Below are 67903 nucleotides of genomic sequence, written 5' to 3' on the forward strand. Positions count from 1 at the left end.
TTTTTTTCACCTTTTGAAGAATAGGCTCAGAAGATGAATGGCCTTTGCGACGAGCGAGGCCCGGTCAAGAATCCTTCGATTCCACGCACCGCTTAGGCCAACTCTCTATTGTGTCGAGTTACTGTTCAGGTTTGTTTGTGCCACCTTGGGTTTTGCGGCGAGTAGACAGCCAGCAGCCGGCAACGCAAAGCAAGGCCAGGCCCAGCTGTTCATACCCAAAGGCGGGGTCAAGCCCAAGGCCCAGCGGTCCGGGGTGCCAACCCGCTGGGTCGCCAGTGACGCAGGCGTTACCCCAGGCGGGGTCCTGGCGCACTGCTCGCTGATGAGAGGCAGTCTGGAAGGCCTAAAACAAAGGTGGGCTGTGCCTCGTCGCTTCTCGGCCTAACTCACTGGGAAAACCCGACGTCGTCGGATCTTCTCTGGATGCCAATGCGCTCCTTGTCATGGCTGCGTGGCTCGAAGCGTCCGTGAATCGCGCCGGGGACCGCCTATAAGCACCATTTCCTATTCGCTCTGCCGGTCATATTGTCCATCGACTGACTGTCTGCCTGCCTTCCCGCCTGCCTGCTGCGTCGCTCGCTCGTATGCTTACACCTCCGCCCCCCATCTCTCCCACGTAGACCGAACCATCAATGGCCGAGGTGGATGTTGCGCCGACCTTCGGCGCCGAGTTGAAGGTACGACTCTGACTGAACCCCCCCTTTCTTCTGCTCCTGTAGCCGACGTAGCTTTATGCAACCGTGTTCCGTGAGCACTGCCGCTCACCTTGCCCGCACAGGATGGCTTTCGGCCCGCCAGCGCATGGGTTGCCAACGGCATCGCCTGGCTGGACGACATACAGCAATATTACCGCGAACGGAGCGCAATCGAGAAGGAGTACAGCGCCAAGCTGAACGCCCTCGCCAAGAAATACTTCGAAAAGAAGAACAAGAAATCCTCAAGCCTCAGCGTCGGCGACACTCCGTCCATGACCCCTGGCTCTCTCGAGAGCGCCTCGCTCACGACCTGGACTACACAGCTCACCACGTTGGAGTCGAGGGCCGGCGAGCACGAGCGATATGCGAACGACTTGGTCAACAAGGTCGCCGACCCTCTCAAGTTCTTCGGCGCCAAGTTCGAGGAGCTGCGCAAGCGCCACGTCGAATACGCCGACAAGCTCGAGGCCGAGAGGGATGCTTCGTACGCCGCCTTGCGCAAGACCAAGGGCAAGTACGACACGGTGTGCTCCGAGGTCGAGAGCAAGCGCAAGAAGTCCGAGTCGTCTTTCGACAAGGCAAAGGCCCAGAGCAACTATCAGCAGCAGGTCCAGGAGATGAACAACGTCAAGAACACCTACCTCATATCAATCAACGTCACGAACAAGCAGAAGGAGAAGTACTACCATGAATACGTCCCCGAGCTCATGGACAGTCTGCAGGACCTCTCCGAGTTCAAGACCTTGAAGCTCAACGCCTTGTGGACGATGGCGAGTTCGCTCGAGTCCGGCATGCTGCAGCAGAGCAATGGCCTGGTGGAAACCCTCTCGCAGGAGATCCAGCGCAACCAGCCGCATCTTGACTCTATGATGTATATACGGCATAATCTGGGCTCGTGGCAGGAGCCCGCGGATAAGATCTTCGAGCCCAGCCCGGTCTGGCACGACGATGATGTCATGGTCACAGATGAGCCAGCCAAGGTTTTCCTGCGCAATGTCCTGAACAAGTCCAAGGGCCAGCTGGGAGAGCTACGGCGAGAGGTCGACAAGAAGAGAAGGGAGGTGGAAGGCGTCAGGAGAATAAAGCAGCGGATACGTGAGGGCACGGAGAACAAGGACGAAGTTCAGGTCGTGACCCAACTGTTCGCCATGCAGGAAGACCTCCACCAGGTGGACCGAAAACGCCTGACCGCCGAGGTCGAGACATCCACAATCACATCCAAAGTGGGAGATGTTACCCTGGGGGCCAAGAATCACAACTTCAAGTCGCAGACCTTCAAGATCCCTACCAATTGTGACTTGTGTGGTGAGAGGATATGGGGCTTGTCAGCAAAGGGGTTCGACTGCCGAGACTGCGGCTATACTTGCCATAGTAAGTGTGAAATGAAGGTGCCGGCCGAGTGTCCCGGTGAGTTGTCGAAGGAGGAGCGCAAGAAGTATAAATCGGATAGACAGGCTGCGTCAGGTACGCTCTTGAAGCCTGCCGCAGGAGCGCCGGATCATGTAGCCGAGCTACCTGACCTCAGTCGTTCTAATACCATGAACTCTCTGAGCTCGGGCTACGCAGCGAGTGCTCACAGATCCGTCACTGGACCGGCATCCGGACCCAAGTCACCCGTTGAAGACACGCCACCAGAGCCCGGCCCAAGGCCGTCGGTGTCTTCTGCTGCTCGAAAGACGCGCTTGGTTGCTCCGCCCCCGACTGCCTATATCAGTGAACTGCCTGGCTCATCGCTCAATGGTTCCAGCAAACCTGAGCAGAAAGGCAAGATGCTGTACACTTTCGAAGCGAACGGAGAGGGCGAGCTGTCCGTTCCTGATGGGCGTGAGGTCGTAATTCTAGAAACTGACGGTATGCATTCCTTCCTCTTTTCGTCATCGTCATTTTTTGTCCTTTACCTGCAGAAGTTGGGAAGTTTCCTTATCAAACAGGATGCTAACGGGGACTGCAGATGGCTCAGGCTGGGTCAAGGTACGCGCTGGCTACAAAGAAGGTATTGTACCCTCAAGTTATATCGAGGTCTTCCCAGCAGCCCCTGCGCCAATTGTACCTCAGGATACGGGCGGTTCAGTCAACCGTCCAGGGTCCACGTATTCGAATTCGGGCTCTTCTATCGGGGGCCCGACCGTAAAGAAAAAGGGCCCCGCTGTTGCACCGCGTAGGGGAGCCAAGAAACTCAAGTATGTCGTGGCTCTATATGAATACTCGGCTCAGAGCGATGCGGAACATAGCATGTCGGAAGGCGATCGGTTCGTGTTGGTGAAGGAAGATCCGGGAGATGGTTGGGCCGAGGTCGAAAAGGGAGGAGTCACGAAGAGCGTTCCGGCAAGCTACGTTCAGCTGGAATCCACGTAGGTTGTGGCAAAGCCATTCGGTATCATTGAAGGATCAAAGACACGCCAAAACGTCATCGATGAGCGATCCATGTTGAGGGGGTAGGCTTGACTATAAAGTAGGACTAGTGAATAGGGGAATACTACATTGAACTAATCACTTGATGGCTGCCGGGCTACAGATACTGTCAATATACGGATAAAGCCGTAGTCCGTGCCTTGAACATCTCTATGAGCGTGGCTTTCGTGTAGTTATTGATGACTCGTCGGCTTCCTCGTGCTATAGTCTGATCAAGATTGCTTAATCCCGCTACATTCCATCCAGCCTCAATGTTCTTTATGATCGAAAATGACAGTCTCCCATGTAAGTGCACTGACGCAGCCAACTAGCCTCTTTATAATCCAGTCAAACAAGAATCGCAAGTACCAGTAAAGACAGTCCTCAGAGAGGCGACCTACACACACACACACACACACATATATATATATATATATATATATGAACTCGGCACCCGAAAACTCATACCAGAGCCCTAGACGCCCGAATCCTCCTGGTTCGCCATGATCTCGGCCGTCAGCGGGAACTGCGCCCACGTCTCGCAGACCCGGCGCGTCTCGGCCAGGTCGCCCAGGTAGCCGGGCACGTCCCGGGGCCGGATGAGGATCTGCAGCGCCAGCCCGGAGCTCGCGTGCCAGGCGATGTGGCAGTGCAGCAGCCAGGCGCCCGGGTTGTCGGGCTTGAACGCCAGCGCCAGGAACCCGCCGCCCGGCAGCATGGCCACGTCGCGCCGCGGCGGGTTGTCGTACCGGAACAGCTCCGGCCCCGTCGTCTCGTTCCACGGCTGCGCGCTCTGTGCCAGGACCACGAAGTCGCTGCCGTGCAGGTGGATCGGGTGTGTGCTTTTCGTGGGTTTCGATGGTCAGCTTTCGCGCGGATGAGTTGGGGACCCGGTTGCGACTTACACGTTGAACTGGAGGTGGCTGGCGTCAAGCACGAGATAGACGAAGCCAGTATCGTATTCCTCTGGTTCGTGTTAGCGTACATCAATGGGGCGATAACGCGAATATCAGACTCACCTTCGATGACGACGTAATTGGGGTCAGCGATTGCTGCATCAACGTCCAGAATAGTCGGACGACTGAAGTTGATCCATAGCGGGTGCTCCTGGAGTAGCCAGTGGACGTATGGGAAGCCCGGTGGCCCCAATGTCGTGTCAGGGCTGTCTTGAAGCCGCGCAAAGAACGTGTCCTTTGTAACATTGTTCCTCGGGTGGTGATCTACGCGCCAGGGGACTATAGGATTGAGCAGGTCGGTATGGACATCCTCGCAGGAGGTGTTTTGCGCGTTCGGGGGGCTGGTTGGGCAGGTCGTGCTCGCGCTGGTCACTCGTTAGCAATCAGTCGCATTGATTATTCAAAGACTGCTAGGAACAAGATGCTAGAAACTGGATGCTGGAAAGTTTTAAGGCTATAAGAGTACAAATCCTCTCGGTGTAGGTTTGCACCGAGCGTAGAGATAGGGGAGGTCCATACGGATTCCGTAGGGAGCGATGTTTACTTACCTGTTATACTTGACGACGGCGGTGTTGTTATCAGGCGTTGTGCTGAAGCCGCCGCAGCCAGTTGTAGGCACAGTCCGCATCCAGTAGTCAGTACTCGCATCGTCCTTGGCTTGCACAATGACGGTATACCTCTGCCCTAAAATGCATGCGTTAATTCTCTTATCTAAGCATGTGATGTTGCTATATTTCTTACCAATGCCAATGAACAGCGAGTCGACCTCAAAAGGTTCAATGGCGACCAAGTCATTCGCTACTACGGTCATATTGTGGTCGTCGATGGAGAACTTGAAGCTAGTAGTTGAAGCGCCGTTGATCAACTTGAGCAAATGCTTCTTGCCCGGTGTGAAGCATGTCTGGAAATAAGAGCCTCCAGGTGCATCTTGATAATGACCGTGACCGTTAACAACAATGCTATCTGTACTCACCGCACCCCCCGACATCTCGACATCATAGGCTATGTAGGCTGTCTCGTGTACCCAGTCCGAGATGAGTATGGGTCCTAGATCGATGTCCCAGTTGGCGCTGGTCGGTCCGTGGATAATGAGCGGTGCAGCGACGCCATCGGGATACTTCAGAAGTACATGAGCATAGCTACAGCGTGTGTTCAACTTAGGAGGGCCTACCTGAAGTGAATAGTGGCTATGATACCCTAGTAGCAATGAGTAGCGGTTAGACGACCCAAGGGAGATGGTGTATCACACTCACATGTATGCCCGTACTGAGTTGCAGTGAAGTTGTATGTAAAGTGGTCATTGTCTGATATAGGACACTGAGTGATGCCATTGACACCATCCATCTCATTCGAGTACAGCTGTCGAATGCCATGCCAGTGTATGGTGGTTCCATTAGCAGAAACCCTGTTGGTGACGTGGATCACGAGCTGGTCGCCCCAGCATGCCTCAAGCGTAGGACCTGGGTACGTGCCATTGAAATAATTTCCGAGGATCTTCTGTACGCCGTCGGGTTTAACCTAGGTCCCAAGAGTTAGCATGTTTTATTGAGTCTTCAGTCGGGCGGCAACATACCGTCTCGTTTGTTGTTACTTCTAGCCAGTACTGCACGATGATTAGCTACTTGTGTATGATTTGGCTGCGATAACTACAAACTTCTCGAGTTATGCCTGGGGGAACTTGGTCAAGATTCTCGTCTATGAGGGTGATGTGGCATTAGCATATGGTTCCGAATTGGGTGACGGCTCAAGAGCGTACAATCTGATAACACATCATACTGAGAGAAGATGGGATTCGTAGCCTTTGGGTCTCGGATCCAACAGTCTCGTGAGTCCTCAGTATTACAAAACTCCCAGCCCTCCTTTTCCAGAGTGGGATAACTGCATTTGAACGGCTGTGGAGTTGGGCATTGGATGCCAGGGCAGCTCCCATCAGCAAGCTCAGATGGTAGCTCCGGCTGATGTGGCAAGTCAAGAGGCCTCTGTGTATTGCCGTCAAGCAGAAAAGGGGAGAAAGGATTCAATGCCACAATTTGCAGGGCAAAGTCAACGCACTCTCTAAGCCAACCCATGGTTTTGGTTTGTTTATGGACAAAGAGAGCCGGATAGAACCACATGGGCAGTAAGCCACAAAGTGAGCTTGGGTGTCTTTCTTATAAGTCATGGTTGGCCCTGTTCGCTGTTATGAGTCCTACCCGGTGGGACCTAATGGGAGACCAACACCAGTACTTCGCCCTTAGCTACTTGCCTGTGTACTTACATTCTCACATTCTCACATGGTGTGCCCATCCCTTACCTTTGCTAAGCCTCATAAGATCCCGATACGGCGTAGTCGCACTACCCTTAGATTCCTTTCCCCCATCGATAGAGTGAATCTAGTCTATTACAGGTCTCAAGGTTCAAGTGGCTGAATCTGGGGAGAAAGCTGAACTCTTGAATAGGTGGTCAACCCTGAGTCTCGGACGTCCCCCTTCGATGACTTGCAATCGTGCAAGGTCCGCTCTGTAGAAGACCGATTTAATTCGCATATGCGAGTCCTAGTATGTCTATCTCCTTCTACTTCTCACAGAGTAATGCTCATCCTTGGCATTCCGAACCAAGTCGTACAGGCCAAGCTTTCTCCCGATGAACGCCGGCGGCTCGGCGAAATTTGGTATCATGGACCATGGTGGTCAGCGAGATGTTGAGAATCCGACAAATAGAGTCAAATACAGCTGAGTAAAGTGGGACAACCGGAGGACACGAGAGAGTAATATGACGGAACCATAGGAAGTCGAACCCTCGTAGCCGCGAGTGATAGGGCTGAGCTGAGCCGCGTAAGTCACCCGCTTACGGTAGCACAGAAAGCTCAGTACCCATAGGATCCGTGCAACCAATACCGAAGGCATTACTATTGGACGAGAGGGATGGAGCAATCCGGCGGAAGAGGCAGAAATGCCATACTGCCTTAGTGAGCTCCAGTCGCCTGATGCCGGACCGTATGCCTAGCAATGGGAATGTGGAAAGTTGGCCGAGTTTTGTGGCCGTGAGCTGAAAAGAACTATGTCTTTGATCCTTGATCAATGGGCTCAGTCGTACCCTCCAGTTGGGAGGCCGTGGTTATCGTTCGGCTCCTGATTCCATAAGCTTGGCACCGACCGTTCCGGCGAGGATGAGCAACAAAGCCCAAGTGACTCGAGCGGCTTACACCACTCCACTATGGTTGGGGGCCATACCATTAGTCGACATACAGTATATCCCAGAACCAAGTTTACGCCAATCGATAGTCTTGTTTACCAGGCAGCCACGGCAATGCTTAGACCAATCAATATCGAGGACAGCAAGGACCCCGGCGACCCTCGGAAGCATCCAATGGACAAGATCACCCGAAGGAACACAAATGTGGCTGCCGAAATCGATCATCGGACATGGGCAGCGGGTAAGGTTCTCGGATAGCCTACCTGCAGGTCGAATAGTCTCGTGGACCAGCCGACGAGATTACCGCAGTAGTGTAGTACCTACTTCTTGGTTTCCATGGATGGATACTCTCCACGGCTCCACAGGCGATTGTTATTTATGCGCGGCAACCTCGATTATACCAGATCGCTGGGACAGACTAAATTAGTCGAAGCAGTCCATCAAAAGCTTGGACAAAAACCTTATTCGTACCTCGTGCGGACGAGCAAGTATAGACTAGGTCAGCTCTAACCGTTCGTCGCACGTGGTAATGTGCGTCAGTAGAGTGTTCCTCGGTCCATGCCGTACATGAACGCCGATCCATTTAGCTCCTAACAAATCCTATATGTCCTGCAACCTGACTACAATTTGGTTGTTGGCTGTGGAAGAGTGAAGTAATACATCACGCTTACGAAACCCATGTATAGTGAATGAAGGCCTCGCATGACTCTTCCTCCGGATGCACTTGCAGAGCAGAAGCATGAAAACAACCCAACCACGCCTTAAGGCACGAGTTAGTGTATTGAGGCGGGTTGAAAGACGTTGGTAACCTGTAATCTTTGTTGCCATCTACTAGCTTCGAGGCTATACCAGACTGCATCTTCGTGCGCGCTAATGCGATCGCTCAATCTTCACCGTCCTCGCTCCGAAGACTATATGCTCACTGTCCGTGAATAATATACACATGCATCAGCAATGATAAATTCCTGGTACACTCGATATCATAGTCCACGCGTCGGGTTCACAAAAATGCTGACTCGGGCTCAGTTGGCGATGCAAGCAGCGGAGCGAGCCGCTGCGCGCAATCCCACCACCATAGACTCATGTTTCACACGCCCTATTGGTGGCAGTGATACGCTCCAGTGAGCTCCATGTAGCCATCATAAGAAAAAGCGCCGGGTGAGACGTTCGCGTTTTGAGTCTCGGGGGAGAGACATGTCATTCGTCTACGCAAATGTAGGGCGCCTAAGTGAGGCGAGCAAAAGTCATCTGTCTGGCCACCTATCAATACTAAGCTAAGATTAATGCAGCATGCAACTAAAATGGACGCATGCATGGGATTCGTCTATCCAGAGCGTTCGGCGGTGAATATCATGCCGAATCCGTCAATTTACTCTCGACACGTTCTTTTGATAACCAGAATTGAGTATTGCTGACAGAAATGTGGAACTATATATAACTTTGAGGGCCAGTTCCCTGTCAACCCTCCTCTTGATCCGAGTCGATTTTCCGTCGATCCTCCTCCACTCGGGTCTGGCAACGTTGCTAACCATGTCGTCGCCGCCTCTGAACAGATATTGGATCCCGCACCTTGAGATTCATAAGAAGGTGATTACTCACGAGCTTCAGTACTTTCTTGGGCCCGAGGCAACGGTAAGGCCATACACGCGAGAAGTATGATGATTATCGACATGTATCATGAAGGTTTGCTTACGTGTCCATAGGGTGAAGATGGGTTTCTCATCACGACCCCAGGGGCGTGCTTGACAGATGTGCGGCGACACGTTTCAAGGCTGTGGAAGCCCGCGATGTTGACAGATTATTCCAGGAACAGATAGACGACATCTGTCTGAAGTCGAAAGAGATATGGGACAAGCAGGCGGCAGCCAAGGCGGCTTCGAACCCTGATAAGCAACTGAAACGACCTTTGCACCAGCCAATCTTGATATCATCTGGTGAAACATCCACGAGAAGGAGCGGCGAACGCAGGAAACAAGAATCTCGAAAGCCCTACGAAGATAGACGTAGGAGTGAGGGGCCGCGAAGATGACCTGTGCGAGCTTGGGCTCCTCTTGGTGGGGTGAGATTACCTTGGAAACGTAGGGCAAGGTAACGCGCAGCCGTCCGGGATTTGGATTGTGGTATCAAATGAAGAGCCAAAGGCTCTGACGCGCTGGCTGGGACTGTTGTTTCGGACTTGAAATCTGCAATGGATGGAGAGCGTCCAGCGAGAGGTTGCCATCTGGCACTGCTGATTGTCTGTGGGTACATAGTTGCCAAATGCACGAATTGAATGGCTGGGTGCTTCCATGGAAGCGCTCCATTCTGCACAACAGCAACAAGCCCACTAAGTTAGGCAATTTTGAGTGTACCTGGACCCAGATGGCCTGCATGATGTCTTGTAATGCATTCGTGCCATTGCTGAACTGCTACGCCACGCAGCTGCACTTTGAGGTCAAACTGTCGTGTGGTTTCCTTGGCGGTAGGATGGAGACAGCTCTCGTCGTTCGAATTAAGTTTCATGCTGTTGAGCGCTTCAGCTGCAACCGTGCCAAAACAAAATTGGAAACACGTATCATTGGGTAATCTTGACGGAACTGCGCTGTTGATAAGGCATTCTCGACTGGGTATTCCGGTTGACGGTTCTCGCCGGGATTTCATAAGAAGAGCCAATGGGGCAATGGCGAGCATGCCAACGCTATCCGATGGACCTGTCCCAAAACACCTCAGCAGCCACGACTGGACGCTCCGCAATACTGATGGTTGGTGTCGACCGTTTAATGGATCATGCGCAATCCCTTCGTGACCTTTACAACTCAGCACGCTGACCGCATCCGGCCGTAGTAATGCGTCGCTTGTTCAGGCCCGGAGAATGATCCCGGCCACCCATACCGCCTTGATACTGCAGTCCCTACAGCAGCTTGCCGTCGCTTTTGTCGCCACGCAAGAGATGAGATCGCAATTGGTCTGAACCCTCAGCACCAACCAAGCGCTACCAGATTGCGTCGGTCCAGAGTCGGTAGCTGCTTCGGCTCAGAGCTCGTATGTCGCAGCGTTGAACGCTCACTTGGCGTTGTTGCCGAACGACATCTCATATGCGGGAAGGTCTAGATCCTCTGCTACCCAAAGCACAAGCGCTTGCACTCCGACATCTGTGACATCGGAAGAGCGCTCGTTGCTGGCGGAGGAACGTGTGATAGACGTGATATAGCCTATGACATGGACCCATTGGCCGGCGTCGGTCTGGTTGCTTTTGAGGCTCTGCAGGAGAAGCTTGACGTCCACAGAGGCCTGTACTTTGCAGGACTGAGGAAAGGCATGATGCAGGGTCAAAACCGCGGATTTGACGGAATAAGCGTCAACGCTGGGCGTCAATTAGCAGGCAGTTCTTGTGAATATGAGAGCGATGTCACTGCAAGCGTATTCATTTGCAAGGCATTGGAAAGGAGCATGTTGGCGTATAGTAAAGAGAAATGCCCAAGCTGGCCACGTGCAACGCATGACGAGGGACGTACCATGCTAGAAACCGAACTTTGCTCCCGATCTGGCGTGTCGGAAGCGCAGAGAGCAGGCAGCGTGTAGACGGCAAGGGCCCGTTTGACATGATCAGGCTTGTCACGCGTGGCTAGGTTGGCACATCGACCCCTCCTCACGGTGGTGGTTTTGAGATGGCTATGGCAGAGGCCAGGGCATTCCACTCGCAAGTTGCGCCCACATGACCGGGAATGTCAGAAGAGAGAGGTCTTTTCGCAGCAACAGAGTCAGTGCACACCAAATGGCTACGGTAAGTATTGTACCTTACTTAGGTCCAGTGCCCCGAACAGGAGCAGCTGGACAGGAAGAGCACCTGACCTGGACTTCCCTCCTTCCAAAGGCATCCATCTACTGTAAGCTAAGCTACCTCAGTTATCGAGGCTACCAGGTATCTATCTAGTTACCTCACTGGAGGGTTTGGCGGCCCAGTGGCTCATGGCCCCCGCGGGACGGCGGGGGGATGGCGCCAATTGGCAGACCTCCGGGGCGGTGCGGCGGGCAGCTGACGGTGGCAACGATGCGTGCTCGGCCATGTCAAATGTCTTGTCTTGCCTTGCATCATACCCTCCTTACATAACCGACTCACGGCTATCTCGCCAGGCTTCACTCTCCGACCCCAGCCCATCAAGGCACCGATCTCGACGACCACGGCGACCTGATCCTCTTCTCGCGGATCCCACACGAACCAGCACCTTCCGACAGCCGGCCGTCATACTCACATCGCGGGTCGGCTTCTCCTGTCGCGCCCCTCAGCGGATTTGCAGATACCCCGCCATCCACATCGCACCCGGCCAGGCGGCGCATCTTGCGATAGCATCACCCCGATAACGCTTCTCCCCCGCCATCGCAGACCGGCCTGCCACGCTCTCTACCCCGACTCCCTCCTATTTCACATTTCGACCACCATGTCCGGCGTCTGGGGATGGTTTGGAGGCGGGGCGGCGCAGAAGAAGGACAGCCCCAAAAATGCCATCCTGGATCTGCGCTCGCAGCTCGACATGCTGCAGAAGCGCGAGAAACATCTCACGACCCAGATGAACGAGCAGGATGCCATCGCGCGCAAGAACGTCAATACGAATAAGAACGGTACGTCTCTATCCCCCAGGCTCCAGCTGCAGCGCGGACACTGATGCCACTGACAGCCGCGAAGGCTGCTCTGAAGCGCAAGAAGGCACACGAGCACAGTCTAGAGCAGACGGCCGCTCAGATCGGGACGTTGGAGCAGCAGATCAACGCTATCGAGTCCGCCAACATCAACCGCGAGACCTTGGCCGCAATGCAGAGGGCCGGCGAGGCCATGAAGCAGATCCACGGCAAGCTGACTGTGGACAAGGTGGATGAGACCATGTATGCCCCTACCCCCTCCCCACGCTTTCTTTGCTGCTCGCCGCACGCACGTACTGATCATTGCGCACAGGGCACAACTCCAGGAGCAGAACGCGCTGAGCGAAGAGATCGTCAACGCCATTACCAGCAACCAAATCGGCGAGCCCATCGACGAAGAGGAATTGGACGAGGAGCTGGAGGCTATGCAACAGGAGCAGTTGGACGAGCAGATGCTCAAGACAGGCACAGTCCCGGTGGCGGATTCGCTGAACAGGATGCCGGCCGTGGCAAATGGCGAGAGTAAGTCCAAGTCAGGCAAAAACCTCACTGGCTACAGAAGACTAACATGTGCCACTGCAGTCAAGGGCAAGACACCAGTTGCCGAGGAGGACGACGAGGAGGCCGAACTCAGGAAGCTGCAGGCCGAGATGGCCATGTAAGATACTGGGCCAGTATCATCCCTTTTAACATCGCCTCGGTCACTCTGCATTTCACGACATGCCGGGTTCTTGCTCAGCGTGGAACGCGGCCCATCGAATGCCAGCATGAGTAACCCCTATCGGAGATGCGACCGCGCCGACACTAAAGAAGTGATGGGTATGGTGGCTGAGGTTTCGCTTGATCAAATTTACGTCTTGCGATTTTTGCATAATTTTTTTTTGCCTGGGCGTAGGAGTTGGCTCGTTTCGCTGCAGCATCGGAAGGCATACACACCTTCGAGTACCCACTGTTCTGGTTTTTACAAGGAATCTTTAGTCTAGATCATACAACCCTGTTGTCAAACAAGACATTCGCCTCAGAAGCCCATAACCAAGTTCTCCAATATTTACAGACCCCGTGAGGCCGCGAGGTTGTATCAGGGAGCGTTAATTTGACTTCTACCAAGGTTGTGACAAAAGTGGAGCCGACGAAGCAGACGATGGCTGGGAATTTCGAAAATCTTGGACCGGCTGTACGTACCTTTCATGTCCTCGACTCTGTGGCAATAGCATACACGTTGTGGTGCCGAAAGGCCACTGGCTAGGAAGTCCAGCGGTGTGCCAGGTCACTCAAGATAAGACTATATCATACCGTAGATATATTGAGGTGGGTTGAGACTGAGAGCATGCGCGAGGTCACGTGGGCTACTTGAACACTCGCCTCGGCAGGATCATGGCGAGTCCAGGTAGGGTGACCGAGATAGCTCACCTCGAAGCGTCGGTCAAGAGAGTACAAGGTCCTTGTGACTTGCGGTCTGTGAACAATTTATGACAGACACCTTGGTGCACAAAGTGGACACAAGGGCGGCACGTGGACGAGCGGTCTGGTAGCTTTGCGGGCTAGGCAGAGCTCATCCGCATGAACACCGTCCTTTGTAGAGAGGATCTTTTTCCTGTACCTCTCGACCGCTTCTCTTCTACTTGACTCGCTGACTCAGACCTCTGGAAGCGTTTGACAACGGAGCCACGGGCCCTGAGTGAGACATGGCGCTTCCGGGCAAGACTCCCCGAGCTTTGTATGCACCATCACCCGCCCGGGTGGTGTTGTTTTCAGGATTCAAATTTGTGCCCTGGCACAGAGGGGCGAAAACGAGGGAAGTTCATCAGCATAACGTCCTCATTTCCCTCATATATGACCATCCTCGACGATAACATATGGGAGGCAAGAAAAAATAATAATAACTCATTTCAAAATCCAGGGCCAGCTGTCAGTCCAATTAAGCAGTGATCTTTCCCGCGACGGGCGCCCCACATGGCCATGCACCGGTGGTTGGCCCGCCGCATCCACTGCAAGGATCGGGCCCCAAGCGAAGCAGACAGACGCGACCACGTAGCAGACAACGACAGCACCGGCGCATGCAAGTTGCCAATGCGGGAGCACGTTGTGCGGGATATCCCACGAGGCGGCCAATTCAGGAACACCCGACAGACTCCGAAAGGGCAGGAGAGCTCGTCGTGATGAGGAGGGGGGGTTGATTGAGGCCCAATACCCTGTGATTGACCGGACAGTGTCCCTTCTCGTCTCGAGTCACGGCATTGAGGCATCGAGGCATCGAGGCATCGTGCTGGGCCATACCATAGTAGTCATCAAACGGAGCTTCACGCCGGTCACGCCAGCCTCGCATGCTGCTGCCAAACCCCAGCGGCTCCCCCGTTGCGGCCGACTCAATGCATGGATATGCCCCGTTCCGTCTGCCTGCAGTCGCTGCACCGGTTGGGCCGCTATCTGGCAGCTAACCCTGTCAATGGTCTTGTCGTGTTTCCCTCTCGCAGCTTTGCGATGTCGGTTCGGCTCATTGCTAGCCCAACCCCATTGCAACGTGGCGCCAGTGTCGTCGTGCATGCCCAATTATGCTTGAGCACGATATTGATCACAAGTGCTTCAGACTTGTCAAGGCGAACGATCCACACCATGGGGTAGCCGGGTGGAGGCCATCTTCACTGCATTGTCTAGAGATCTGACTTAGCAGTGGAGACCGTCTTGAGTCTTCAGGACGTCATCTCAATAGACCCTTGCTTTCAAAACAGAAGAGTATTTCGTCTCCGTGCTGCCATTGTGCACTCACTCAATCAACTTTGACTCCATCGATACCCAAAACTACTGCAGAACGACTCATCGGAAGATCTACTTTTTGCGTTGTTGTATACTGTTACGGCGTTTGCTTAGGTCTCGGCAAGCGTTATTCTGATACCCTCCCACGTGAACCTATAGAGCTTGCCCAATTGTCTCGGGCATTTACGGCAACCTCCCGGAATCCGGTTGACAACCACCCTGTATGGCCAGAAAGAATAAAAACAAACCTCAGGCCACCCCTCGCGAGCAACCCTCGGACGAGCCCTTGGTAGAGGACAAGAAAGTATGAACGATCCAACAGGAATCACCTACTGCCCTGCTCGGTACGACCCATTCTCACATGTCCAGGTCGCCGACTTCTCCCAGGTCCAATATCTCACCATTGTGGACTCCGACGACGAGGCTCAACAGAATGGTAAGTGGCATTTGACTTATTGATGGGGGAAACTATACTAACCCATAACAGCCGAGGACTTAGAAGAGGATCCATCGGCGCCTCCCTCTGGTCCCCCGGAGGAGGATGCCTCTCCCAAGGAAGCCCCCGTCGAGCCCAGCAAAGGTGAAAACCCCAACGCTGACGACGAATGGCCCGAGGAGGTGAACGCTGCGGGCAAGAAGAAGGCCCGCAAGGCAAAGCAAAAGGCCAAGAAGAAAACGGAGAAGGAGAAGGCCAAGTCCGGCAGTAATGGAAAGAAAGGCAAGACGGTTTCATTTGCCGAGCCATCACCTGCCGAACCTGCCGCGAGCGAAGAACAGGCCTCCGAGGAGAAGCCCAGTGACACCGCAGAGGCCACTGGCGATCCTCCACATGAGGTCGGCGAGGAGAAGCAGGCTGCTCCAGAGACACAGGATGAAGCTGCCACTGCTGAGGAGAAGCCATCTGAGCCCGAAGCAGAACAGGAGGCCGAAACCGCAGCATCGAGCGATCCTCCAGCTCCAGAGGAGCCAGAACCCACTCCTGAGCCGGCCTCAGAATCGGTCCCAGAGGTTGCTGCTACGAACGCTGAGTCTGAACAGGAGAGCCCTGAACAAGACAAGCAGAGTGAGCAAGCTGATGACGAGGCAACGCCAGAACCACCCATTGCCGACCAAGACTCCAGCCCCGAGGCTGCTCCGTCCAGTGATGCGGTAGAAACCGGCCCCGAGGAAGATAAAGCGGCAGAGATGGAGGACTCACAGCCGGAACCGGCTTCCGAAGAGGAGGCCAAAACCGAAGTCGCTGGAGAGACCCAGCCCGACGCCGCAGTCAGTGAGCCAGAGGAATCGGCAGCTCAACCTGCTGAAGATATTGCCGAGTCTGGCGATGCACCACAGGAGGCAGAAGCCGAGGATCCTGCCTCTGCTGAGGCTGATGAACCAACTCAGGCAGAAACTGTGGTCGAACACAGCGAAGGTAGCACAGAGAGTGGCTCGACCGAGTCGGCGCAAGCGGATGAGCAAAGCCAAGCCGAACCCATTGACCAGCCGGCCGAGCAGGTCGAAGCCTCCGTTCCTGAGGCCCCTGCAGAAGAACAGGACCCAGTAGAGACGACACCTGAAGCTCCTGCTGCTGAGGCGCAGCAAGAAACTCCTGGCGAAGAGGAGTCTGCCGACAGCTCACCACAACCTGCAGGCGATGACAGTGCTGCAGACAAAGCTTCTGAGTAAGTGTTGGCCCTCCTCGCTATGAGTCGGGAACCAGCGACCCGGTTTCTACCTATATCCAGAAAAATAGTTGCTGACCATTTTGCACAGTGAACAAAGTCCACCTGAGGACGCTCCTAAGGTAGCAGAACCCGCAGCTGCGGAAGTCGTCCAGACGAAGGAAGAGGAGCCAGCGGGAAGCAGGTCAGTTATTTTCCCCTGGCATGCATTTCTTTGCCATAATATAAGGGCCGAATTGGCAGGCAAGGTTTTTGTGGCTGCTCAGGATTTGTTTCCAGATGATGTGTATGCTAACAACCATTGGCGACGTAGTGACGCTCCCGAGCCACCTGTGGCCGATACAAGTGACGAAGTCGCCGAAAAGGCGGCATCGCCTGCGCCTCAAACAAACTCGGAAGACAAAGAGGAGCCAGCAGACGCAATCGTTCAGGACGCTGCAGAGGAATCTCCGTCCACCGAAACCGAGGCTAAGCCAGCAGCTGACACCGAAGTCGTCGTGCCCGACGCTCAAGATAAGGAACCTGAAGCTGTTGCGGCAGCTGGGGAGGACATCGTCGAGGCACCGGCGTCAGAGGACACCACCGCAACTGAGGGAGAACAAAGTGCCTCTGTCGATGGTGACGGTGAAGTCGAGTGTAAGTGACTGTCCATACGTTGTAACCTTTACATGTGCTCTAAAGTGTTCCTGCGTGGGATGAGCATCGACGAAGCTAGAAGCCTTCGAACTATATGCACACGCAAACCTTATTCATTCTGCTTTATTCGGAAAGTACGAAGAACATACAAGCTGACCCTTCGCTCCGCAGCCCCAGCTCATGAGCAGGTTGAGACCTCGGCGGACGAACATGCCGACGACAGCCCGGCTCCACCTGAAGATTTGTCGCCCCCATCCGACGCTGACACTAAGGAGTCGCAAGAGAAGAGTGAAGAGAGTGCTCCGGCTCCTGTGGCTGAAGACGATGGTGACGAGATAGACCAAGCCACGCCAGTGGTAAGTCTTTCTTCTTTCATGTCTTCATTCACAACGCAAACCAGTATCTGCACGCTTTCGGAATCAATCCTGATAAACGCGTTGCATTTTGGCTATAAGATCCATGCTAACCGACTCCGTAGGATGCTGAAGCTGCTGATGAGACTCCTGCGGTGGAATCTACCTCAGAGCCGTCTGGTGAGGAAAGTAAGGAGGCACCTAGTAAGTATACTTTTTCACATTTCCGTGTGCCCATTGCCTGACCCAAGATCTCGATACCATCCCGAAGTAATCAACTCTGCAAGAAGTACTAATGGAAGTGATAGCCACTACGGAAGAGCCTGAAGTCAAAGAAGAGGGATCTATCGCGGAGCCCGAGGCCGCAGAAAGCACTGTTGCGCAAGAAGATGCTGCTCCAACCCCCGAAGTGGAACAAGACAAGACTGTGGACGATGCACCCGAGCCAGAGCATAGCAGCGATGCTGAAACTCAGGACAAGGGTGAAGACTCACCGCAAGGTGACGAGCAAAGTGTGAGCGAGGTAAGCTTATGGCAGAGCACCAGACTTGGGTGGATTAGAAAAGCTGACTTTCTCGGTAGGTTCCCGATGAAAAAGCCGGAGCCACCGAGACCACTGCACCAGCATCTGATAACCAAGAGGACTTGACTCCTGATCCGGTTGAGAAGGGAATTGAGACAAATGAACAGGAGAACGACGCTCCGGAAGAAGACCTCAGTGACAATGCTCCCCCTCAAGACGAAGCTCAATCAAACGAAGTCGCCGCAGAAAGCACCACGTGAGTATCTCAGAATTTTGCTACTTCATTACCCCACAAGTGTCATGTAATTAACACTCAAGATGCAATAGCGCCCCGGCAGAAGAGGCCACTGCTTCTGAGACACAAGAGACTTCAGAAGTGCCCGATGATCTGCTTGAGGAGCTCGAAGATGAGCAAGATCCTGACAAGTCGGAGGAGGGTGAGGCTGAGAAGGAATCTGAGGCTCCCAAAGAGCCTGAAGCTGATGAAGAGCTGCCGACTGAGGTTCCTGTTGCTGAAGCCGAGAAAGCCGCGGAGTCTTCTGTGGATGCACCTGAACAAGGTTAGTTTTATTGCCTCTTGCGATTTGCCCTGGTATCTCGGCTCGATTTGATGTGCGAAATGGGTCTTCGCCCTCAAAAAGAAGTGTACGCGCAGATCAGTGCTAACCTTCACCCCTGCACAGAGGGCCCAGCGCCTACTGTCGACGCTTCTGCTGAAGCAGAATCGGCAGCGCCTGACGCTCCCACAACAGGCTCGGTTGATGACGAGAAGCCAGTTCCCGACGAGACTGAAGGCGCGGAGGCAGCGGTAGATACTAGTGTGGATAGCCAGCAGCCAGCCTCGGAGACGCTAGATGAACAGCAAGAGCCCATGGCTGAGTCGACTCCGGAGGCTGCTGCTGCTGCGATCCCAGAGGACTCACCGGCACCAGAGGCTTCCAAGGATGAGGAGTCAGATCTCAAGGAGGAAGTTGAGGAGTCAGAGCCTGCTACTGAGCCTCCTACTGAGCCTGCGCCTGAGGAGCCTGCCGAGGAACTTGCTCCGCAGTCTTCCGAGGAGCCTGCACCAGCACCCATCTCAGAAGATACTGCAACCGGAGAGGTCCAGGAGGACTCCAAGGAAGTTGATGCAAGCTCGAACGACGCCAACGATGATACGCAGCTAGCAGCTGATCTCGAACCCGGAGTCGTTGATGCCCCGAAGGAAGGGTAAGTCAATCCGCCTAGTTCGCACCCCAAGCAGGTACTAACACCTCGATGCTTCAGGGCCTCGGAGCCTGCTGATGAGGAGAAACATGAGGAGCCGTAAGTGGTCTATGTTTATCCATTACAGGCGAGAAGTCGAGAGCAAGCGCTTTTTTATGTCTCGCAGCAGGGAATATCCTTGGAAACATGATTAACATATTACAGTGATGCTACTCAAAGTGCAGACGCGGTTGAAGACACACCGGTCGTTGAATCAGAAGCGTGAGTTTAATCCCAATAATGCAAAATCGTAGAGCTCCCGGAGGAGCATCCGAAGAAGACTTCGTCATAGCGGCCGCTAATGCAGTTTGGCAGTCTCGCCGAGACGTCCACAGAGGAGCCCGCTGAAGAGCCCGCTGAGGAGGCACCAAAGCAAGAGACTGTGGAGTGAGTATTCCCCTCACAGGATTCCACCATCAAGTGGTGCGCTATGAGGTACTAATAACATCTGCAGAGAACCGGAGACAGAGTCTCAGGCCCCAGAAGCAACAGCGTTAGTAGCTTCTATGCTTCACTCTAAGTCCTTACTCCATGTGATAGTACTGACGTGCACCCTATAGCGAGCTTGAAAATCCGGCGGCTGAAGAGAACCAAGGAAGTACCGTGGACTCAGCACCTGCCGCTGAGGTTGCTGTTCCTCAAGAGTGAGCTATCCAATTCTTCTCACAGCTTCATGAGAATGCCGAGGGGCCACTTTTGATTTGAGAGCTGTACTAACTTCAATTTCAGGGAGCTAGAGTCCGTCGCCGCAGAAGTTGCTGAGTCTCCAGAAGAAACTCCAGTCGCTGTGGACGAACCGTAAGTGTCGCCCTCTCTAAATGCGTTTGTACAGCGCCACCCAGGCCTACATCCAGCACGCGGCAGTCTTGATATGTAGGACATCTTACTGATATAGACTTCAGTGCACCAGCAGAGCCGGCAGAAGATGAGGCATCACTGTCAAAAGATGAGCCGCATGCTACTGCCGCCGCCGAGGCGTAAGTCTACACTTCTTCACGCTACACTTATAGGTAACTAACAGAAACACGCAGAGAGCCAGAGCCCGAGGTCGACGTGGACTCGGTGGAAGGAGACAAGGGTGCCGACGTACCAGCAGCCGCGGAACCAGAAACGTATGCTGTACTCTTCCTCTGTTCACTTCGAACGCAATCTAATATGATATACAGTGAGGCGAGCCCTGCTACTGAGGATGCCTCAGGCGAGAACGCCGACGCAGTTGAGCCAGATTCTACTGCCCAAGAAGCGTAAGTTCTGTTGCGGCAATACCAGCCAATTCCTAGAAGGCTTTATACTAAAGGTGTACCCTAGAGAGGCTGCGTCAGCGGTCGAGCAGGTGGCAGAGGATGCCACCAAGCAGGAAGTCGAGGTGTAAGTGATCTTCTCATCCAAAGACAGCGCAACGCAATGCATGAGATGCAAGCTAACTAGATTGATCAGAGCACCTGGCCCTGCAGAGGATGAGGCAGCAGATGGCACTCCTGTCGCGGAACCTGAATCGTAAGGAAATCTAGCAGCTGTGTTGGTCATCATACTAATCTCACTTCCGCTAGTGAAACGCAGGCTGTCGTTGAAGAGCCCGCGGCTCAAGAAGGCGCAGAGGAACATGAGCAGGTTGAGCTAGCGCCCGAGCCTGCCGCGGCGCCTGCATCTGAGTCTGTTGCCGAACCAGAACCAGAGCCTGCTGCCGAACCTGAGCCAGAGCCTGCTGCCGAGCCTGAACCAGAACCTGCTGCCGAACCTGAGCCAGAACCTGCTGCCGAGCCTGAACCTGAACCTGTTGTCGAGCCGGAAGCGGAGGATCCTGCGGAAACCGAACCTGCTGCCGAACCTGAACTGTAAGTACCATGCCACATTGAGCACCACGAGTAATTCTAGCGATATGGGCCGTCTTCTCACCATCAAATGGCCCGGCGATTTACCTGAGATCTATCTCATCAAGAACAAAACCCTAACGCGTTCCTATAGAGAAGCTAAGCCTGTCGATGTCAAAGCCACGCCAAACCCGGAGACAGTTGACTCTGTCAAGGCCGAATCTAGTGAGGAGAAAGCATTGCCTGACACCACGGCGCAAGAGGAAGAGGAGGCCAAGGATACCGTTGGTCCCATCCCAAGTGGTGAAAAATCATCCAAGACCCGTCCAGGTAAGCATCATTTCCATTGCCCTTCCCACGGTGTTACCCCTGGCGTTGTGACGCACCAGTCTGGAGGGAGCATGCCTGAGAGTAATTTAGAGGAAGATATACCCCAATTGGAAAGTGTGGTGGAAGAAGAGGAACAGGAAGGTTCTTTGGGGGATCAGATGATTATCACAGACAGCTCATTGTCCACTGGAGCCAATGCCCAACAACTTGGCGCTGAAACTGGAACGGATCCAGTTCAAGGTTCAGATGCTCAGAAAGTTCCAAATATGGCTGTTGTGGACTCAGAGCCATTGGATGTCTCTCGGGCTCCTGATAGCATTGAAGACGACTCCAAACTGGAGCACAATGCTATCCAGCCGGATGCCTTGGGCGTGCCTAGCCAGGGCGATGGTCAGCCTTTGACCAGCACTGCAGAAGCCATCTCTACCGATTCCGATCATCTGGAGGAGCCAGCTTCAGAACCAGTTGGAGCTGAACAACTCCATCATGCGATCGTCGAAAATCTGTCGGCGCAAGACGATGGTAGCATCCAGGAAGTGGAAGCTCCGGTTTCGGATGGCATACCTGTCGGCGGCAAATTGGAAGAAGCGAGCGAACCTCTGTCAGTCGCTAAGGTAAAGGTGCATGAAAGCAGCAACCCAGTCGACAAGGGTAGCAGTGAACACCTCCCCATTCCAGAACAGCATACCGAAACTGTCGATCAAATGTCGCGAAACTTGGACCAACAAGAACAACAAGAGCTTCCAAGTTCACCGCCGGTTAAGGAATTGACTCTATCACAAGAGGTCGATGAACAAGGCGCTATGAGCCAAACCATGGAGCAGCAACATGACCAAGCTCTGGAAGACAAGTTGCCTGAGTCTATTGATCCACCTTCGGACCCGACCGCTGTCCCTGTTGAGGATGATGTTTTAAGCGCCCAAGATCAATTCCCAGAGCAGTCATCGGTACAAGATGCTGAGATCGATCATTCAACGAATGAGCTAGCCCAGCCACCTCACGATGCTACGTCTCCGACCGTAGTCCAGGATGCTGGACTTGATTCCCAAAACGATGCCGTGTCTCAATTGGCAGATTCTCATGACACCCCCAAAGAGCCAAGTCAGCCAGCGGACTACGCTGGGGAAGCCTTGGGCGACACTTCTGAAGATTCGCAGCTCCATGCTAGAGAACCGCCAGCTGTTGCTACTGAGGCATCGTCTGAAGCATCAGTGTCTGAACAGGGACAAGATGTAATCGCACTGGATCCGATGGTCGAGAACTCTCAAGGCCTCCCTCCAGTGGCCGAATTAGCACACCAGATCCCGTCTGAGATTGTACATCAGAAACCCGAAGCAGATGGCATTGCCGTCGCTCATCAAGCTGAGAAAGTTGACTCCCATCGCGATGCTTTCGAGAAAGATACAGAAGCGCCGGAAATCCCATCATCTGCAGCAATACCCTTCGAAGACATCGATTCGAACCGAGAGGCCAAAGATGGTTCTGCTCCCGCCCAATTGTTCTCTGAGGAAGTTCCAGCACTGCAGGCAGAGATTGACAGAGAACCTGTACAGCTTCCCGAGGTGGAGCAAGCAGTTTCAACCACCGCTGATGATGTACTCGATGAGCCAGTGGTAGAGGCAAGGACACTTGTCCCGCAGACAGGTGTTGAGGGTAATGGCCAGTCAAATGTAGCAGATGAGCCATCGCTTAGCTCTGTCACACCTGTCGAGCAAATTCCGTCAGCCAAATTGTTGGGCGCTGAAATTGAAGCTGACGAGGCGACACAAGAGCAAGGCCCTGAACTTGTTTCTTTGGGGGAGAGCGTTCTGCATCATTCTTCAGAGCCCAAGATCCACGAAATCACATCTACTCGACAAGAAACTGCCACTAGTGAAGATGCTGAGAAGATCTCAAAGCCAACATCGACAGCCGGACCTGAGTTCCTGGAGACAGCCCCTACAGACGCTGAGCTGACTCCTCTCAATACCGAACAACCAGAAACTGCTGAAGAGAATCAGCATCAGGCAGCCGTTTCGAGTGTCGCATTTGGTGATGCTTCGGACCACAGCTCCTCCGAGACTGTACAGACGCCCCACGATATGGATCCAGAGGTCACAAAACGTGAAGCTGAGACACTTCACGGTGACTCAGATGACCATTTGTATGGCCTTAAAGGACATGTCGATGATACAAATGAACAAAGCGCAGATGAGCCACAACTCACCCGCCTGGGCGACATCGATCCGGAATGTTTGACCGCTGATCAAGAGGAGACGTCGAATTCCTTCGAGCACGACGCAGCTGTCTCATCAGCCCAAGAGCCTACAGTGGTGACCGAGACCGTGCCTGAAGCTCTATCTGTAGCTGGTGAAAGCATTCAAGACGCCGCAGGGAGCAAAATTGAGGCAGTAGCAGCCGACAGATCGCCACCCGAAAACAACAGTACCCACAAGGTCGTTACTGGCGGCAAGGCGAGCTTACTCGAATCGGAAACTAAACCTGTACATTCTGAAACACTCGGAGCCACCGAAGACGTGCATATCTCGGAAGATCTAGCCACGAAGGCTGTTAATATTCCAGACGATCCAGCTTTGCCATCCGGCGACCCTGAGCTCGGGGCTACAGACAATGGGTTAACCCCACAAGCACATGATGATACAGTCTCAGGAGACAATCTTCATCGACCAGAACTTCCCAATGACCAGGCTGCTGAGACTTTGTCGACTGAGGATCAAACGTCTCCGAAAGAAACACAGGCAAATGTTGAACTACGCAACGAAGATTCTGCCGTGGTTTCCGCGGACCTGGGAGTGCTCGAGAGCGATCTTCATGGCGCTGAGCCAAACCTTGAAGGTGACCAGCCAACCGCTGTACTTGATCTGCCTGCAAGACTTGAAGAGAAGCCAATTGAAGAGACCTGTTCATCAGAAGATCTGTTGGTTGTATCAGATGGTTCGCAGAGCGCTGTTTCACCTGCGCAACATACCGATGTGGTTTCTATCATCCCACCGGAGACAAATCCAGAGTCACACTTAGAAAACGAATCCGCCTTATTGAGTACACAACAGTCCAATGCAAAGAGCCCCGAGGAGGACCTCTCGGAGGCAGTGCAAGCAGCTGATAGCCCTGCAGCTGATCTGCTGCATACTCAAGATGATAGTCATGCGGAAGCATCAGATACGCTCAGTTCTCAAGACCAAGCTAAGAACACGGAGGAAGCGGTTCCTGAAGCAGCCGAAACCGAGGCTGGTGAGCAGCTCCCGCGAGGTCAAGTGCACCCAGGAAGTGGCCTGGAACCCATGCTCGAGGAAAAGACACCAGTCGCCGATGCGCAACCACCCATAGGTGACAGTCGAGGTGGCCTCCTAGCTGGGATCGCCGCTGGTGCCGCTGCCATTACGGCCGGAGCAGGAGTTCTTGCGCACAAGCTCTCCACCAACAATGAGCCTGATGAGACAAAGAAAACATCTTCAGAGGAGCTAGAAACCAAGTCAAAGGCCATTCCAAGCGCACCAGACTCTGTCATCGGTGTGTCGGAGCCTGTTGTGTCAGTATCACCACGGCAGGCTCCAGATGTCCCACCCAAGTCACCCGAGCGTGGACCGAGTCCCGCTGCAGTTGCAGACAGAGTTACTCCTAATTTCGCCGATGAGATCATGGAGAGATCACAGTCTCGACTCCTCTCTAATGTGTCACGAGAGAGGGACACAGATAGCATAATGGGTCAGTCACCTCCATCGAAAGAACCCCTTCGGAACAATGCAGCCAATGTGTCGTTAGCGGAGCATTTTACTCATTCAAAACAGACCGCAGCAGAAGAGATTATCAGAGGTTCAGATACCAATCGGACTTTGGCCCGTTCTGGCATGCAAACAGGAGACGACTCCGAGTTTAGGCCAAAAGTGAGCACTGTGCCATACGATCTGAATGGATTGTTGGACACGAGATCAGCAACACCGGGCATTGTCCTTCCTGATCTCGCAGACCCAACGGCTAAGTCGTTAGGTCGAGCCAGGAGTTTGAGGAGGTCACGTAGGAGGACAATCAGGAGAAATGAGGAAACGGTTGCGGCTGCTGTGATTATCTACGCTGCGGCAAGAGAGATCAGTCCTTCCCCTGGTCCACGATTGGGTAGTTCCCAGGTAGAAAAAGGCATTGTGGAAACTATGGTGGCGGATGCAGACTTTGAGAGCGTCATGACACCAGGGGCAGCGGGGGATCGTGGCGTTGACTTGAGTGACGTTTCTGACTCTGTGACTGACCTTTCAACAGACGATGAAGGCAAGACATCAAGCAGTGATCGGCACCGCAGGCATCGACATCGCTCTTCCAAATCCGGGGAGAGTGAAAGAGAGACCGCTCACAGGAGCAGGAGAAAGAGCGACGCATCAGCCAAGTCAGCTACATCTGATCTGTTTATTGGTTCCAGGTCTGCAAAGCGCACAGATAGTGGTTTCTCTGCCGATAGTTCGCATTCTTCAAGGCGACAGCGGACTCCAGAGGAGCAGGCCGAACACGACAAGCGCAGAGCCGAACGTCGTGCTGAGCGCACGCCGGAGGAGCAGGCGGCCCATGACAGACGCAAGGAGGAACGCAGAGCTGAACGCCGCACAGAGAGGACGCCCGAGGAGCAAGCTGCTCATGACAAGCGCAAGGAAGAACGTCGCGCCATCCAGGAGAAGGAGCGGGAGAGAGAAGCCAAGGGGAAAGCCCCAGACACACCACGGAGCGACCGTCATTCACACCGCAGTTCAAGGCGGTATAGTGAACATAGCAATTCTTCTCGTCCAGAGAAGACCTCACATTCGAATGACTCTCCAGTATCCGACAAGAAATTCTTCGATTTGAAGAACGCAGAAAGTGCTGTGGCACCTAAGCTCACCAAGAGGGCGACAGACTCTGCTGTGCCTGTGGTCTCCAACGATGTTCCAAGGCCGGACACTACGAGGCGATCCCGTACTTCAAAGGATATCCCTGGCAGACCTACCGATGTTCCTCAGACCAAAGAACACAGGACTTCGAAAGACCACCACCACAAGCACCGTGACCATCGGGACCGGTCAGCCACAGACCCTGTCAAGGCGCATACGAAGCCCGCCACTGGAGTGGAAGAGATACCTTCGCCAAGCCGCTCAAAGTCAACCAAGGAAGCCAAGGAAAGCAAGGAAGAGAGGCATCACAGACGCGAAGAACGACAAAAGGCCCGTGATGCCGAGGCGAAGAAGAAGCATGCCCCCTCCGGCCTTAAGGCCGTGATTAAGAAGATTTTCAACTGAGCATTTCATGATTTATGAGATGAGACAGTTGGAGAAAGAATTCCTGGACGATGACGGGATATGTGGAAAGTTGTCACGTGTATGAGATAATGTATCACGATGTTATGTCTCAGTATTCACCATTCAAACACACTATCATTGCCTGTTTGGCATTATGTCACCTTTCACACATTTGCACACTCAATATTACTATCTCATGAATATCGTGATGGATGAGTCCGCATTGACAAAGGCTGCAATCACCCGGATCTCAACATGGCATCAATACTATTAGTCGTGAAAAGTCAAATAGGGGTAAGAACCCAAGAAACACGAGTAAGTATGTGAATGTCCTTGAAATGTGATAGGACACCTTCACTCATTACACGCTACGATCTGACTCAGTCGCGTGTCTCACTTTAATATTTGTTAGTTCATCATAGCTTGATAGAGATGCACGATGGCGAGGGCGGCCACAGCCGAAACACCGAACCTATTGATCGGTAATTGTCGAAAATGACATATCATTAAGCAACAATGCTCGTCCTGGCGAAACTGAAGCTTATCTGACTCATTTGAACTTCATGTACTGTTGAACAGAGGTACTTGGAGCCCGAAGGCGCGAGGTCTCTCTACTACGACTCTCCTCATCGTCGGCACATCGACGCCACCCAAAAATCCTCCGCAGACCAAGCACAACGTCCTATAGCACTGAAGACCGCGTGTCGGGCCCCTGACTCGCATGGTCCAGCGCAGTGCCAACCACTTGGAAAGCAACTTGCACGTTTCTGGGACTGCCGAGAACTGCTAGCCAAAACTCAAATCTAGTAGCGACCTGCCTGCATGTATACGTCCAAGTATAGCATCTTGTACCGAGGGCTGAAGATCCAGTTATGTATTTTCGCCCTAGCTTGCATGCTTATGTCATTGCTTTTCTTTGGCTCTTGCAACGATGATACGGCCACACACCTCCCCTACGGACACAACCTCAATCGTTCCTCGAGAATGTGTAGGGAACATGACTCAACACAGCTACCGATGTCATTTGCGCAAATTGACAATATGAGAATTTTCCTATGGCTGCGTAATCAACACCGAGTCAACACAAACCCGCATTTCGGCGACCTCGTTTTCGGTTCCAGCGGTGCGGAACTGACGGCGGCCTACTGTGTAAACTAATGCAGCAAGGGAGTACACTCAGGTGGCCGCTAGCGTCCACATGGCTCCGGTGCTGCAGAGAGGCGCCCCAGGCGTACGCGAGGGCTGGAGCGGCGGGAAGAAGTGTGGTAGACTTGGGGGAACAGAGCTTCGGAGCTGCGTCCGAACTTGCAGCCATGTTTTATTAGGACCAAAAGCGGTGAAATTATCCACAGCCATGTTGCCCTACCTGCGTAGTGCACAGTATGTAGACAGAAGAACAGCCACTTCGTCAAATCGAAGCGGAATGGTGCGCGTTCCGCACAGTAACTACGAGCTTGGCACCCGCCCGTGCCCTACGATTCTGCTCATGTGGAGGATTGCGCCATAGCCGCCGACGCGTGCCCCCTTGCAGCTGTCTTTCGTCAGCAGATTGACTGCTATGCTAGTGTTTACTTCTCTCATATTGTTGACGATTGTGACGATCCGATGTGCTCAGCTCACACGACACGCTCATTTGGCTTGCGGCCTTGGCAGCAATCGTTGGACCACACAGCTGAGATTATGCTGGTCTATGCACGTGACGGGAATTGATGAACACCCATCTACCCCAGGTAGGGAATCCGAGGGGGGGTGTAGATTGAGAATGATCTTCGTCGGGGATATGTCATTAGCACATGAGCACTGGGTACATCGCGCAATGAGTATTGGTTGGTGCCTTTGCTAGCCGTTGATCTCTGTAACGCAGCAACTCTAGGCACCTCGCAAGCAAGGAATGCATTCGGGATCTGTCTGTGCCGAACATAACAACTCGTGTATAATAAAAGCAATTAGCTGGACTTCTAACGGCGGATTTGTGATCGACACAATGGGGTTGACTAGTATGTATCTTGTTGGGCATCAATTGTCCGTGCTCATAGAGCTTGACGGTCTTACCGGTTTCCAGATCTTCGTCACCATGGGGTAGGCTATTGTCAATCTCGAAGCTATGATCCTTGATCGACCGTACATGTCACAGCGATCTGGAAGCTCAGATCCTTGCGGCCTGCGAACTCTATTTCTCAACCCTTGCTGGACCCTGAAAACGTACGATAAATGACTCGCGCGTCTGATTAGCGAAAGCTTCAGAGCAATCTGATACGGGGAGCATATTGACGTTATCATGATTGCACCTATCAATGAAAAGGTGCCGCTATCAATGTCCTCTTTGGATTTACGTAACTTCAACGACTTGAAAAGTTGTTAAATTGATAGAGATAGATGGAATATCAGAGGATTGGTGACAAGTAGGCAGCCATCATAGGCCTTGCAGGTATTAGGCGTAGGTAAATATGTCAACCTCAGGAAAATGTGACCTGCTTTCCCATGAGACTGTTGAAAGCGTCATCCAAGGCCTTGCGTTTCTTGAGCTTGTCTTCCTTAGTCTCTGAAGTCTCTTCGGCCTCGTCTTCATCTTCTGGCCCTTCTAGCCGCGGGATCCACGCTCTGATCTGGCCATCAAGGTGCGCACTAAATATAGCCCCTGCCATATTACTGCCGCCCATGGCAACTCCACTCGACATACCACCTCCTCCAGCTCCTCGCCAAGCTAGCGCAGTGATCCTGTTCTGTGCAGTTCTCTCAGAACCATTGGCAGACCGAACACCTGCTACTGCAGGTCCAGTGTTACGCAACTTTGTCACGAGTCGGCCTTCATGTAGATCAAAGACGAGGATCTCTGTCTCGTTAGGCCAGAAAAGGAGTTCCTTCCTGGGATGTGTGACTCCTGTTGGTGATGTGAACATTGTCACGCTACCAAGCTGCCAGTTCTTGATACTAGGACCGAAGCTGGCAAGTGTGTTAGCTCCTGTTGCAGCATCCCATACCCGAATACGGCGATCATGGCCACCCGATATGACAAAGTTGCCATCATCCGTCCAAGCCAGCCCATTCACAGGTCCCGAGTGGGCTTTGGCAGCTAGACGCGTCCGCGGACGACCGTCAGTCCCGAGGAGGCCGTTGTAGTGCAAACCAAGGCTGTCTTCCTTGTCTAGCATCCCGATAGTGCCCCCGGCCCGACGGATATCCCATACCCGCACGGTACCATCCACACTGCCGGAAGCGAGGATGTACTCATGCCGGGGCGACCAAGCCGTAGCTAGAACCGCATTGGTATGGCCGGCTAATGACTGTACATTGGCCCCCGAACGCAGGTCTACCAGTCTGACTGTTGGGTGCTGTGTTCCGCAGGCAACGAGTAGGTGGTCCGCGATAGGGGACATTGAGTGGGTGTAGATTTTCGACCCCAGAGTGAAAGATCCGGAGATGCTCAACGTTTCGGTTGACCATAGCTTCAGCGTCTGGTCGTATGAAGTAGACAGAAACGCAGCTGCATCAAACGGATAGAATGACATGTGAGTGATGCCATACTTGTGACCCCTATCGCCGCGCATTACGGAAGCAAGAGGTTGGTACACATGGCTCGTAGAGGGATTGCCACAGCTTTCCAAGTCCCATAGCTTCACAGAAGCATCGGATCCGCCAGATACCAAGCTGAAGGGAGGTCAGAGGCACATCCTATATCTCATTTTCTGGACTGCAAACTTGCATGCGACCATCAAACCGCTCAATAGCGATAGCATTCACCCCAGCCTGGTGTGCCCAGATGCCCCTTTTCAACGTGGGTGCCTCAGACGAACCAGCCTCATCTTGCTGGATGGCTGTTCCGCGCTCACCTCCATCAAAACGTAGCTGAGGTGCGGCTTGGAGAGAGCTCAGCAGCCTCGTCGTCTGCAGCCTTGCAAAGACGTTCGGCCCGAGGTTGCCGGTCGACCGCTCAAAGAGAAGTTGATTCATTCATGGGGAGGAGTCCGAAGACGCTCGACGGATGAAAAGGGGATTCGCGCACGAATTCCGAGCCTGACCGGTAAGTGAGATGAAAGACGAAGCTTGCAGTGCTCTGATGTGAACTGTGGGTCGGTTGAATCAAGCTCGCCGCCCAGCATGTCAACTACTGGAAGGGCGTCCCGGCTGAACTTTGAAATTTGTACGACTGCCCCACATTTCTATCCTCACTCGCAACTTGCATCGAGGCGTTCGAGCACCTGATAGGACAAGACTCGCCACATTGCTACTACTACTCGATTTCGCAAAACATCAACACGTGATTCTCGATGGTATTCGCTGCTCATTTTTGGCATCGTTGATTGAAGAATTCACCGTGAAGCGTGTGGCATTTAAGGCGGCCGCACTAAACCCACAACGCAATACAGATGGCATCAAGGTCCGGGAGCCGTGACAAGCTGATACGGTCACCGTCATCCTCGACGAGCGGCGAGTTTCTAGCACAAACCCCCCGCAAATCCATAAGTAAAAAGCGCAAGCGAGATGCCAACGTTTATGATGCTGTAGCAGGTACTTTGACAACCCACCCGATGCCTCTCTCAATCCCCACTAACGACACAAGGCCGTGTGACAACCACCTCGGCCCTGGATGATGGGCCTGGCCTAGAAGAAGCACATCCGCGGTACCAACGCGCCTCACTTCGGGATCCAACGTTGGCACCAGAAGAAGTCCTGTTCCGGAGAGCTGGGGCTCCCGTCCGGTATGCGGAAAAGGACATATACTTTGCCCAGGAGCAGCTGCCAGGCGCAGGGCACAGGACATTACCAGACAGCGACATGTTGAAGGCTATTCATCACTATTCGAGTCATTTCTACTGGGCTCTCGCCACGGGACATAACCGACTGGGCAATGGAGGCGCAAAGAGTCATGAAATTGTGGATGAGCAGAGCATGGACGAGACGGCGCTCCTAGCCCTCGGGATCCTGCTTGAAGAGGCCGGTCGGGAGGCCCTTGGGAAAAGGGGCGACCTGGTCTTCACAGAGGGAATGCCTTCGGGAGACGACGGACAGTTGAAGAGCAGATGTGACGGACCATTTAGCTTCCTTGACACACTACCAACGCCAGTGGCGGAGCGCAGCGCAACAACAGAAATGGAACAGCATGGTTGAGGCTCTGCTATTGTGGACGGAAAATAGACAACAAGTACACCCATGTAACCCTCTACGATGGTGGCGTCGGACTTGATCAACAATAATCGTGCTGCGCTGATGCTCGTCAGTCGTCAGAAACCGTCGTCGGCCCATATCCTTGTTGATGGATAGCTGCAGATGCTGTCCTACGGGTTTATCCAGGCGTAGCCACTAAGTGCTACGGAAAGAACGGGTTTTTGCATCACTACGAGCATAATACATTGAATCGAGCAAGCGGGCTGGTGTTCAAACTGGCAAATGCATTGACCCACCAGTGGCCGAGGCTGAAAGTGCAGCGCGACTACCGCACCACTCTTGTGGAACGTGCTACCCATGGCCTGACGGCGACTTGACCAAGTGACCTGTGGGCCAAGGGCCTACGAAGATTCAGAATGTCAGATCTCTCCCCCCGCCAGTGGCTGGGGTGGCGCTCGATTGGATGGTACTTGAAGGCCGCAGCTGCTCTGCGCGTGTGCCAATAGTATGGCCGATCTTCAGGGGCCTGATACTCATCGTTACTGAGGCGCGGGGCGAACCTGGTCTCAACCATTGGCCCAGACGGTCAGGAGTGGATGGTTGGCAACATTGCTTCTCGGGTTCAACTTCCTCAGTTATCCCAGCCCCCATGCAGGACATAAGAATCTTGTAAGGGAGGGCGGGCTGGCTGGCTGGGCGCTCGCAGCTGACAGGTCACCCGAGGCTGTTCCAGAGAAAGCCGTTGACCCATGAACCGGGTAAAAGCGTCTCATTCTTGTTGCTTTTTCCCAATGGGTGTGAGGTGAGCTGTCCGTGCCTTCTGGGGGCCCCGCTATCTCCCCACGCAGCTGGGGTTGGTAATCGCGAGCGAGGTCATATGAGCTCTGTCGGTCCTTTTTCTATGCTCTGGCCGCATCAAGAAGCTTGCCCAAGCCAACAAAAAGACCGCCACTTATTGCTCTCGTATGCGGCAGCCGGCGGTTATCTGACCACGGCAACAGACATCTTACCTGCTTACGCGTGTCTGGATGTCTGGCCCGTGTGGCAGCCGCTGCGAGGAGTTAGGCGGGAATATACTGTGGTAGGCATATCTGAGGATGCACTAATGCACCAGGCAAGGCAACTAAATGTTGGAGCCCTTTTTATAGTTTGACGATATGAGGGGGTAAGTTATAGTATCACCGTATGCAAGTCTCCTAGGATGATTTATGACAAACCTTAGACCACTTAGACCGCTCTTCAGATGCGGTACGGTCAATGGATTTCTTTTCCAGAGATGAACTTTCAGTCTGCCCATTGCCGCGAAACGCCACGAATTTGTCCAGTCTCGTGAATGACGACCGGAGCTGGGCACGGAACGATCTACATGATAGGTATACTTCGTCCCAGGTCTTTATTTGCTTGGGCCCTCCACGTAATCTCCAATCTGGTCCCATGATGCCCATTTAGATAAGGGAAGCCCATAATGTTCCCGATTTGAAACCAGTAACCCGCCCAATAGAGCATTACCGAATGATGCAACCCAATGAAGGGGCAGTCCTGGCCGTCACATACCTGGAGAAGTGCACTCTTAGGTATCATGTCTCCCGCCTGACCCAAAAAAGACGCAGGTTTGGTTTCGGGGCCAACGGTCGCCTCCATGTGATCTCTGGTCAATCAGGAACAAGGCCCAGTTCTGATGTTCAGCACTGAGTTCGTAGCGAGGCTGACAGGAGCATTTATGGACCGGGATTCAGGCCTATCAAAGGTCGTCACCTGCGACGGGCGAGCATGGTTGGCTTTGATCGCCAACAGGGGCCCATGTACCGCTATCGAAAGCTACCTTCCGAAGGGCGTTTCGGTGTCATGTTCAGATCGATGAATGGATCCTCCTACAAGGTACCTTTGGATGGGCCGCTCTTGCAGAAGCTGGTTGTGCCTGGTAGAGTCGCAAGGTACCCCCTTAACAAAATGCCATTGATATTGGAAAACGGCTTCACGTAGTTGGAACTTTAGTCTCTCTAAAGATTTCCTGTTTCTTGTTAGTCATGCGGTCGTGTCCCCTGAGAGACTTGCTTAGCAAATTTGGATGGGCGACGAGATCTGACGTTGCAATGAACTCATAGGCTGGGCACCTTGGTAGTCGACAGACATGGAAGTTGTGGAGATGCTCACAGTAAGGTCAGTGCGGAAATAAGTTGCAGAACAGAGAATCCTATCAGAACTGTTCCAGAACGACCCTACCGTACGACCGTCTGACCCCTCAGAGCCCCCGGCCTGCAGTTGATCATCTGCAGCAACCGCATGCTGCCTGGCCGTTTGCAGTGACTGAAACTCGAATTCTCCGACGCCTATAGCTTGGCTTGCATCTACGTCAGTAGTTTCTCAGTGAGCTAGGTAGAAGCTTGTCCACAAGGCGAAGACAATACTGCCTAGATCATGGTAGCAAGTCAGTCCCTCTCGGCGTCGCTTGCACATAGTAACGAACAACCTAGCTAGGTAGGGGCCTGTCGCAATTGTTCAACGTCCCAAATGATTAGCAGGCGACAAGGGTTCGTATTTAGCCCCTGCAGAGAGAGCATTCGGACATCAGACAGTTAAAGATACTCACCAGTGATGCTAACGCAGATTCAAGAATACTAGTTAAACATCTCGAAATCCCCAATTACACGGCGTGGAAAGGGAAACCAAAACTCGAAATTATTTGGTAGGGTTTGCTCGCGCCATGGAGAAGTAACATCTGGTATGAGCTGCTACTGTCTGATTGTGCAATTGCACTCAGGGCCAGACCGAACATACGGCGACAGGATTTGTTATGATACTCCAGGGTTCGGCTTCTGCAAGCCGTTGGCGAAGGTGTTCGCTAATGGTTATATCGGATTACGAGCCTGATAGCGCTGGGCGTTGCAGTAGGATCGGAAGGTTTCGGCACCGTATTAAGCTGCTAGTAATATAGATGATAGAGGTATGGATCTCGCAAGTCGAGTAATAGAACAGCCTCAAAAACACCAAGCCCCCAAGCAATACTTGTGTGGTAGGCGGTAACTCCCCTGCTTCGAGCTTCGGTACAGCAAACCGAAGCTTCGGAAGCTGAGCGGGAAAGGCGTCCCTTATTGGCTTGCAGACATGTCGTTAACCACTAAAGGATATCCAGCTGTACTGTGCACGCGCTCCAATTTCGATCGGTTCGCCAGACCGTCGGGAAAAAAAGACATCAGTCGTCTAAGAAGCATTAGAGTTTGTCTTTGCGACCAGCTGGCTTGCGTGAAGCTTAGACGAAAGCAGCTAAACGAGCGGTGTAATGACTGGGATAGCTCTTTGCCATGTCCTCAAACAGGCTGCACCCAGCTCGTCGCAACGTGCGCCTCACCGGTTTCCCCTTGAGGTGGCAGCGCCGACATGATAAGCACGCAGGTACAGTACACATCAGACGGGCTCAATTTGGTTATCAGATCACCGCAAGTTGCTGCACAGTACGTATAAAGTACCTAGCAATGCGTAGAACGAATTATGATGGGGCAGTCTATATCACATAGCTCACTTGTGACATATTCGGAGTAAACAGTATGGAAGCCTGTGTGCTGTTTTGTCACTTCCAAGTTACTTATCTCCATGATCGAATACCAGCTGAGCGAGGGCTAGACCGATTGCACGCTTCTCTCCGCAGATTTCATTTCGCAACGTGAATTGGGGCGCCATCTCTACCCGTGGCCGGACAAGGATTTCTGCTCAGCTGTCGGACTATGGACGTCTTTGCTGCTGAGTGGCAGACTAAACTAGACCACGGTTCCACGTGGCGTGGACGGACACGGAGGCTCCAGACAAGCCAGACTTCTAGAAAGACTCCAGTGGTTCTAGGTGCCGGCAGAGCATCAAGATAACTGCGGATACCCATATTAAACGTCACGATATTACCTTGCCTGCTGTGAATTAGAGCGGAAGCAACACCGCCACTGGTCTGTTTGCCTGGACGCAGAAGCTATCAGAGACTCCCGAGGTCCTGCGTGACCCACATGAGCGCTGCTTGTACCGCAGTATCGACACTACGAAGTACTTAGGCGCGTACTCCTCAATTGGGTGGGGTTTCTGTTGGCAGAGACACACACATGATCAGTAGCCATGCAGAGAATCGTGCAAGTCATACACCGTTACGTGTTGCGAGAAAACACACGAAAAGCGAGCGTAGGCGGTGTGGCATGCCCCAGAGCCGGAATGTTGCAGTACTATGTACCGGCGCCGATCCATACTCTGCGGACGAACAGAACCTATTTGAGTAATCCGACGAAGAACCGTCTCGGCAAAGGCTATGCCGAAGAGCCGGCGTGCACAACCCAGCTCAATGTCCACACTGTCCCGAATTTCTGCTCTCCCCGACAACACTACGTATAGTTGAGGTCGAGGTCGAGGTCAACCTACATCGGGCAATTCACAAATCGATGGCATTCAAAAGACGTTCATGCCGATGCCCTCTCGCATGGTCTTTGGCCCCCCCCGTGCTGCGCGAAACCCTGCAGTTCTGTCTACGCTGGAGACGAGATATGCAAGTCAACGAGAACCATGTCCCATGCTGCAGAGCCCAAAATACGCTACGTTGTGCCTGTGCCGATGTTTCCCTGCCGCGTCCCAGCGCCGAGACAGAACGCTAACGAAGAAAACGACTGCCACGCCTGCCACGGACCTCCATGCATGCAAGTTTGAAGTGAACAGCTAGCCGCAGGCGCAAGCCCGACGGGTCCGATCGAGAAGATGCAGAAAGCATTGGCCGCAACACGCTTTGAGCTTCTCTGATGATGCAATCCCCGGGTTATGATGGCTTCCTGGCAATCTCAATCCAATATGACGGCTCAGGTGAAGAGTTCGCCATCTGGGCTGACGACACCAGACGTTGCATTGACGGAGGGCCCCTGTATCTATTGGTAATGTTGAACCTGGATAGCCAGCGTGGTAGCCTGCTGCCAACCGCTCCCTCACGTGGTCGCAGCGGCCTGCGCGAGTGTTTCCATAAAGACACCCCAGCAATAACTACGCCACAGTCCATTGTATCAAATCTATGGTTCTTGAACGAGCTCCAGAGCCCGACGTCGTGTCTCTGTAGCTCCTGAGGGCGGAACTGTGTACAGGGAGACCAAAAACCTACAATCAAGCGCCCACTCTTCCAGGTATGGAATGGTGTTGAGATGGCTGAAGCAGATTTGTCATGAGCCCCTCCACGCAGCGCGCATCTGCTTATTGCTGTCTTGTTTGACAACATTGCCTGTCGCTGCAGAGTTAATACTTTGTGGGAAACTCGCATGATTGGAGAACCGAGAGCGTGGTTGGTGGGCTTGCAAGGAGGACCCCTAACGAGATGCCTGCCATTGTGCCCCAGACCACAACCAGGGGGGAGCCCTGGAGGTTTTCTTGAGAAGTACATTACAGTGCTGTATGACCGAGGTACTGAGCTGACCATTGCGCAATTTTGCTTCTCAGACCTTGCAAGTTGCAATAACTGGGATTTCCGGAGCATCGGTCACTTGGCAACACGTTCCACCACACGCAGCCGAATGATTGCAGGGGACCGGAAGTTGCAGGATCTACTCTGTAAGTTACTGTTCTCCAGCTGCCAATCTGTCATGTCAGTCTGGCTGCAAATGGTGCCTTGGTAGCCGAGAGGTCCGGGTCATGATAGTGCCGATTGCCCAGCATAGGCATGCTCAGACCGTAATGTACTGTGTAAGCCCAGCCAGATTGCTATTACCATCCAATGGTACTGTACCTAGTCCCGTAGCTCCATCGTGCCCGTGCTGGACAGTCTCAACCTGGAATCCATCAGTCACGGATCCACCCAGGTCCAAGCCCCGCAGCCAGCGACGGGCGATGAGCGCCATACTCATAACCTCATATCGATGGCTCGTGTCCAAGCGCGTCTGACGTCTGACACCGCCTTGTTGTCCACGTTCGAGACCTGACGCTCGCTGGCGTTCGCGCCTCCAATGAGCGGTTCCTCCAGCGGCCGTCAACCGTTGTCGGACAAGTTACCCCACCTATCCATCCGCATTACCGCGTTGGGATAGCTCACCAGCTTAAACCACCTCCTCCCTGGCACGCTTGGAAGGTTGGGGTGGGCGGGCTGGCTGGACTGGCCTACTTGCCAGGCTTGCTTACCACACACAGTAAGTTACTTGTCTGGTGGGCGGCTTGGATCGTCCAGGTTGGGTCAATCTTCTGGTGGCACGAGTCGTGCAGTCTTCTTCCCAATCTTCTCCCGCGCCCGCCGGCCTCCCCTCTATCTTACAGTAGTTAGGCTCCATCGCCAGCAACAGCACCACCACTCGACCACCACCACCACCATCATCACCGCCGCCGCCGTCACAGGCTAGCCATTTCCTTACTGTGCCTGTTCCTTCAAGCAAGCGTGGGCCATTGCGGCTCGTGCTACGGATACACCGCCATCCCCTGCCCCTTGACGTTCTCGGGCTTGTCAGGGACATTCAGATCATCTTGTGTAGCTCCATCCGTTCTTCTGGAATCCATCCCAGCGTCTTGCTAAACCCGGACTACTGGCTAGCCTCCCGTCCCTGTCCACTCACATCTCGGCGCGATAAGAAAAAGCCTTTCGCACCAGTAAGCGGCCCGCGCACGCGAAGCCCTCCACCTGGAAGCAAAAAACAGTGTGAGCCATCTAGCTACCTGCCCCCCCGGCCACCTCCTCGTCGTTGGACCAAGTGTGGGCTTGGCCCGTCCTATCGTGACAGAGAGGGAGAAGAAAAATAAAAAAAATAAAAAGTACGTGAGTACGTACTGTACTGCAGTCCTCGCGACTCAAGGCCACCCCCTCTCCATCTTCCCACACCGCCTGGAGTCGACGGGAGTGTCCGCCGTCAGTTGCTCGACACTCTGTCCTGGCCGGGCGAGTGTGCACTGCGTGGTGGTGGGCCAAGTTGCAGTACCTATCTTACATATAGTACGTAGGGTACCTCCCGCTGTACCTAGGTAGCGCGCGCGGTCAGAGGTGTGCCGAGCGCCAGTCTGCCGGGAGGCAGTCTCTTTGCCTCGCTCCCTGGCACAGCTCCATCCTGTCGGAGTTGGATAGTCGCTGCGCGCGGCGCCAACCCATGTCGAGGGCAACACGACCCCTGCTCTGCTAGCTTCGCTGAGACGAGGGCTCGGCGAACAGGGTCAAGTACCTCGATCGGGTCCCTCGAGGCCAAAAACGCTTTTACAACATACACCTCTCTGCCCATACACTCCTACCACCAAGGCTAAAGCCGTCTAGCAAGCAGTCGGGCTCCTCGCTGTCGCCGCTTCGTAAGATTCGACGGCTTCCGAAACGCTGGCACTCGCTCGCCTTTCCTCCGCACACCCCCGGCCACCTGCTTGAGGATCGTAACCTTCTGTCTCTGCCCAACTGCAGATCTCTCGTCGCCTTGGGCCTCTTGCTGGCTCTGGCTCTTGGAGCTCCTCCCCTCGCATCCAGGGCTTCGGCACGCCCCTTCGTACCTCGCGCCAAAGTGACAAGCCTCCTCGTGAGCACGCGCACCTGGACGTCTCTCTCGGATACCTGTAACACATACCGCAGGACTGTCTGTGTATGTCGCCTCAGGCCAATCAGAGCCGCGACAGCTCCAGTATACTGCGTGCCACCCTCCACTCAGCCGATCTACCTCTATCTCTCCCCCCGAGGTACCTACATACCTGGCCAGCTCCAAACCGGCTCCTGCCCTCCTAGGCTCCGTGGTGTTTCTGATAGCTTTCCATGGCCTCCCTCCCTACTACCGCCATTGCCTGACCTGCGGTGTTGTAGAGCCAGCCTATGACTGCTCACGTATATCTACCAACTATGGAACCCGGACAGTCTGAAGCTAAACGTCCTCGTCTCGACCCTCCCGCTTCGTCACCATGGGCGTCTTCACATCAGGGACCCATCCTACCCCCACCGCAACCAGCGCAAACTCATCACCATCCCGCCTTGTCTCCATTCCAGTCTCATAGTATATACGGTCGCCAGCCGGAGCCACCACCGCCTCACCAGGCTCACCACCATCCCGACGACCGCCGCCATCATGAGCAAGAATCATATCCACATCCACCTCCGCCAATGCAGGATCACCATCGACAACCTCCTCCCTCTCCGGTTCACGCACCGCCGTTCCCCCCGTACCGCAGAGATTCGATCGTGAAGAGAGAGTCCGGCGAGGAGACCCCTCTGCCCCAGATGCGCCGCCCAAACTCGACAGGCAACGCTCCGGAGGGCCTGCCATCGCATCCATCTGGGCATCCTCCATACCTGGGCCAGCATCCAGAGGACCACCGAAGACCACCGAGCTTCGACAATGGCGCCTCGATGCCCCCGTCGCCTCAGGTCTACCGGCCTCAACAGCAGCTACCGCCCTTCCATGCGCCACCCACGCCCATCGCCCAGCACACACCCCAATATGACGCGCCTACACCTGGTTACGGGCCGCCCTCGGTGTCTGACATGTATTCTACCGTCCCGGTGGCTAGTGCAAAACGTAAAGCCCAGCGCGCCTCCCAGGTACGGATTCCCACAAGGCTTCGGGATCTCACACATCTGACATATTGCTCTATAGGCTTGTGACAGCTGCAGACAGCTCAAGGCAAAGTGTGATGAGCAGCGGCCATGTAAGAACTGCAAGGACAAGAATGCCCTCTGTGTCTACAGAGACCTGCCGACTAAGCAGTGAGTCCCGAGACGCCTTGTGTGTCAGTCACCATTGCTAACCAGCCACCAGGCCGGACAAGGTCAGCGCGGACATTCTGGATCTTATGAGCGCTCTCAAGAGCCAAATAACCAGTGAATTCGGCAGGATGGACCAGCGCATGACGAAGATGGATCAGCGCATGACGAAGATGGATCAGCGTATGATGAAGATGGAACAGGCAATGAGACCTTCCGATCAGGCCTCTGGTTTGAAGCTTGAATCTGTGGAGGACGACCAGGAACAGCATTACGATCAGTCTCCTACATTGAACGGCAAGGACGCACATGACTTGGACCCTCCGTCGCCGAACGAGGACGACGACCCCAGCCGCGACTACGTTGTCAAGGCTGCGCGAGAAACAGTGCGCCAGATGGATGACGATGAGATTGAAACCCAACCAGGCCCACCAGTGGCACCTGGGCAGCCGTCCCTTCCTGTGGACCACACAACATCAGCAACGAACATCTTGAAGTGGCCTTCGGTGAAGAATTTATGTGAAGATTTTCTTCTGAAGGAGGGGATCCAGTACGTTGGCGAGTTTCCCATCCGCCAGGAACAGCAACGCGGCGTGCTTCGAGTTTTTGGTCGGGGAGAAGGCTTTGACCAGGAAATCCGCACATCGGTCAAAAGCGGCCATCCTATGGATCAGATAATGACGGACGTCAACGACGATTTCTCAGACGTAGCGTCGCCTAACCCCCCGCCAGAGGCATGGGGCCAGGTTGGAGGCATATCGCCGCCAGGTATCGATACATACAAAGGCGGCGTGCTCAATTCCGACGGGACTCCGGACTTCGACCGCGCCAAGGTCGACCAGTATGTCGACAGTTTCAAGAAAAATGTGCTGAATATGCACCCAATTTTGATACCTGGGCAACTTGATGCGATGGTTACTGTCTTCCTAGACACCCTGCCGCCGCACACTGTAAAGCAATCAAATAAAGGCAGCGCGAAATTCGTGCAGGCAAGTGGTTCGAGTCTTCCCGAGACAGGCATGAAACGGAAACGGTCACCCGCAGTTGACGAGCAAAATGCGCCGATTGGCTTGCAGAAGCCAGGTCTGCCGTGCCGAAGCATCCACAGCGCTCTTGTACTCTCAGTTCTGGCTCTTGGAAAGATCTGTCTTCATCAGGGAAAGATTCCTGAATATGTGAATGAGCATGATCAGCCAGCCCACAGTTCTCCCTCTGTCCGCAATGGAGTTCTGTCTTCGCCCTCGCAAGGTTCTCCGCCGGGTCTTACGCCAGTACAAAATTCTGGCCTCCCATCTCCGAGAGAGAACGAGCGCTCCATGTCGAGCCGGCGCCCGTCGTTGCAAGGACCCGGCTCCTCGCTGAAAGGCTATGCCATGAAGCGCAACCTCGACATAATCCCCGGCCTCGAATACTACGCCCTTGCTGCAGACATATTCGGCAGTCATATCGGTGGCTACACCCTGAAACACGTCTATGTGGCCCTATTTCTGGGTCTCTATCACGGGCAGCTTGGTCGTATTTTGGAGAGTTGGTCATATATAGCGCTTGCAGGACGAACGCTGCAGGTGGTGATACGACCGTAAGCCCTGTTTATAAGCTCCATCTCCAAGCTGAAATTAGTACTGACACGACGACGTAGGAGCTTATCCCGCTTAAGGAGTCTGGAAGGCCACGTACCCCAGACGATTCGTGACAACCAGCTTGCGTTCGCTTTCTGGACTTGTTTGCAATTAGAGAGGTATGCGGATTCTGATCTATCAGCTCGGCATTTGCTAACAGACTCAAGTGATATTCTGGCCGAACTGCAGGTCCCACAGACTGGCATCTTAGGCTACGAAGAAGGCATGCCGTATCCGAATCTCTCCAAGAAAACCAACGAGGGTTACGCGCCTTATGTGTTGAGTAGCTACAATGCTCAGCTTTACCTCCGAAAGCAACTGAACTTGATTCACGGAGGACTGTACAGCAGCGGAATTCAAAGTAGCGGTGCTCAAGCAAAAACCACCGAAGAGAAGCTGCGAGATTTCCAGGAGGGTCTCAAGAATCCCGCTACCGCTGTGTGGATCCCCCCCGAATTTCGCTTTGAAGCCACTGAGCCACCGGCAAGTGACATTCTTGCAGCACGTTTGCGTGCAAAGTACTGGGGCTCTCAGGTGCTCCTATATCGACCCTACGTGGATTATGTTCTTCACGGCGGAAGATTGGGGAAACGCCACTTCAGCGAACCTCCCCCCCCTCGCAGTCAGTGGGCAGCGAAAGGGCTCGATCTGGACGGTTATCACGTGCCTGACGAGTTAGACCCACGAGCCCTTAACTATGCGCGATTGGGCATATTTGCCCTTGTGGAAAGCACTCGGGCCTTCCATGGCCTCGACCCCAGGCACCGCCTGCAAGTCACGAATGTTTTCACAACTGCTCATGCGTAAGTCGTGTCACAGTGGCGTAATTATAGAACTACACTAACGCATATTGCAGTCAATGGGGCAACCTGCTTGTTCTAGCAGCCTGCCACCGGCATCCAGTTTTGAGCCAGTTCATCCCCCGAGAACTCTTGCAAACTCTATTTAGCCGGATCATCGGCTTCTTCAAGCTGATTTCCCATTCAACAAGCCCTCTCAAGATGGACATGAACATCCTAATTGGACTCTCTCGGAAACTAGGGTTCTCTATAGAGGACGTCCACGGCCGTGCGAACTCGAGCTTCTCCAGCATGACCAGTGCAGGGCCAATACCAACATCAACGCCCGGTGACAACTACCATCCGGGCACGCCCGTGATGGCCCCTCCGTCACATGGCATGTATTGATAAGATCCGCCATAATATTTTGGCCTGTACACAAGACCCAGTTTGTCGAGGCTTGATTGATTGCATACGCGGCGATATAACAGATACCACAGCATACATATATATATACACCAGCAACCATAATCCGTAGAGCTCTTTGAATTTTCCAATCCACGTTGCGTTGGAGACGCTCAAAGAATCTCGATTTTCCCCCTTCCCATTCTCAGCAACTCGGATATAGTGAGTTTACGGCGCAAGCCCCGGCGGTTCACTATTTGTGTTTATTCAACGACATATCGTCACGGGGCATCAGCTTTCGCTAGCAAGGGCGGGTACTATTGCGTTACATTTACTTTCAGGAGGGCGTGGAGGAGATACCACTCAGCATATTCCGGGGCTGGGGCTGCCATTTCTCGTTTTCACATCCCATTTACGCCATCTACACGTCACGTCGGCTACCTGTATCGAGCATATATTGAAATTACAGTCACAGTTCAGACATTGGACTTGGAATTACAGATTTTGGACGGCCTGATGGAAAATATGACTTCAATCCACCTGGGGGGACAGGGGAAAAAAAAGCGCAGGCTTTTGTCACAAGTTCGGGCCCGTGGTAGAACAACGGCATTGGCACCATGACTAGGCCAACCTGTGCGCATACAGTTGGATCACAAGAAAGTGACAAATAGTTTTAGGTCTTTTGCATCTTGCTTCCTACTTACGATACCCAAATGAACACAGCGTGTCCACAAGGCTCACTTTTTAAACTTTTGCTCTGGCTGTGACCCAACTTTCATGCTTCGCTGTGAGATCACTTGGAACCTCTCAAGCCTCAGTCTTACTGCACGTGCTTTGTGAGTGTATGGCTTCGCCACTGCCTCGCGCATGCAGCAGCGTAGAGGCAATTCAATGACGGCCAGTGGTCTGCTGTGTTGCCCCAACTTTGCCGCAGGCGCCCAGTTGTGGGTAATTATACCCAGGCAGCACACGTCCCGTCCCGCCTGGCCGCTCCATTCTCGATCGTGTGCGGGTGCCATGTTGACACGGGAACCATCCTCATAACGGCTGGTCGAGAGGCTTTGCCAAATTGGTTCTCACTGCAGAGCCCATCCCGAAGAAATGCCTTTCTTACGTCCTGTCATGATGTTGCAACTCCCTACTTCCGAACATCGTCGTAGGCTAGTGCAACAGACAGTCGACATAGCAGCCCCAAGTGCACTGGGGCAATTTCCTGAGAAAGCTCTCGAATGCGATACTCGGTCACACTTTCCGCCCCCCCAACGGTCGGCTCACGCCCTCTTCTCTACCCGCTCTGGGGTGCGGCACACATATTCACTCGCTTCTTGATCGTGGGCTACACGTCCAGCGGGACCACAACGAGGCAGATCCAGCCATCCGGGTACGCGGCGTCGCGCATCAGCTCCTCCAGCGGGGCGCCAAATGGCACGTGTGCGCCGTGCAGCAGGACATTGGCGAGCACGGGGTCCCGGCTGCTCGGGAAGAGCTTCGGCAGGAGATCCCTCAGCGCGGCTCCGAGCGTCTGCGGCGCCCCTATTAAAGTTTTGGCCTTGTCAGTGGATCACGAACTCAGTTCACGGAAGGAGGGGGGGAGGGGGTGGTATCACATACGCTCACCCAAGCGCGGCTGGACCAGGGACTGGACGACCTTGAAGGAGCCCGCTCCGTTGGCGGCATTGATACCCTCGGGCGACTGGGGGATATAGACCCGGATGGGGACGTTCCGGAGCTGCCGGGATGTGTTGAGGAGGCGCGAGTTCACCTTGTTGAAAGCCGGGTAGTCATCTGCGGACCGGTAAGTATAGCACTTTAGTTCAACATCCATCATATACAAGTGCGAAGGATGGCGTGGAAGATAGATACATACTGTCTCTCACAGCATTCCAGAGCGCCGTTGTGTTTTCTTTTGACAGTGACATGATCTGCTGTGCGTTGCCGTTCCGCACGAAGTCCGCCTGCGTACATGCAGTCGGTCAGTTTCAGCTACGAAGACAACAGTCTGGGAAATCTGATGGTCTTGGCTTGTTCGTATCGGAGAATACGAGAACACAAGAATACGATAGAGCAACAGCCTGCAGAAGATCCTTACCTCCTTGGCGCTGTTGAGGAAAGTGTCGCCTATATCCCAGCTCATGCCGTCGCCCACCGTCAGACGCCACGGAAGGGTGGGCTGGTACAGGTCGACGAGCAAGCCGACGGTCAGGTTGCGCAGCAGCACATCCTCGTGATGGAAGCTGGAGCAGGAAAGACCAAAATAGGACGACAGTCGGGGCAGCAGCAGGGACAGATAGCTGAAGCGTGGCACACTGGCGACGAAGGGCGTGTTGGGGAGCGACGTGTGCGTGATGTAGACGGGGATCTGCAGATCCCACAGGGCCTGCGGGATCGTGGACTTGGCGCTCATCTGATGACGGGGAGCTGACGAAGGAAGAGCAAGACACGATGAGAAAAAGAAAAGGACAATATATCCGCGAAGGGCACGTCCAGCTGGTGGGGTGCTCTTCGGAGTACTTGCTGTCACCTGGTAGTTGATACCAGCCCTACAGTGTTTCCCGCTGACACTTTACCCCACTAATGATTTCCAACGGCACCTGCAGGCAGGTTGAAACACTGTGTGGCGCTAGGCCGCATGTGGCAAGCCGAGATGCTGCTGGCAAGATCACAGTCGTGGACTATAATAAGACTTGTTTGCATTTCTTACGGCCGTGTACCAAGGTCAATCGTCGCCATGAACCTGAAAATAGATAAACTGCGTTTCTGGTGATTAGCATCAGTTAGTTGTTGCGAGAGCCAACCTCCATAGCTTAAAATCATTTTCTATAAGACCGCCTGAAACGCCTGCGGATCACGGTCGTTGGTATCAGTCTGGAACATGTCCACAAAGCACCTCTTTCTGAAGCGGCGTGATTATATATCATCGTTATTCAGACAAGGACCAACAAGATTGGAGCGTACGAGACGCCCTACCTTAGGTCCTTTTTTAAGCCAGGCACCCATCAGTCATGTTGCAGTTTTTCCTGCGATGTACAGTTCATCTTCTATGAAATAACAATAAAATTGCATGAAACATATGGGCGGCCCATTTTCCAGAGGTTACTATTGCTTGTTGGTTGCGATGCCATAGTTCAACGATCCATCACCACACTCCGGGTAACTCGGCAGAAACTGCGTGTACTTATGTGTTTCGAAGATTAGCTCTAAGCGTAGACCTGTCGACCACTGGCGATTGCTTTCTCCGAGTCAGAAGGCTTTTCCTGGCTTCCATCCACAACAACGCCACCGTTTACCACGTGCGCATGGCTGCGTGGGCCAGTGTAGTACTTGTTGCCTCGCAAGAACCAATAGCTGGTAGCCAGGAGTACAACAAAAGCTAGGATCACGACGGCGTAGTTCATCTGGCCAATAATTAGATCGAGCATCCAAGAAAGGTGAGGCTATAAGAGAAGAGGGGTACTCACAGTGCCAGCTGCGACTGGCATGGCCGTGGGGAACAGGAAGATGACGGAGACAAAAGCTGTCCATATGCAAGCCCAGGCATTGATAAAGGGGCTGGCCTTCCCGAGATGCCAAGGGCCACGCTCAAACTTGCTGAAGCAGAGCTTACATATGATCGGGATGCAGTAGGACCAGTCAAGACAGATGGCGCAAATATTGAAAACCGCCGAAATTGCGGTATAGCTTCCGAGGCCAATCAGGTTGATCAAGATGCAAAGGAGGGAGTAGAACCATACGGCGAGGACTGGTGTGTCTGTCTTTTTCCAGATCTTGTACCACACCGAGGATCCTGGCAGCATCTGATCTCTGGAGAAGGCCCAGATCGTACGGGATCCCGCCTGAAGGGCCGTGATACAGACGAAGTTCATGATAATAAACGCCGACACCGCAAAGAAAATGGCAGGACCTTTGCCCATAACCTGGAAGAAGATCTCGACCACCTGTAATTTGGTGCTGATTAGCCAACCACATTGCTTCCGATTGGGATACTCAGGCTTACGGGCTGTGCAATCGGACTGGCCAGGATCGTCGCCGGGTCGCCCATGCAGAAAACTAAGACAATGTTGAAGAGCCAGCCGACAACATAGGTGAACGTGAGAGCAGACGAGATAGCTCGAGGTACGATGACGGCAGGGTTCTTCGCCTCCTCCGCAATGTGCGCGGTAGCGTCATAGTCGGTCATGGTCTAGATCATGAGATCAGTGGCTCGTCCTCAACAATGACTGCATACACTCTGAAGAGCATGGAGCAATGACTTACCCAAGCAACAGACAAGAACCCGAAAAGGAACGAGAATCCCGGAGGGGTCCAACCTGACAAAGGGGCCGGGTCGATGTAGGTGAAGGCATAGGCAGCATCATGTTTGTCTTTCTGCAGAACGAGGAGGGCCACACAGGCACTGAACAAGATGCCGATATGGAAGACAGCGTAAGTCTTCGCGAGGTGATTCAACCAAGCGGTAGAAAGAGTGTTTATACAAGCATGGAAGATAACAAGCGCAATCATCGTGCCAATGATGTGCTCCGGCAGCGGGACGAAATGATAATCGGTCCCGTCGAAGGATCCCAGGGAAACGGCAGCTAACAACATCTGAGCTGCGCCATATTCTGAGGAGGCACTGCCTGCAATTTGGCCGATGAGGTTGAGCCAGCCTACAACAAATCAGCACTGTTCATTAATTTCATGTGCTGTGCTGCGCTGCGCAATTTGAACCATATGTCAAGGAGAGGATAGTTTGGGTAGGTGGAGAATGACCGTACCATCAATCCAAGCAATCCATGGGATGTGTTTCTCTGGCGCCAGGTACTTGATCGTGAAGTAAAGCGCCCCTATACAGTCTACATCAGCATACCGAGTGCGCATGGGGCTCTCTTCTTGGAGGCCATACCGGAGGTCGGATAAGCAGACACAATCTCTGAAATTGACAGCGCGAGGCACAGGGCGCCAAATCCCGCGATGAGCCAGCACCAGATGGCCGCGGCACCACCACCAGCGTAGAGTGGATAGCTGAAGGTCGTTGCAACGGTCGCGAACAGACCCGAGATACTCAGCGCAAAGCTAAAACAACTCCACATGGAGAACTCCCGCTTGAATACCTGCCGCCCGCGTAAGAACGCATGTCAATGCTTGGGGCCAAGTCGTTGGGAAACTTCTGCGTCGCGAATTCGTCACGAGGGTCTCGACTTACAGGCTGGTAGCCCATCTCCGCAAGAGCCCTGTCAGCATCGCTGAGTTCGGGGGACGTCGTGAGATCGTCCGCTACTGTCTTGTCTGCAGCCATTGTGCAAGGGGTGGCACCTATGGAGCTTGGCACTGGAAGCTTGATTGCAGATAAGCTTTCAACTGTCAGGCCGGAGCCCAGAGCGTCGGGTTCCTCTCGCGAATCGAAGGGTTGCTTGGTTGAGCGCAGGCAGCGACAACGTCGCTATGGGAGCTCAGTTAGGTGCTTGACAAAGCTGAGAGCACAGCGACCGCCATCTCGTCATGTGCTTGGGTTTTCAGTAGCTTTTTATCACAACCTTGCACCGCATGCAGATTCAACGTCACGTCCGACACCCAAGGCCCTGGGAAGCGGCAGGGTTGGTGGCATGTCTGTCTCAAGGGTCAGAGAGCAGATCGTCTCTCTGATAGGCTGTGGCCGAGCCTACGCGGCATGGCCGTCTTGCTAAGGGCCGCGTCATTGGTTACTTGATATCGGTTGCAGCTATTGCGCCGAAGAGGCTTGATAATGATTTGACCCAACTCTACTCTCGTTACATACAATGCTCTGGTAAGATTTGGGGAAAGATAAATCTTTCTTCCAGAGTGGGGTCACTGTCGGCCGACTGAGCAGAAACGGATAGCCTCTGTTTGGGGATGCTCTCATTCGGTAAGGCAACTTGTCCCTAACCATCGACGCGCGCAGGGTATGAGGTTCTAGATCTCCCTTTATCATTAACATCAAATCTGAGTGGAGTAACGGTCGTGTACTTATCTGAATGCAGGTAGCGCTTTTGTTTTCCTCGAAAATTTTCGTTTGTCTTCTTGAAGACACTCTCAGCCACCCGTTTATAACCGCGAGGCAGGTCAAAAACCGTTGTCGATTACTTTACGCAACTGTTCCTCCTTTCTATAGTAGCAGTTCGTTTTGCGCTCACCGGTGGGGACAAATACGTTGGGGGGTGTTGGATTGCGACTATCACCTTATCAAATAATGGCGAACACATGACGAGCACCAAGCTGGAATCCCCATGACCAACCAATAGTACCATAGTACAGGAACTTAGGTTTGGCAGTGTTTAGTAAACCAACAGCACAGCTGGATTTGAAGGCGAATGCCGCTAAGCAGTGGGGAGGGATCGGTTGGAGCCGTTCTCCAACCGGGACCCTTGAGTGTAACTTCGTGCTTTTCGAAGAAAAGTCCGCTTCCAATATGCTGGCTTCCTTTCGGCTTTCGAGCTTTGATGGATCTGGATGGAACGGTTCGTGATGAAATCTTGCTTTTTTTTTTTTTTTTTAGCACATGCGACAATAGACTGTTGGCTGGAAGTTATTGTGAACATACGTTGATTAGAGTTGTTTCCATTGTACCTGTACTGCAGGCAACCTCTGTACAAGCGGGTGCGATGCATGAAGCCCCTGCGATTTGCTTTGCCGTAATTGATCAATGTCTGCCTCCGCTGAATTGGGTTACAGCTGAAACTGCTACTTCTAAAACTGGAGCAAGCGGGGTTGTAGCATTATACTTGACAACAACCAAGCTAGTCTCCTAAGTCAACCGCATCATAGAAACAATCCCTCTCTTAGCGAACGTCTTACTAAATGTTTACTGATCCAAGCTGACCAGGCTAGCACATCAGGAATGGCTCTGCAGCATGGCTCACAGGGTTTAGAGGCTAGGAGCGATGACCAAAATCGTCGTGTTCCTAAAAGCTCGTCCATCGTTGAGCTCAATTCGGTGATCGGAGACCATGGGAGAATGTACAATGGATATCGCGAGGGAAATACTTCCTCCCAAATGACCCTGACGAACAAGACCGTTTGGATTTCCAGTACGCTGGCTTGTGCTTGCTCTTGATTAAACAATTGGGATGCGCTCCTATTCATAGTCCTCGTAATGTGCTTGATATTGGCACAGGCAGCGGTGTATGGGATCTCGAATTGTGAGTTATTTCACATGGTATTGAAACACCTTGGAGGGCTTGTTTAATCATTCAGAGGCAACTTATACGACGAGACTCAATATAGTCCAAGATACACAAAGACATGCTTCTGACTCTGAAGCTCTAGTGCCAGAGAAAACCCCAACTCCAACGTAATTGGTATAGACCTTAGCAAAGTACAGCCCGAGCTCGAGTCCGTTCTGAACTGCGACTTCATTAAGACGGATGCTGAAGAGACCTGGATTTTGAACTATCCTTTCGACTATGTCCGGTGAATGCCCCCCAAAGGATCAACGCTTCTTGACGACTAGATCACACGTCAAATTATATGAGCCAATTCGCTAATTCAGCTGTTCGTGTAGTATGCTGATTCGTAGATTGCAACTGCACATTGTTCCTAGGCTCTCTTGGGCTGACATGATGTAGACCTTAGGTTGATTGTTAGTTGTTTTGACGATCACAAAACTGTGCTTAGGCACGCATTCGACAACGTGAACTCCGGCAGTTGGATTGAGTATCAGGACAGTACTGCTTTTCCATACCGCTTTAAGGGGGACGTCGAAGGGACAGCGTTCAAGAGATGGTGCGATTTATTCGTGCAAAGCGGCGCGGCGCTGGGTCGAGACCTGCTGATCCCGTTACATTACAAGCACTGGTTGGTCGAAGCTGGCTTTGTGAATGTTGTGGAAAGGCAGATTTCGTGGCCACTCGCACCTTGGCCAGAAAACCGTGCGCGCGTAGGTGCGTACAACTCGTTGAGTTGGCCCTTCGAAGCAACGAGGAGCATGCTTGTAAAGGGTTCCGGTCTGCAATCGGAGGGGGTAGATGAAGTCATTCAGGAGGCCAAGCAGGAACTGAAGGATCCAGAATAACAGTTATTCGTTCCTTTCTGGATAGTCTACGGGCGAAAACCCCTTCCTGGGGAGCGTATCTCAACGGCAGAGAATAGCTTGAATTTCTATTACGGAGGACCTTTATAATATCAGGTTTCGCTACGAAGAGAACACAAACCATTCTCATCATGCCAGATAGATGCTACGCAAGCTGAAGGCTAGCCGCTCCGTCAGTAGTGAACATAAGATTCGAAAGCCAAGACATCTTTAGATCTTGAATCTGAAGCCATGTTGAGCAGCCTCTCCCGGCAAAGAGTTGATCGCCCCTTCCACATGAATACCTTGGTCGAGTTTCTTGTTCAGCCGTACAAGCATGAATCGCAGAACTGTTGCGGCACAAATAGCGATAAACGACGTGGTACAGTTGACTGCCATCGCAACAACATACCGAGGCGCTGCGGCGTTGGGGTACATCTAGCGATGCCTCGTTAGTGCTGGGGCCTGTCGACAGGGTAGACTAGTTCTACTCACATAAGAAGCATATATTGAGCTACAGTTGCTGACAGCGTTGATGAATGCCAAAGCGGCTGCTCTCTTTGCTGGCGGCCGGGGCATAGTGTTGCTAATCCAGGCCAATGCTACCACAAAACTCGTATAGACTCCGGGAACCATCAGCATCATGCTGAAGTAGCGAGGACCGATGGAGGTGGTGGTTGCCGCGATGATGTTGGCAATCATGCTGAAAATCAGGGGCCAAACAATATGGACGTAGCGTTCACCAGTCCTGTCCGCATGCCATGCGTTCGCGAATGAGGTTATAACGCAGAGCACGTACGGCGGGACGGTTAGGAGCAGTGAGTTCACGCTGTTATAACCCAGTGTGCTCACAACCGATGGGAAGAAGTTGGTCACCGAACCGCTGGCAACAATGCAGAAGAGCAGTACCATCTAATAAAACCATAAGCGTTGGCCAAGTCGGGGTGGGTGTTCGGTGTCAGCCACTTACCAGCACGTAGGTCTTGATATCGCTGAAGGCAAGCTTTGCGCCCTGCCAGAAACTTTGATGCTCGCTGTCGATCCAGTCGTCCTCGCCAATGTCTTCCTCCAGCCTCCAGATCGCAAGTGCCCTCTCTTCCTCGCTTAGCCAAGATGTCGTGCGTGGGAAATTTGGAAGAATGAAGAATGCGATAAATGCGATTCCCACGGTTGCAACACCCTCGATGATGAACAGCCACTGCCAAGCCGAGATCCCTCGCACGCCGTTCATATTAGCAGTGATACCGGCGGAGATCAGGCCCGAGAAGGCGCCGGAGATAAGCGCTCCAGAATATAGCATAGCCGTTCGCAGGCCTAGTTCTTTCCGAGTGTACCAGCAACTTAGATAGTACAGGCATCCAGGCTATCTTGCATTAGAAAATAGCATCGATGATTTGGTATGGTAAAAGAGACTTACAAAGTAAGCTGCCTCGACGAAACCCAAGAAGAAACGAACAGCGATGAGACCACCGAAGTTCTTGACTGCAGCAGTAGCAGCTGAGATGATTCCCCACACTATCATCTGTATCCAGAATGGTCAGCACTGAAGGCTCGCCAGTTTCCGCATTCTTGAATGCCGTCTTCCTCTGCGATTGCAGGTGCTTTGGGGACATACGCAAAGTGGAAGATAGATAGCTGGCTTTCCGATCTTATTCAGGAAAAGGTTCGACGGTATTTGCATCAACAGGTATCTATCGCATACTTTAGCGCACAACACGAAAATTGGTTGACAACGTAGCGGCGTACCCCACGAAGAGAATGCTGACAGATGTCTGGTACTCCGTCGAGTTCGGCGGTAGACCCAGGTCTTTCTCGAGGTTTGCTAGCTTTGCAGCTGCGATATTGTTCCTGATGCCGTCAAAAAGCTGCCCGACTTCGACACACCACAAGTCCTACCTGTCAATGTAATTCATGATGTACATGATAATGATCATTGGCAACAATCTGAGATCGATCTTCTTCCTCAGACGCAGCTCCAGTTCCTGCCGTTGCTCAGGAGTTAGGTTGGCGATGATAGCAGGAGGCTGCAGTCCTCGGCGGCGGGCTTCCTGGATGATAGGCGCTCCGGCGGTCTCTGGACTCTTCGAGACATCCTCATAGACCGGGGGCGACTCTTCGTGCGACGCCGCATGCTCAACATCGACCTTCTTGTCAGCTGGTTCAGCCATGGTCGCTGGTTGTTCCTGAAGGTCGGTTGACGGTGATGACACAACTGCTGTCGCAGACGGGAGTAGACGAGCAAGCAGGAGCAGAGCGCGAGGAGCAGCGGTCGTATGCAGTAGCAGGGGCCAAGATACTTAAGTATACCGACAACCCCCATGACTCGTAATATTTGCTAAAATGCCCGGAGATACGGGAAGATGACACAACCACCAGCCAATACGTAATGGCGTCCACGGTCAGCTCGCTGATGATACAACCAGGCCTGTTAGGCAATCGAGGCCCATGTCAGGGCGCACCACATTTCGCGGAGCATGCTTGACCACCCAGGCCAATAATGACGGCGAGATAGACGCTGCCGGCATCTGTCATTGGCCACGGCTGAATTCAACGAACGATCGCACTGGGCCTCATTCCGATATCCTGGTAAAATCCATCTGGTTTGGACGTATTAAAGCCGTTAAGCTTGCGGGGGAGGAGCTGCAATATGCGGGGTTGGTGCTCTTGGCATTCGCATTACGGGCAATGCGGCATAGTGGTTGGGGAAGATGTTGGGGAAAATGTCACCAAGTGGGACTCCTTGGAGTTCAGTATGTTTGACTGGCGGCCTGTAGTGATCGCCAAGTCGCCGAGAACTGCCAGATAGGGAACTATAGAGTTGCCGTTCACGGCAGAACTAATCCCTCGTGTCATGTTGTTGATGTGCCAGCTTTTAGACTTACTGTATGGCGCTATCTTAAGACTGGGCTTTGTCTATTGATTGAGATGGGAACGGACCACAACTACCAAAGTAGATCACGTCTACATCTGCGTCGAAATCATCCATAATCTTGAGTTATGCGAATGATGTAAGTATTGGAAATAAGAACTATATACTAACGCTGTCGACTATATGCTATAAAATCTCGTATATACAGTTCATGCAGGGCGAGTTCCCGTTCCAAAGTATTGCGCTGTTCCAAAAAGCGGAGCAATATATACGTCGAAGAGAAGTTAGATCGGAGATTCGTAAGCCGTCTCGTGGTCTGCCGTTTATAATGAATGTCGTGATGATGGCCATCGGTGGTTGAGAATTATGAGTCAATGAGTGTTCGAGTTGAGATGATTGTTCCAAGGAAATGAGTGAGATAGGTTCTGCTGCGAGGGTGTTTGGTGGAGCCCCTAAACGCCAGAATCCTCCTGGTGAATGCCGTTAGCGTCCTGGTACGCGTTCCAAGCGTCACAAGTCTGCTTCATCGTGTCTGAATTGACTGTTGCAGCGATTTCGGATTCACGCTCAACTAGTTGCAGAGCAAAACCCTGGGACGTGTGCCAGCCAATCTGATCAATGTTAGTTCATCTGTTTAGCTGATCTGAATGCTTAGACTCACGTGGCAGTGCATCAGCCAAACACCTGGGTTGTCGGACTGGTATGCAATAACCAGGTAGCCGGAGGCGGGAAGCATGGCTACATCCCTTCGTGGTGGGTTTACCAGATTTAAAGGATTACCCTCTGCCCATGTAGCCGAAGTCTCTTGAGCAAGGACAAAGAAATCGTGTCCGTGTAGATGGACGGGATGGTGCTGATACTTGTCAGTTGCATGCTTTGCGGGATCGACTGCTGACAGCTTACCAAACCAAATTGAGATTCAATGACGAAGTAGACCCATTCGTTAGTCTCACTCAGGGCAACAACTTGCTCCTCAATGGCGAAACTTGTGTTGCCATCAACCACTTTCTCGAGGGCTACTTGCTGTTAGGGACGCTGACAAGGTGCTACCGGCATTGAAGATTACTTACTCGGCTCACCCCAGTCTGAGAGAAAGACGTTGTCGTTGATCGTCCACCTGAAGAGACCGCTTGAGGTGTCCAGACCAATGTCAAAGACGTGCTCACTACCTGGCGCCTCGACGGTCAGAGGGAGGAAAGGAGTGATCGCCTCATCGTCGCAGTTGTCAATATAACTGAAAGAGGTGCTTGTACCATCTGCTACTTCGACACTGTCGTAGTTAAAGATACCAAGAATATCAAGCGTCTTCTCGTTGGAACTGCTACATGTGGTTTGAGGGATAGCACGCATCCAGTAGTTGCCGGGATCTTGATTGGCTGTGACGATTACATCATATCGCTGTCCAATGCCAAGGTTCACGGAGGTGGTTGTGTATGGCTCAATGGGAACCAAGTCGGCGGAGATGACAGTCAGGGTATGGTTGTCAATACCGAAGCGAAACATCGTGTCCATGGCACCATTGACGAGACGAAGTCGATAAGAAGTGCCGCTGGTAACTGAAGTCTGGAATCGTGAGCCCGTGTCTCCGTATGTGTTGGTGCCGTTGATGAGCCCATTCTGGGCAGCGGGAGGACCTCCAGAAGACGCTTGAACGTAAAGCGCATCAGCGGTCTTGTGATGCCAGTCGTTCAGGAACAGCACTCCTTTGTCCTCATCGTATGCGGATGAAGCTGGTCCATTAATGACAATACCTCCAAAAACACCGTTCCTGTTTGCCAGTTAGCGAAATTAATTGCCTTCGTTTTGATTCCGGGCACCCTTGAAGTACTTACCAAGCTTGAAGGCTGAAATGTGAGTGGTACCACGTGGTGCCATATTGTGTAGCTCTCCAAGTATACGTAATGGATTCACCTGGGGCCGCAGGGCACTGAGTGATGGACGCAACACCATCCTCTTGCGATGTGAAGCTGTGTCATAACCAGTCAGCATGTGACTCGGAACTGGATTATAGCGCAGTTGATAGCTGTAATACATACTTCTGTCGAATACCGTGGAAGTGTATGCTTGTACCATTATTCTCAAGTGCGTTGGAGACGTGAACAACTAAAGACTCATTAGCTTTCAATTATCATGATAATAATAGTCTTCCAGATTCACTGACCAACAGTGTCACCCCAGTCGGCGAATATAGTTGGACCAGGAACTGAACCGTTGATGCTCAGCACAACACGGTCCACACCGTCAGGTCCCGCTGTTGAGTTGGTGACCTCGAACCAGTATTCCCGGATAATACCTGTATCAGGAGCTTCCTCGTACCAGTTGGTTGAAAGAGAGTAGTTGCCCCAGCATTCGGGTGATGCTGCGGAGTCAAACTCACAAGTCTGTCTTTCCATGAGACCGGACAGACCAGTGTGAGGCGCTGCAAAAGCAATTGAAGATAGCAACAGAGCACCAAGGCTCGAAAAGAGGGTAGTTGAGTGCATGTTGCACTCAAGATATGAGAAACGAGTGAGACCAGAGTAGAGACCGAATGGTTGAAGAGTAGAAGCTGATTGTGAGTGACAAAGAGGAACCCATCATGGGGAACTTCTGCACTTATATAGATGTGAACGTACTGAGACTTTGCTAGAGTGACTTACGGAGTCTTTCCTATCGTCAAGGAAGAGGTGTAGCACCCAGGACGGCCATGAGGGAAGCCCCATCAGGTGGAGCATACATGTGGTCCAAAGATAGTGTGCAGGAGTATTGAACTACCCTCACCGCAGCCGAGACCAACATGGTAATCCTACCTACGATTACTCGACCCATCAGAAGGACCGATCCCTTGGTGCTCGTACTTCATTGATCCCGCCTGCACCCATTGAGATTATGGGCCGGACTAGGCGCTGACAGCCTGCATCAAGCTACAGGCTCCAAGGGTAGATGCCGCCGGTGTTCCGATATACCCTGAGTCACCAGGCAGAGTATTGAATTTGTGTCCAAAAAGAGTAATCAAGGCCATCATGTCCTGAAATCTGCCTTCATGGTGTAGAACGATAGCCAAATCGAAAGTGCGTACCCCTTGCTAGGGTCAGGCGCATGTTCGTGACGGCCAGGCGTCAAAGCGATGTAAGCTGGCGGCGCCACAAGCGTTGAGCCGCGTCTATGTTGTAATTCTAGAGCAACGGCGATCCATTCCGTTGCCTTCGAAACGTATTGTATGAACGATGTCACCTTGCACTGTGACCCTGTGGTTACCTCGTAGTGCTCAGCACAAGTACCGAGCCGCAGGTGGATACTGATCGTGAGAACACGTTGAAAGTGAGAGGATGCACACTGGCTGCTTCACCTGCAGCCTCGGACTCTTAGACCTCTTCGTATTCAGCCTCAGTAAACCCGAGGCATCTGTCATGACAGCACTTTTGGTATGCGGCATCAAAAGTCTATCCATACCCTGGGTATCGAGTCTTAGCGACCAACAGGGATGGCACAGGGCTGGCAAATCAACAGTAGTCTGGTCGTCGGAATCGACCCGGCACCGTAACCTGACCTTGAAAGGAGCCCCGCTAATGCACGGGTTTACTCCTCACACCGTCACCCTCGCCGACTGCATCTCTCTTTCGACCCCCTGAGGGCCTCACGCATTCAAGGGTCCTACCAAGATTTTTCTGTTTGAATGCAGCGTACCTGGGATGTTGACGCGTACGTTCCTACGCTGATAATGCTTCGCTGTAGGAGAGTGCAAGGACATTCGCGACTTCAGACGGCGGAGATAATGACCAATACCGTGGCTTTGAGCGAGCGCTTACCGCCGTTTCGGCGGCAGCAAGTCACAATGCACGGTTGAACAATCCTTGGATAGTTTTCTGTCAAACACTCAAGCAACAAAATATGCATATACTGGGCTAAGTTTGAGTTGAATACCTCGCTCGCATGGATCTCCCTCGACGAAGATCTTTACCTGTTCCTACTGTCCGGTGTAACCTGAAACTAAACGCACCACTCTCAGATCATAGACATTGGGGGCCCGTATCGAGGTTCTCGATTCTTGATGGAGATAATTATAGAATCTTGCATATTACTTACACATCGATTTGGGCTTCGCCCTGGGATCCGGTTGGTGCTTGTGCTGCAGAAGGAATCAGCCAAACGCTCTTGGCATCAGTATTCACCTGATGAGTCCGGCACTTATCGCCAATCCGAATATCAGTACTGAGAAAGCTTGTCCGATTTATCATTTCTTTGTCAACCAAACCGAGAAACTATTGCCACATGACCCGCAAGTCTGCGTATTTCACAGAGTCTTATCACAACAGCAAATACTCTAGCCACCAGAGGCAACTCTTCCGGTGGAACTCCTGATGCAGGTAAAGTCCTTACTCGTAGCGCTGGAACCCATATCACCGGAAACCCTCATTGAATTACTTCCTGGCACGAGCTCGTACCTGAGCAAACAACGTCCAAGCCAACTCCACAAGAGCAGACTGAAGGTCGATGCGCTACCAGGAATTGACTCAGTTGTTCCGCCAAACCGCCAGCTACATTCGCCGTTAGTCATTGACTCTCTGTAATGGCAGGCAAGCTTCGTCTGAAGTATGCTGTCTCTTGGGAAGTTTCTATGTGCCGGTGGTGGGTCGATACTGCCTCACATGAGGAGACCCTGCTGCGGCTCACAGACCTAGAACTGGGTGGGTTATCCAATCATTGCAGAGAGATTTCTCAGTAGCCTCGCTTTTGACATTTGTGTCCTGTGCCGTTCCCTGAAGCAGACGCAGAGATGGCCAGATTTGGAACATAAAGTGTGGTCTGAGCAACCTGGTCCGTGACATACCGTGGGAGTTTCTCGAACGAGGCGGTACTGCAATAGTACGTTGGCGTTCAAAACATCTTTTTTGCACTGGGGCTACAAAGTTGGACGCAGCACCGTCAACTAACATGCCGGTGTCTCGTGCAACATTGGACCCCAGTACCAGTGTACCGCTCCCCACAAACAGAGTTGCTTGATCGCAGGAACCACATGGTATAGTGGGCTTCCATGCATATATCCACTAAGTTTGGATATGTACCCTTGAATCTGATTGGCCCGGCCACAGGGGACGCGCAAGCTTCGCACCATGTCGGCACCGGCTCGCACCCCCACGGGAGTATCGATCTTTTAATGAAGCCGTTGTGAGCCCCAATCCACCCCACAAACTCCACTGACTCAGCATGTCAAGGTGTCATCGCACTGAGTTATTACCGAGCAGCTTAGACCTGATACGACTCTCGGGCCTCTCCCATGGTGTTCAATGAGCCTCATCAAAATGAAGTCGAGCCGCATGACGTTGGGGTCCCCGGATCGCCAAGGCTTCCCCTGAATACCTACTTCTACTGACCGAGTCAAAATTCTAGGAATGGCGCGAAAAGGAGTTGATCATCCGCCGCGGCAGCTAGGCTGCTTCTAATGGACAGACGCCAACGCGTTGGAACGTTTGGTGCTGATGCAGTTTCGCTTCTGTCAGCTGAACCAGCGTCTCTCGTTGTATCTCTATTGAACCCCACGCAGCTCGCTACCAAGACAAAGAAAATCTCCGAAAGGAACAACCCGCAACAGTGGGTCGTTCACCCTCCAAACACTATTTGTCGACTGCTTGCTATGTCCGTTGATCCACGTGCGGTGTTTACGAACCCCTGTTTTCCGCTGGGTCTACCCATACGATAGCGCAAGGCGCTCTCTGCTGCGAAATACTTCAAAGTAGGGTACTTTTTCCATTATCTCGGTCACGAGACGCCGATAGTTGCGTGGCCTTCGTTTCAATCGCGTGGCTTCTGCAGACCAGCCTCGACATTCACATGCAGCGAGGCTGCCTGTCGCCTCTGTCCGGCTGCAGGTCCCCGTACCAATTCCTGATGTTCTAGCGAAGGGGTGTGACCAAAGGCGGAACTGTGCCGAAGTCTGTCACAATCCGCTTATTTTGTCCTTGATGGGACCCTTTCACATGACTAGCCACCACCACACGGCTTAGAGCAGCCATGCCATGAACTCCGTGTAAGTCACTATCGTCTCCCTTGCAGATGTGCCAAGCTCACCCTCACCGTTTCCCATGATAATACTTTCAAACTGTTCATTACTTCTTTAGGGATAAGCCTAGGGAACCTGACTCCCATAACGCATATGCAATCGTGCCTAGCCGCTGGCTATTTTCAGGGTAAGAGGGACGTGCAACGAGCTGACGACGCCCTCACCCTATCGGATGAATGTGACCGATGATTATTGAAAGCAGCTAGCGTCTTCGCCTCGGGAAAAGCGGTCATGAAGCGTGAACAAGTCAAGATGCCATCCACAAGAAGTATTACGTGAGCCATTTGGACAGCGGCGTTCCATACGCCACCCATCTGCAATGTGTAAGCCAAAAAAGCCATAGGGAATCCTCCGGGTAGAACGGGGATTTTACATCCATGAAGATTGGGTATGCCTTTTTTTCTTGCAGATTCTTTGGCCACGAACCAGGTTACGCCCAGCGCCATTGCTCGCCTAACTTACAGGCTTGTGCAGGAACCATTGGCGGCATGCTACCCAAGAGTTGCATGCTCAATCGCCCTTGTCTGAAGGTGAGATATCGGCATGAACTCTCAGATGACTTATGGTCGCAATACCATTGCCTGGTTTGTCTATTCGTCTTGGGCTATGGGTCTACGCGAATACGGGGACTAGATAATGAAGCATATCCTCGATAAGCTTTCAAGTAGCTGAATTGCTAGGGCCCTATCACGAACTATGACATGTGGATCTGGCACGAGCTTGACGGGCATGGGATAACATGCCGAGCCGCAGGCTGAGTGATACTCGGTCACGCTATTGGATACAATCGGCCATTCGGACTTGATATAGGGAGATCCGACTTCTGTAGCGCCTAATTCAAAAGCTGCATACCCTACATTACCACAGTTCGTGGCAGAAGCACGGTTCTAGGCGAAGGGGCAACGAATCGATATACCGCGTGGCCACGCAATTGCCCGTCCGGAATAGGCAATGCAACCGAGCCGCATTGTCAGCGTCTGCCTGCAGCGGTTCCCCACGGACCCAATGCGGCTGAGCCGTTTGAACGTCGTCGAGACGCTTACTATGCCCCTAGGGTATAACGAAGGGTGGTGGAGCCTCAGTGCCCAATATGCAGCGGCGCTCCTCTTTACTACAGTTCATCACTAACAAGGGTTTATCGTATACATACTAACTAGTAGCTTGCCAAGCTTCTAAACAGGATCGACTAGATGAATACGACAGCACCTTGGCTACTAGCCCTGACCCCGACCAAGCTTATCTCCCAAAATCGGGTCCGTTTTGTCTCCCGCATTCCGCATCCTGCATCCCGCCTCCACGATTTCGCTTACCTGGCGAATCCCATGTAAAACAGGAAGCGGTGCGGCCCATGGGGGGAATAATGTTACCCTATGGAAATCGCCCTATCTCTATTATCATGTCAACACGTAAGTTGCTGCACCCGCTGTATGCGCTTGAAAAAGTCCCTTGCTCGGAGATGTTGCCAAGCTTGCATTATTCCCGCCTGGCCTTTCGACTCGAATCGCCTATACCGAACTACATGAGCACCAGACCGTGACAGCTTCTCGGTACGAGGAAAGAGCAAAGAAACCTGCCCTCGTCGTGACAAACTGCGCTTCATCTCCGAGGCCACGCAAAGGGCCACGCAGGGCGCAGCTGAAGGCGGCCGCAGGAAGAGCTCCCCTATCAGCTCGCTGCAACGCGAGTCGTGCGCCAATACTTGTCGCTCTCCTCCATCACGGTTTTTCCCTCGGCCTCGAGTGGGCCGATGACTTCGACGTCCTTCTGGGGGCATCCCTTCAAGAAATCCTTCGTGTGCCAGTCCACTACATATGCAGTCAGCGTCTGACAACATGGGACGAGGTTGGCTGTGCCTTATGTAAAACTCGGTGTGCGGTCGGCGGCCCGAGACCCAGCAATTCTGCTGTGTCTCGGCTTGGCATCTGAAAATCCTTTGACTCGCTTGAGTCCTGACCTATCCGATATCTCGTGGCGAATTGCGCAAATGCATGGAACATTTGGACACGGAACCCAGATATCATGTAAGATCCCCACATGTGACAGGCACTGCAGCCTCGAATCCATCGGGGAAATCTTTGACCAACTCAACAGTGATGAATAATTTTCAAAGTGACAGGTGTTGACTCACTTGTGAAGTTTTCCTTGTTGCCGGGCCCCGTCAGCTCGTAGAGCTGATCGTTCGTTCCCGCAAACACAATCCGCCCAATGTGCGCCCACTGAGCTTGCCAATCAGCATATATCATGTACTTTGTGTTCTCCACAAGTCGTCCTCTATTCCCTCGATGTCCCCACAGACGACTAGGCAAAGAAGTCCTCGAGACCCGGCTCCATTCCTACGGCCGAAGACCCTATGACAAGATGACAAGGAGGGAAGCATGAGGAAGCTTACGTAGATGGTCGCGGTGCACATGCCGCACGGCTCCCAGGTGCTGAAGAGGGTGCACCGCCAGAGGAACTCCTTGGTGTAGTGGGAGTAGGCCAGGCGGGCGAGCGAGCTCTCGGCGTGGTTGACCTGGTCGATGGACTGGTGCGTCAGCAGCACCGTCTCGTTGTCGGGCCCCACGAGCGCCGCGGCGAAGGGCCGCTTGCCGAAGGTCACGGCCCGCCGCTGCACCGCCAGCGTCGCCTCGATGCCCGCCGTCACCTGTGCCGGCGTCATCGGCTTCCGCTCCGGGAATAGGTGCGGCAGTAGGGATGCGGCCGTGCCGGACTCGGTGGTGGCCGACATGGTTGGCTTTCGTGTATGGAGAGCAAATTGGTAGGTTTCTAGGGTGAAGTGGTTGCGGGGATTGACTAAATCATATCAATCGCCTTTTCGATGGATGAAACGTCCATGGACTTGACTTAAAAAGACCGTCGCTTCTTATTCCCGTGATGCGATAGTACGCTCGCGGGTATCTTTCATAGGAAGCCGGCGATCGCCTCTGATAAGAAGGACCCCACACCAGGCCAATTCCGTAGAGGCGTGATGTCAATACCTCCGCCTAAGATGGGTTCAAAGACACTGCAGTGCGATTTAGCTGTGCACCGTCGTTGCACAGTATACGCAATTGCTGTTACGAATACCGCTAACGCTTTCAGATAAGCCCACCAAGATGGAGTACTACCCGCTTTCAAATTGTAAGCAATCAAGTGACAATCTACTTCCATCTCCCCCTCTTTTAACCCAGTAGTTTGAGGGCTCAATTATACATGAATAGGACGCCTGTGGTCTGCTTTAAGCTCCCCAATGCCGGTGTATTTGTGTTGAAATTGATAGCCGGTAGAAACGCCCATGCGCCCGCCAATGCTTCGTTGAGTCATAAGACAACTATACAGTAACTATTCAACGGCTTCGCCGTGTTCCCATGGATGGGCTCCGCGACCTCCCATCTAGGCCAGATCCCCGTGGGTTTCCCACTCCTTCCTCCTCAGCGTTCAACTCGACATAATTTTGCCTCTGTAAACTCCCATTTGACTACATCTTCAGCTATTATGATACAGCAACGACCTCACCAAACTGGTATAAATGGGCCCCCTCGGCTTCCTAGTCCTCGATGGCACTTTCGTCCGGAAGAACTGCCTTAGGAGCATTCATCTGAAGTTGGATATTCGCCCGTGCCTTCTCCTGGGCCTCAATGAAACGATCCCATCCCGCTGGATCTTTGTCGCGCAACCTTTTCAGTATTTCATCCTTGTTCTCTTGGAAAGTGACCAGGGCTCCCTTCTCTTCTACCTTCTTCCGGATGTCCTCAGCTTCTGAACCAAGGTCGTCTAGCAAATGCTCGATGTGCTTTTTCTGGTCCGGGTCATTTGCGATCTCGGGATCTGACAGCAAGTTGTAGTGTGCAGGAATGAAACCACGCCGGAATTTGTGTCCAACACGGAGCGCGCGACCCTCCTCTTCGGCAAGTTGCTTTGATGTATGCGACATGATCGAGTTCGAACGTGAGCGAGAGGATGATCGTAACTCGGTTTCAAGCTCTTCTGTATCAGTGAACACCGGCTCTGCTTCAGCAGAGGAGAACGAGCTGCCACGTTGCGGTAGAGCTGGTGGTCCATAGTGCGGTGTCATGACCTGTGTCTGCTCTTGGCGGGTCTCGGGAAATTCGTCCTCAAACCGACCAATAATACCTTGCAGAGTTTGGTCAAGGAACAAAAGACGATCTGCACTCGCGTTAGATGAGCCTCAAGATGCGCTTCCAAAGTACTTACTGTAGTTGTTCATGTCCACACTTGATTTGGCCTTGGCCTGAGCCAGAGCTGGCTGAAGTCGTACCCGGATCTTACGGGCACTGGCCAGGAGATGTTTGGACATGTTCTTCGCTTTACCGGCGGGCACCTTAGCACCGGGTGCACTGGTACCCGTCTCAAGCTCCTTGATGAACTCGCCGGAGTTCCGTCTCGAGTTCTCGTCCAGGTTGTTCAGACAGCAAGTGAGAGCCTTGACAACACCGGTTCCACCGATCACATAGTCCTCATCGGGAGCAGGATCAGTTTCTTCGTTACTGGAATAAACAACTGGCAAGTCTTCCTCATACCCAACAAGGTGCCGTAGCACATCAGGGTATTTCACTTGCCCAGGAGCTTGTTCGTTAGCAACATTCTCCCTAAGGTCAGGCGCCATACGCATGTTGCGGAGACAATAGGCCAGGACTTGATTAGCAAGAGCCTTAACAAGTTCCGAGGATTCAACACTTGGTGTATCAATGTCGATCTTGACGAGAGTCTCAGAAACTCGCGCTGCTGCAAGGAGCGAAGCATAAAGAGCGCATGCTTCTTCTTGTGTATCCTCGGACTTCGCATCTGCTAGGCTGACAAGCTCGGGGTTTTCAAGAAGGTTGATGTGCGCGAGTGTGCTGACTTCGGGTAGAACTTCTGCAACGGCAATGGCTTGCTCCGATGTCATCGCCACATCCGCCAAATGGAGGCGTTTTAGGGCGTGAAGCTTTGGCAGATATCTAATTCGACATGTCAGCGATCTTGTACAAAATGGGCAGGGTTCGTTGGACTTACCTTCGCAGCAGTCCGATGGCACTGGGCTGCGACTCGCAAAGCTCATGATTATGTGATAGGTCGATGAACTTGAAGTTAGTGAGCTGGGCCAGCTTGGGCAAGAGCTTGCACAAGGAGCCAGGTGTAAGGTTGCTATTTGCCAAGCTCACGGCCCAGAAATTACTATTGCTCTCATCTATCGCCTCAGCGATGGCTTGCAAATGGTCTCTGAGATCGTTGCCGCCGAGGTCTAGACCCTGGCACTTGCCACCGCGAAGGTACCTGGCAACGTGTTCGACACCTTGGGCATCGAGATCGTTGTGCGCGAGCCCCAACCGTGATATGCCAGACTTGAGGCATCCGTCCAGCACAACGCCGAGCTGGGCAGCCTTGATTCCTGTGTCACCAAGGTTGAGTAGTTCTAACTCAGGACCAGCAAGCCGTTCGCCGAGTGCTTTGCAAAGCAGCAGAGACGGATCGATCTGGGTGATAGGGGTCTGCCCATTATGATGGAGAAATTGATGCGTCAAGGGCGTCTTGACCGGTTCGGCAGGGGCAGGAAACGGGATGCTTGATAGATCAAGACATTTCAGAGAACGGCACATGTGAATGAACAGACAAATGTGCTTCCACCCCTCAATTCCCAGCTTGTTGTTCTTGAGCACCAACCTCTCGACAACGCCGCCCTGATGGCAAAGATCTGCAGGCTTCGTGACAGATCGGCGGTGCCGCAATTTCTGCTTCTTTGAAGCAAGAAGACCGGCTAGGACAACGCGGACACCTTCGTCCGTGAGGCCACAATCCTCCAGGATCACCTCCTTCACTGGCACAACAGCAAAGAAATCTCCGAGAGTGACCAGATCCGGGAGAGACATGAAGTACCCAGTCAGGTCGATCTTCTCCACGAGACCGCCAGGACAGACATCGGTCGCCTTGGGGAGCTGAGAGGTGATCTTGGTCAGGATATCGGTCTCTCGTAACTGGCAACATCTCCGATAGATCCGTCCGGGGTTTGTCGTTGGGGCAAATTTGCTCGGCCTCGGAATCTGGGGTATCACGGCCTCGTCAGCCGATGAGTCGCTGTCGAGATGGATCTCCATAGGAATCGCCCCCTTTTCCAGAGCTTCTTTTCGCTTCTGCTCCTTCTTTGCCTTGCGTTCCGCCTCACTCTTCTTTTTCTTCTCCTTCTTACGAGTTGTCTCCTTTTCCGGTTTCTGCTCGGTAGTCGTCACTGCAATGCCGTCCTTTGCTTGGCCGTTGGTCCCTTTCACCGCGCCGTTCCCCTCTTTCGGTGGCTCCTTTGGCAGTTGCTCGCCCGTAGCCTTGACCTCGCCGGCCTTTTCCTTTTCTTCCTCCACGGCTTTGGGCCTCTTCAATGCTTCCCCTTCGCCTTTCTCGGCAATCTTACGCTTCTGCGTTTTCTCCTCGTCCTTGTTGTCTCCTGTTTCCGAGTCGGAATACTTGGGCATTGGGGCGATTTCGACGTCCACACAAAAGGCTACGCGACGCAGCTTGGCTTGGTTCAGCTCGTTCAACCGAGGTCGCTCCCTCTGCTTGTCGACGTTCAAGACCCGTCGCTCAACCAGACCGTGGTTGTTCCTTCCGGGTAGCGATCCGCTGGAAGATGATTTCCGTCGAAAGACTTGAAAGAAGCCAGGCTGTCCACCCCTTGGTGGCGCTGGTACGTATGGGCCATCGCCAGATTGTCTTGCTGCATGCGGAAGCACGGCGTTCTTGTTCGGCGTGATCTTAGGGAGTGGCGAGACATCGTCACCATCGATGTTGTCGGAGGCCGCAGCTGGCGGAGCATGTGGCGCGCCGCTTGGAGACGAGGAAAAGGTGCCGGATATCTTGGAGAACCACGACCCCCTTCGCTGAGGGGGTGTGCCGTTCGGTCCAGGAGACTTCTTGTCTTCTATGGAGTTACTTCTCGTGACACCTTGCCGAGGGGGAATCGGCTTGGATGTGGGTGGCGTCGAGGCGAGGGGCGGTGAGGGCGGTGGTGATAGCGGAGCTGTCTTGCCGTTTACCTTGCTAGGCGTTGCGGTATCGAGCGGCTGGCTTGTCGCTGAGGAGTCTTGGGTCCCAGGGGTTGTCGAGCTCGGTTTTGTGGTGCCATGCTTGCCCAGCTTGTCTGTTCAAAGGGTTTCAGTTAGTTTCAGCGATGATAGAGTTAAGCCTTGTACAAAAGCCGGGGTTGGCGTGACATGAGACGATGCAAGAAGGACCGTAGGTTGAGAAACAAGAAAAAAGGTCCGACAACGTACCCTTCCCATGGTTCATCCAGCTCACATCTATAACTGGCTCCATGCTGGACCTGTGCCGACTATCGGCGACGTAGAGAACAAGGACGGCGCAAACTGTGGGCAAGGGCGAGGTCGAGGTCGAGGTCGAGGTATCACGTTGAGCGGAGTGGAGCTTGGGGGAGATGCGCTGAGCTGAGCGCCCCGGCAAGCAGATGAACAATGGCGAGTCCGGCGCGAGAAGGCGACGATGGTTTCGCAGCAAGGAAGAGAGTACTGCGGAATGTCGAGGAAGTCGAGATCTCTCGCCGCTCTCTCTCTTAGCAGTCGATTAGGTTAGATTAAGTTGGACCATGCCATCCCCCCGATTATCAATACTACTGTGTCGTGGTCTGTACCGTACCGTACGCCGCTGGCTGGCTGACTGGCTGGCTGGGAGGTCTAGATCCTGAGCTTTTGATGTGGGGTTGGGGCCAGAGGTCATGGGCACAACCGGCTACGACTGATAGCGGTGGCGGGCCATGTCTAATGAGTAGTAGCTGCAGCGAGTCAAAATCAAGGTTGGGGTATGGGATTAGGAACAAAGTAGGCGACGCCTGCACATGTGATGTGTGTATGTGTGAGTGCGACAGGAGAGGGAGGGAGAGAAATGAGCTGCCGTATGCAATCCCGTTTCCTCGACCGAGAGCGAGTCTGCACAATATCAACCAAAGCTAATGATGACCGAGTACCTAGGTACCGTACGGGGACTGATGGGAATGCCGTCCGCTGTGGACGATGCAGTGCAATGCAACGCTGCT

General features: G+C 53.1%; 15 protein-coding genes across 15 annotated transcripts; 6 read left to right on the forward strand and 9 right to left on the reverse strand.

Moving 5' to 3' along the window:
- Positions 1–632: 632 nt before the first annotated feature.
- JN550_011376 (uncharacterized protein) lies at positions 633–3050 on the forward strand (the record flags this gene model as incomplete). Its single annotated transcript, XM_049309735.1, has 3 exons — positions 633–677; positions 779–2546; positions 2647–3050. 3 exons carry the CDS (start codon positions 633–635, stop codon positions 3048–3050), a joined length of 2217 nt encoding a protein of 738 aa, XP_049166606.1.
- Positions 3051–3561: 511 nt separating this feature from the next.
- On the reverse strand, positions 3562–6111 carry JN550_011377 (uncharacterized protein; the record flags this gene model as incomplete). The annotated part of the gene is made up of 10 exons (XM_049309736.1): positions 3562–3928; positions 3992–4052; positions 4106–4407; positions 4591–4726; positions 4784–5159; positions 5214–5239; positions 5296–5560; positions 5616–5645; positions 5697–5737; positions 5799–6111. 10 exons carry the CDS (start codon positions 6109–6111, stop codon positions 3562–3564), a joined length of 1917 nt encoding a protein of 638 aa, XP_049166607.1.
- A 4147-nt stretch (positions 6112–10258) lies between these two features.
- Positions 10259–10799, reverse strand: JN550_011378 (uncharacterized protein; the record flags this gene model as incomplete). Its single annotated transcript, XM_049309737.1, has 2 exons — positions 10259–10559; positions 10711–10799. 2 exons carry the CDS (start codon positions 10797–10799, stop codon positions 10259–10261), a joined length of 390 nt encoding a protein of 129 aa, XP_049166608.1.
- An 835-nt stretch (positions 10800–11634) lies between these two features.
- JN550_011379 (uncharacterized protein) lies at positions 11635–12495 on the forward strand (the record flags this gene model as incomplete). The annotated part of the gene is made up of 4 exons (XM_049309738.1): positions 11635–11815; positions 11872–12076; positions 12147–12355; positions 12416–12495. 4 exons carry the CDS (start codon positions 11635–11637, stop codon positions 12493–12495), a joined length of 675 nt encoding a protein of 224 aa, XP_049166609.1.
- Positions 12496–14893: 2398 nt separating this feature from the next.
- On the forward strand, positions 14894–26407 carry JN550_011380 (uncharacterized protein; the record flags this gene model as incomplete). The annotated part of the gene is made up of 23 exons (XM_049309740.1): positions 14894–15023; positions 15075–16251; positions 16343–16435; positions 16565–16887; positions 17059–17243; positions 17366–17444; positions 17549–17763; positions 17823–18019; positions 18091–18323; positions 18447–18972; positions 19030–19068; positions 19174–19230; positions 19324–19395; positions 19463–19501; positions 19569–19652; positions 19738–19806; positions 19911–19985; positions 20040–20120; positions 20175–20252; positions 20317–20376; positions 20446–20505; positions 20559–20843; positions 20974–26407. 23 exons carry the CDS (start codon positions 14894–14896, stop codon positions 26405–26407), a joined length of 9591 nt encoding a protein of 3196 aa, XP_049166610.1.
- Positions 26408–28863: 2456 nt separating this feature from the next.
- On the reverse strand, positions 28864–30358 carry JN550_011381 (uncharacterized protein; the record flags this gene model as incomplete). Its single annotated transcript, XM_049309741.1, has 2 exons — positions 28864–30055; positions 30126–30358. 2 exons carry the CDS (start codon positions 30356–30358, stop codon positions 28864–28866), a joined length of 1425 nt encoding a protein of 474 aa, XP_049166611.1.
- A 416-nt stretch (positions 30359–30774) lies between these two features.
- Positions 30775–31516, forward strand: JN550_011382 (uncharacterized protein; the record flags this gene model as incomplete). Its single annotated transcript, XM_049309742.1, has 2 exons — positions 30775–30916; positions 30969–31516. 2 exons carry the CDS (start codon positions 30775–30777, stop codon positions 31514–31516), a joined length of 690 nt encoding a protein of 229 aa, XP_049166612.1.
- Positions 31517–39311: 7795 nt separating this feature from the next.
- On the forward strand, positions 39312–42975 carry JN550_011383 (uncharacterized protein; the record flags this gene model as incomplete). Its single annotated transcript, XM_049309743.1, has 6 exons — positions 39312–40007; positions 40063–40172; positions 40225–41748; positions 41809–41907; positions 41956–42591; positions 42645–42975. The coding sequence occupies 6 exons, from the start codon at positions 39312–39314 to the stop codon at positions 42973–42975; spliced, it is 3396 nt and encodes a 1131-aa protein (XP_049166613.1).
- A 1333-nt stretch (positions 42976–44308) lies between these two features.
- JN550_011384 (uncharacterized protein) lies at positions 44309–45376 on the reverse strand (the record flags this gene model as incomplete). Its single annotated transcript, XM_049309744.1, has 4 exons — positions 44309–44505; positions 44584–44757; positions 44840–44927; positions 45062–45376. The coding sequence occupies 4 exons, from the start codon at positions 45374–45376 to the stop codon at positions 44309–44311; spliced, it is 774 nt and encodes a 257-aa protein (XP_049166614.1).
- Positions 45377–46169: 793 nt separating this feature from the next.
- JN550_011385 (uncharacterized protein) lies at positions 46170–48247 on the reverse strand (the record flags this gene model as incomplete). Its single annotated transcript, XM_049309745.1, has 7 exons — positions 46170–46367; positions 46431–46907; positions 46967–47152; positions 47227–47618; positions 47727–47795; positions 47855–48062; positions 48155–48247. The coding sequence occupies 7 exons, from the start codon at positions 48245–48247 to the stop codon at positions 46170–46172; spliced, it is 1623 nt and encodes a 540-aa protein (XP_049166615.1).
- Positions 48248–49807: 1560 nt separating this feature from the next.
- JN550_011386 (uncharacterized protein) lies at positions 49808–50980 on the forward strand (the record flags this gene model as incomplete). The annotated part of the gene is made up of 4 exons (XM_049309746.1): positions 49808–49997; positions 50084–50108; positions 50236–50379; positions 50584–50980. 4 exons carry the CDS (start codon positions 49808–49810, stop codon positions 50978–50980), a joined length of 756 nt encoding a protein of 251 aa, XP_049166616.1.
- A 228-nt stretch (positions 50981–51208) lies between these two features.
- JN550_011387 (uncharacterized protein) lies at positions 51209–53145 on the reverse strand (the record flags this gene model as incomplete). The annotated part of the gene is made up of 7 exons (XM_049309747.1): positions 51209–51415; positions 51473–51889; positions 51948–52340; positions 52395–52499; positions 52593–52668; positions 52724–52825; positions 52874–53145. 7 exons carry the CDS (start codon positions 53143–53145, stop codon positions 51209–51211), a joined length of 1572 nt encoding a protein of 523 aa, XP_049166617.1.
- Positions 53146–54298: 1153 nt separating this feature from the next.
- JN550_011388 (uncharacterized protein) lies at positions 54299–56329 on the reverse strand (the record flags this gene model as incomplete). The annotated part of the gene is made up of 7 exons (XM_049309748.1): positions 54299–54457; positions 54508–54699; positions 54750–54862; positions 54917–55614; positions 55679–55813; positions 55883–55949; positions 56008–56329. 7 exons carry the CDS (start codon positions 56327–56329, stop codon positions 54299–54301), a joined length of 1686 nt encoding a protein of 561 aa, XP_049166618.1.
- Positions 56330–61551: 5222 nt separating this feature from the next.
- On the reverse strand, positions 61552–62614 carry JN550_011389 (uncharacterized protein; the record flags this gene model as incomplete). The annotated part of the gene is made up of 3 exons (XM_049309749.1): positions 61552–61691; positions 62015–62102; positions 62276–62614. The coding sequence occupies 3 exons, from the start codon at positions 62612–62614 to the stop codon at positions 61552–61554; spliced, it is 567 nt and encodes a 188-aa protein (XP_049166619.1).
- A 798-nt stretch (positions 62615–63412) lies between these two features.
- JN550_011390 (uncharacterized protein) lies at positions 63413–67587 on the reverse strand (the record flags this gene model as incomplete). Its single annotated transcript, XM_049309750.1, has 5 exons — positions 63413–64032; positions 64081–64826; positions 64882–66994; positions 67128–67422; positions 67507–67587. The coding sequence occupies 5 exons, from the start codon at positions 67585–67587 to the stop codon at positions 63413–63415; spliced, it is 3855 nt and encodes a 1284-aa protein (XP_049166620.1).
- Between the last annotated feature and the right edge of the window lie 316 nt (positions 67588–67903).

This window comes from Neoarthrinium moseri (genome assembly GCF_022829205.1).
Source record: "Neoarthrinium moseri strain CBS 164.80 chromosome Unknown scaffold67_Wmoseri_CBS_16480, whole genome shotgun sequence".
In the NCBI taxonomy this organism is placed as follows: Eukaryota; Fungi; Ascomycota; class Sordariomycetes; order Amphisphaeriales; family Apiosporaceae; genus Neoarthrinium; species Neoarthrinium moseri.